General features: G+C 46.0%; 2 protein-coding genes across 3 annotated transcripts in view; one reads left to right on the forward strand and one right to left on the reverse strand.

The window, feature by feature from the left end:
• Positions 1-486, reverse strand: part of LOC146200419 (uncharacterized) — an 11,522-nt gene extending 11,036 nt beyond the window's left edge. Inside the window, exon 1 of the mRNA XM_084592940.1 lies at positions 167-486. Within this exon, the coding sequence (XP_084449066.1) occupies positions 167-448 (282 nt within the window). The 5' untranslated portion in view covers positions 449-486. The remainder of the gene's footprint in view (positions 1-166) is intronic.
• A 6,318-nt stretch (positions 487-6,804) lies between these two features.
• LOC146200420 (ragulator complex protein LAMTOR3-like) lies at positions 6,805-47,140 on the forward strand. Of its 2 annotated transcripts, XM_084595520.1 has the most exons (7): positions 6,805-6,862; positions 7,121-7,155; positions 7,552-7,610; positions 8,872-9,005; positions 17,146-17,209; positions 30,252-30,342; positions 47,031-47,140. In XM_084595520.1, the coding sequence occupies exons 1-6, from the start codon at positions 6,854-6,856 to the stop codon at positions 30,323-30,325; spliced, it is 375 nt and encodes a 124-aa protein (XP_084451646.1). In that variant the 5' UTR covers positions 6,805-6,853; the 3' UTR covers positions 30,326-30,342; positions 47,031-47,140. The 2 variants fall into 2 exon arrangements, with proteins under 2 accessions (XP_084451646.1, XP_084451645.1); XM_084595519.1 differs by lacking the exon at positions 6,805-6,862 and having other exon boundaries at positions 6,880-7,155.
• The last annotated feature ends 24,949 nt before the right edge of the window (positions 47,141-72,089 follow it).

Consider the following 72,089-nt stretch of genomic DNA (forward strand, 5'->3'; position numbering starts at 1 on the left):
ATGCACGAATAGCCAGAATAATTGGCAGAGAAAAAAACACACACCCTTTTGACAGTTGCATTATGGCTTTCTCATATCAGGGAGAACAAGAATCGACACAAAACCTGCTGCAGTTTCTTGGCAAATTAAAGCGTAAGGGAAAAGAACCATGTCTGCAGGCACATACCATTTGTTCCATGGCACTTCCCGTTTCACCCGGGGCGTCCACCTTTCCAGATCCAAGGCACTTATCGTCTCCAAACAAATATTCCTTCACTTTTCTGTGTGGCAAAGGGAGCGGAGGTGCTGCTGGGGCCGCCAGCATAGGAGTCGATGCCACCGATGGCTGGAAGGGCATTTTCGACAGGTCTGCTTTGGTGTTTGCGCTACTGGGCCTAGCTGCCTTGACACCTTCTTCAGCGTTCGGCTGCAAGGTCACAGTTGCAAGCCACAGGAGGAACTGCCACATGTGCTGCTGGGCCTGGGGGAAGATATGAGCGAAATGGAATAGAAATTGACAACCATGTGACAGTGCTTTTCTCTGAAGGAAAGAAGCCAACAGTCGGCGAGGCCAAGGAAAGCATTCGGGATTGTATTTATGTTTTTTTTTTAATTTTTATATGGACAATCACAGAATTTAGTAATGTAATCTGTTTAGGGGAAATATAATTAAACAGAAGAAAAAACAACGTGCCGATGGTGGGGACCGAGCCCACGACCTCCGAATATCGCGTCCGGTGCTCTTCCAATTATCTGTTTAATGCCGAAAGTTGGGCGAGTTGGTTAACATTCATGGTGGAAAATAGCGCTTGTCCGTGTCTTACTTCCTTCCGTCCTTCGTATACTTTCGCGCTATTTTCCATCATATCTGTTTAATGTTTAATTATATTTCCCCTAAACAGATTATATTACTAAATGATGTGATTATCCATATAAACATTTAAAAAAAGACATAAATACAATCCGCAATGCTTTCCTTGGCCTCGCCGACTGTTGGCTTCTTTCCTTCATGTGTTTAACCCAGCACCCTCATTTCCCCTTCATTTATCTGCTAGTGCTTTTCTCTGTCTTCTGGAAGAAATGGGTGTTCATCAGAAATGTGAACCTGCAGTAGTAGTGTCATGCTCAAGACAGTAACATGTACAGGGGGGGGGGGGGGGGGGGGGGGTCAAAAAATCCCAGGCACCTCTGAAGAGCCGCGGAGCAGCTATTGTCCGCTATTGTGGCGCTGTATCGCACGCGTGCCTCGCCGCGCTCGGGTTGCCAGGGTATGCACTGAAAGGGGTGGAGCCCTCTTTCTCTCTCTCGTCGATAACGAAGATGATGAAAATATAGTTCGGCGTGAACCTTCACTTTTCGCTGTTCACTCTTCGTGTACGGCTGTGATACAGCGCTTCGCGGAGCAGAGGGCAGTTTGCACAAAGGAACGCGCGATGCTAATGGTAATCATGCATGGAGGAATGAAACAACTTAGAGGAGAGGCCCTGACGTCATTTTTTGAAGCCAGCGCGGCCGCGCTGCGACCGGACGCTGCAACGTCTCTCCTCCTCCTCGGGCCACTAGCAACGCTGTTGCTAGTGGCCCGAGTTTTCATAGCAACAGCGTCGCCGTTGCTAATGGCCCGATTTAACCCTAAATTTTAACGTCACTTCCGCCGCGCTTTCTCCAATGTATTGGGAATGGCAAGGGTATAGAACACTATAGCAAGGGCCTCTCCTAAGTTGTTTCCTTCCTCCATGGTAATCAGTTAGCGTGTTTCTTCCTACTTCTTGGCGGTCGATATCTTATGTTTACTTCCACATAGGCGTGTGGCTCTCTGCGGCTGTACTTTGACTTTTTATGGGCTATAATACTAATATTGCTGTTTGATTTTCTTATTTCCTCGAAAATTAATACATTCAAAATGTGCCAGATGACGCATAGTTTGCTTGTATGTCTAACCGCTTTTATTGTTCCGTTACTTCGAGATTCATGTTGCGAGTTTTGTATTAATGCGTTCTCTGTTAAGCTCAAAAAATTTTACTGTTCATATGAAGGCTAGTCCTAAAACCTAGACGTTGGTGCTTATTTGTTTTCTGGCGTCATAGCAAAATACTCCTTGGTCTCGTGAGTTCTTATGAACAAGTGCTAGGGTCTGACATGTAAACCTGACATCGGAAGCGTATACTTCGTAACAATGGAAGAAATAAATACCCGCAGAACCTAGAACCTTTCGCAACACGTTCTAACTTAGCTACACACGAGCAACTGCATTTGTTTTATCTGTGCTGCAGCACTCAATTCATTCGTTAATGGAAGACTCGCAACAGCAACTGGTTAGAGATGCACGCTAACTATGCGTCCTCTGGCACACTTTGAAACTTTCGAGAAAATAAAGTAATAAAGTACAATAGCCCATGAAAAGTCAAAGTACAGCCTGAGAGAGCCACAAACCCTTCTACGTGAAAGTAAACGCAAGATATCGTCCGCCGAGAAGTAAGGAGAAGCAGACGCTAACTTATTATATGGCCGCTAGCATCGCGCGTTCCTTTGTGCAAACTGTCGTCTGCTCCGCGAAGAGTGCGCTGCATCACAGCCGACACGAAGAGCGAACAGCAAAACGTGAAGGCTCATGTCGCAATATCTTTTCAACACCTTCGTTATCGAGGAGAGCGAGAAAGAGGGAGGCCTTCCCCCCTCTCGAGCGCGGCTAGGCACGCGTGCGATAACAGCGCCGCGATAGCGGAGAGCAGCTGCTCCTTGGCTCTTCGGAGCGGCCTGGGATTTTTTGACCCCCCCTGTACATATGACAAATGCATGTAAAATCCTCTAGACGGACTGCATGCACTGCTTGCATGCCGGAAGCGAGGATCTATACATTGGTATCAAACTGCAGACACGATGGAAAGAAAAACAAACGCCAGTCGCTCCTGAAAAAAAAAGAAAAGAAAAGCACGGAGTCTCATGAGGCATACCTGCGCCAGCTTATTATTAAAGAAAAAAAAAAAACGCGCGTTTAATGTGATTTAACTAAAAGTTAGGTAATGCGCACAGGATCTCAGTGCTTCCGAAAATTATTTTAAAGCAGAAGCAGAGCGCGCGGCTCTGCAGTTGCTCGTCCTCTTATATAAGGTAAGCGCCCATCGTGACAGGCACAGTCAAGGAAAAAGGTGTGAAGAACTTAATGCCTTCGAATATACTTACTGCACAAAGATATATTCGCCTCGATCTAGCCGAAAGTTTGGAACATTCGCCCTCCCATCATGCACGAATTGGGCGGAGCATCACAAGCCCTTTTTAAAGTACTTTCACAGTCTTTACAACCGAAAAGCCAGCGCAATGATCTGCACCTCTGTCATTGCTTTGTTAACGGAAAACATGATCAGCGAAAGGAACGCGGACGTTGGAGTCGAACGTGGTTTACCTGGCGATTGGCGGTGCCTTGGACGAATTGCTTGAATTCCTCGGCGCGTTCCTGGTTGAGATCGGTAAGAACCTCCAGTATTCGGTCTGCGAGCTCCGAATAACTTCTGCTGGAATTTAAATAGTCGGGAATCTCTCCCGTCCGGTCTGTTGATCCCAGCGTTGTCTGAAGCAGCATTAGACGCCGCTCTCCCGGCTCAAAGAACATTCGCGCCGAACTGCACGCCGCGCAGTCCTTGTGAGCGTTAAAGGATAGCATCAGGTCGGCCGGGTCAATTTCGTCCATTTCGAGCAACTCAGCAACTCAAGCAGAACTGACGAATGCTTTCAACAAAACGTTCGAAATCGAGCGCCGACGAAGACCAGTCTAGGTTGTCTAGGTGGCTCTGGCTCTGTTCAGACGCGCGAACGCTTGCTTACTCTTCTTTCCTTTTTTTTTTCTTCTAATGACCCCTGTTGACCATATTTATAGATGCTACCTTATTCATCTACGGCCGGTAGGCGGTGTTGGGTCGCCACCGCCCCACTGCAGCGCCTCTGTTACCGCCGTTCACGCTCAAGGGAAACGCGCGCTCGCTCTTCGCTCCGCCCACATCAGTTGCAACCCGCAGGTCCTGACATTTCACACCATATGGTTTATACAAAGGCGCCGTATCCAGCGTCTAAGATTTATCTTGTATGAGGAATAAAATCGTCAATAATCCGCGCGCGCGCGCCTTCGTCAGGGCTGCCGCGCACGGTCGAATGAAGCTTCGGGTACACTTACCTCAACACTTATTGCCCCTAAATTTTGTATCAAAATAAATGTACCTGGCTTTGCAGTGGGCCTTTGAAAGCTGTAAGTAGGTGTAGGGTGACCTGACGCGAGTGCATGGCAAACTGATTTGTGGAGTTTGTCAACCGTGCCCCGCCGGGGTGGTGCAGTGGTAAGACGCCCGACTACTGTGCCGGAGTTCCCGGGATCGAATCCCGGCCTCGGCGGCTGCGTTTCGATGGAGGCGAAACGAAGTGGCGTCCGTGTGCTGTGCGATGTCAGCGCACGTTAAAGATCCCCAGGTGGTCGAAATTACTCCGTACCCCTCCACTACGGCTCCTCTTTCTCTCTTTCCACTTTCATTCCCACCTTCCTCCCTTCCCTTCGGCGCGGTTCGGGTGTCCACAGAGCAAGTGTGACAGTTACTGCGCCTTTCCCTTCCTGTGAACCAATTTATTTAGTTTGTCAACCGCGGCCGTTTTCGTTCAGAGCAAAAGAGAACCGGCGAAAATTCATGGCACGTCTCAGATTCAGAGTAAGGGAAAAAAAATTACGCATATAGTTAAAATTTCAGTTGCCTAGTGGAGTGGGTTGTTCTAGCTTCGTTCAAAGCATATCAGTCCGTTGAAAGACCGAAGATGTATGCATAGTCTCGCGACTGACGCACATGTATGACAGACGTAGTCTGTTTACTACACAGATAAACAACAAATTTTAATCAAGGAAATGGGCATGAAGAGTTATGCATAATTGGAAGTAGCGGCAAACACTAAAAAAAAATGGCCCTTTAAAGTTACACATTGTACTGCATATTCATCAATTCATCAAAATGCGACCTGCGACTAGAAAATTCAGTCTCAAAATCTTCCTGCACGGCTTGTGCACATAAGGAGTTGGCCTCTCGTTCCTGTCTGTCACTTTCTAGGTATAATTAAGTGACAAGAAGGATTCTGAGAAATTTTTCAAATATCAAAGAATCGGATCCTTAAACATGACTGTTGTCAATTCCTGCCGGGCAACTCAGTGGTGAATTCTCAAGTGCTGATTGAATCAGGATCTTAAGTACTTCGATAACATTTTGCTTGTAGTAAGTGCACGGCAGCTTAAAAAAAAAAAAAAAAAGGAACTAACAAGCTCTGGTTTCGGATAATGCAGTCCACTATATAGAATATTGTCCTGTTACTTTTTTCTGCTGCTTCTGCTTCTTACGCTAGTTTCAAGAAGAATAGCGCAAGTGTCACACCCGAAGTTGATTAACTTAACGATATATCCAGCGACGTTAGACGTAAACCGGAATATGTGACAGTGGGTAATGGGATGGCGGGAGATGCCATCACTTCCTTCAGTTTCTTGGTTACTGATTGCGGAAAAGCAGAAACGATTTTTTTGGCATCGACGCAAGGTGCCTTGATTTGGCTCTCAGATGAAACGTCTGTCTTGACAATGTAGTCAAGTGCCGCTAGTCAAGGAAACGTGTAGTCAAGTGTAGTCAAGTAAACGACATGCATCTAGCATGTCGTTTCCTTCCGCACATATTAGCCTTGTTAATGGGGTCGCTATAGGGCTTGAAATGTGTCTTTAGTGAGAATGTCCTTCTTTAACGTTTTAGAAGTTTCTTGCACTCTTTACTATGGGGCTCTTAATTGTTACCACTTCCAGCACAAGTGGTGTGATTATAATACCAAAATATTTTTGATTGTTTTCATAATAAACTTAATATCAATAAAAATTACATTAAAACGACGTTTATTAGCGAAATTCAAATAATGTTTATAATACAACACATATGCTAATATATGAATTATAATAACATTTAAAACTCAACCCTACAACGTTTACTTTGACTGTTATACTAACGCTTTATATCATGCAAGCATTTTGCAATGTACATTACATTTTTATGAAATTATTTTCATCTTCGGTGCTTGGCTTCGCATCCAGCGCTGAAAGACGGTTTGCTGTTGCAGACGAGTTGCTGTCATGTTAGCCTTGAACAAGCTTGCTTCGATGTGATAACTGCTCATTCAATTTTTTTTTTTTTTTTTCCTATTCTTGTACAGGCTTGGAAAAAATTCGGGTACTTAAAATGGACAAAAACCATGCCGCAATGTATGTCGTATGCTTGTTGAACATTTGCTGAGCAACAGTGTTTTTTAAACAAAGACTCCGTTCACGTGTGCAGTACGTTGACGACATGCCGCCGCAGCATCTACCTTTCATTTCGGGGCTGCACTCACCACGAAACCCGTGAGTGACAGCGCGAAAACAGGCAAACGTCACCCGCCGCCGCTGAAGCAGACGCGGAGCGAATAGGAGCGAACAGTGAGCAGGTCCCCTTGCGGCGGCGGAGAGTGTAACTCATGGAGAAACCAGAGAAACGTTCACATTGTTCCCGCGGTGATTGAGAAGGCCGTAAGTGCCGTAAGCACGGCCGTAAGAAAAAGCCCGCTCTCCCTCGAGACCGGCCGTGATTCATCGTACAAGCGATTGAAAATATATGAAAATCTTTCTGACTTTTCTGGGTTTCTTACCAGACCTTTTGTATTGCAATTGAATTAACGAGGTAAGAATTACAACATTACGAAGTTTTGTCTTAATGGTAAGGTTTACTTTTAACTCACTTTGAACCTACTATTAACTTATTTTGTGTTTTATCCTCTCGTTAGTGCACGTACGTACTGCGCGGTGGCGTGCCAAGCGTTCTTCAATGTAAACAACATGGCCGATGTAAGTCATATGATTTTTAGCCGCTCATGCTTGTTTTTGATAAGGCTGTTAATTTGGCCAACTGCGGTACTGATGTGCAGCAGTAAAAGCATCTTCAAGCAACCGATGCTTGGGCGGCACGTCCAAAATACCTAAGGGACGTCTGTCAATCGCCAGTCTTCGATTACTGTTTCGTCTCATCACTACCGCATACACCCCGCCCAGCAAATGTCTGTGTACTTTTATCCCGACCCTTACCATTTTTCTGTACACTTGCAGGAACTGAAGAAGCACCTTATACAACTTATTTCCAGGTAGAGAACCTTTTGTACAATTCTTTACGTGCTTGCATGCTATGTATTGGCACCCAGCTGTCGATGCCCCTAATCGGTATTCTGGCATTCTTTTTAAAGCGACCTGCCTCTCATAGTGCTGTCAGCGCCGTAATTTTTTTTTCACAGTTAGTGTTCATGAACACGTTTAGTTGCCAGGGCCGTTCTGGGTTCCAAGTTATTTTTAAGATGCACCTTTATGGTCTTCCTTCATTGAATTCGCGGTTGTTTTCGTTTCGATCCTTGCTGGAAGTAATCCGCCCAGCAACGTATCGAATCAGAACGTCTGCCTTGTTTTGTAATAAAGTGTTTGAATTCCGACCGCTTCTGTTTGTTCGGGGCTGCCTTTAATATGCGTTTTATTTTGCATATATTTAGGGTCCCAGGCCTTCAGGCCATCGTCTTCACAGACCGAGATGGTGTGCCGCTAATCAAAGGTAATGCTTTATGCTGATGTTGCTGTCCTAGGTCTCCACAAATCTGAGTATTGCCACCTCGTGTAGCTTGCACCGACAGAGTCGTTATTACTCGGTTGTGCATGCTTTTTGTTTTGGTGCGAGGTGATTGTTTTTTAAAGTCATGTTCTCTAAGTTCTGATGTGCTGCTGAGCACGACGATGGATTTTAGGAAACAAAAGACTCAGTAATAATAGCACCCTCAGTTGACAACGGAATTATGCGTTTTAGGAAGCGCTAGAATTAACGTGGACAGGGAGAGGCAGGCAAGGACGCGCGCTCATCCCTGTCTCTCGCTGTCCACTTCGATTCTAGGGATTCCAAAAGCGACAGTTGTATGCAAACTTCTGCTGCGCTTCCGGAGTGAACTCCGCCGTGAGGGAAGGGAATGAATGGGATCGTGAAAGGACGAGGAGGAGATGGAACCAGATGCAAATGGAGGGCTGTGTAGGTACTCTGGTGTCCTAGGAATGTTTTGAGGAAACCGGCCAGTATTTGACCACGACACTGGCTTTTTCAAACATATTTTGCATCATCATACCTCGGGGAAATTTATTGTAGGCTCTCGTCCCTCAAGGCCTGTAACAAACGTCTGAGAGATGGGGACAGCTGTACAGATGAATGCTGCTACCATATCAAAAGAGCTGCCGGAGTTTTCCAACTCTGCCACGCCATCCGGTCTTACTGCATCACACAACCTACCTACCAATTACACATCCGGAAACTTACACGACCTAGAGCAGTGAGTGCTGGTGTGCCATTGCACTTTGATCATCCTGGCCCTATCACAGGCCAACTACTATCTTCCTGAGTCATACCTGGAATTTTTTCGCTCACATTGCTGACAATGTTTAAACCTGGTTTTCTGAAGAATGGGGGGTTTAACACTATCCCATTAAAAATTGCATGCAGGGGCTGACAGCACACCAACTGGTCTCATAAGGAAACTGTAGCGGCTTGGAGGCTAACTTAAGACATGACTTTCCGAGGCTGGCCTTTACAGTCTTTCACCTGAGAGTGAGCAGTTTTTTTCTTGATGTCACAGGTTTTGAAGTTCGATATTCTTGGCAAAAATGCATATTTTGCTGGCAGAGAAGCTTCGGCATGGGAACAAACAAGCAAACACATGTACTTTTGCTCTGGAAAAAAAATTAGTATTCCTCCTGCTCTTTTCAAGCTATGGTTCCAGTGACGTGTTTAGATTTGGTTTTGACTGCTCTCTGGGGTTGAACCAAACATGCAGCTGCCACGGACAGTGCCCCCGAGCATGCCTTGCGGCCTGGTTTTCTCGCCACGGTAGGCATGGCCATGTCCCAGGGAAACAAGCTGGGGCTGGGAAAGTGCAACAAGATGGTTTCCTCCTACAGTAACTACCAGGTGCGTGCGTGAATGCCCTCAGGTGCTGCTTGTAATTTCTGTTTAAAGGAGTTTCCTTGTTGTTTTATTTAGTGTTCCAGCAGCTTGTGCAAGCGAGAAATTTTTCCACTAGTATTCCAGGCAGCGCAATTCATTGGCCCAATGTTGATACTGTGTTGGCTCTGTCTGGTTCAACATAAACAGTGCATTGCCAGCATAGTACCAATATAAGCTAATGGTTTGTGCCGCCTGAGATGGGTGTAGGTAGCTCTGGTGTTCAAGGGAACATGCTATACACGGGTGATTACTCTGTGAGTTTGGGTTAAACGCACGGTTTGTCCTTTGTTGTGAATGGTTTCTCTTTCTGGGCAGGTCACATCCATAAGATGTATTTTCATTTCTTCATCATTGTTGCAGACAAATTCGTTCTTCTGTGAGCTAACTGTTCCCCTAAATATTGGAGCTGTCTGTAAATACATTACTACACAGAAAGTGTAAATTTGTTGGTGGAGTACAGCATTCAGATGACGAATGGACTACTTGCACTGAGAATGGAGCTTTTGTAAGCCATTTCGAGAGTGAAAAATGATTGACAGGTGATGACATCATCTCAAGGTTTCTTGTTTCTCAAGCTAGAAAATGGTTAACTTCAGTATTAACCTGGTAGTTTCTGCTTTGCTGCAATAAAGAAGGAAAAAGGAATTAGGTGTGAAAAATTAGATTGAGCACACCCACACTGCCATCCCTATGCCGAGTAGAAGTAGAGTGGCAGAAAAATAGTATCCTCGCTCTGACTCCAAATTTGGCACCATTAGTTTTTGTTTTTTTTTTCACTGCCCAACAACCATAGATAGATCCACAAAAGGCACAGAAATCTTATTTTCACTTTTTAAAAGATGAGACGGGGGTCCTGCTTCCTTTGGCTTCCTCTGAGTTCAGAGGAGACTTGTCTCTCAGCTGCACACTTCTGGGTCATGCTATGTGATGTCATGCTATGTTTCTTAGTCATGAATTTGGCTGAGGAAATTTCACATCTTCCCAGTGCAATAATGTGCTTACTATTTCATTTTATAAATTTTTTTTTATAAAAATTTTTTTGGCCTGGGTTTGTAAGATATGACCAGTTAAGACGATAGGAGCAAGTTTTTATTTCAGTAGGTCCAATGGCAAAATTCTAATAATGCAGCTCTTGCAGCGTTGGGAGTTTCTCACATTTTATAAGAACGCTTTTATCAACTGAAATAGTATATTCAATTATCAAGCGATGTAGAATGCGGAAAGCTAAGTAATTTGTTGCACACGAAGAAGAGCATTATTTTTCAAGCATATTTCCCCATTCAGTATAGCCGGCAGCGTTGTGAGAAGAAAAGGACTGAGCAGTGTTTATCTTTTTCACACACACCACTTCATTCTAGAACAAAGTCCGCCTAACAGCCCACACGAAAGGCCTGTAATCTGCACTGTTGTGGCTACTTCTGTTGCCAGAGAGACATACCTTAATAGATGCACAATAACCTGCAGGTTTAGAAAACTACTGTTGAAAGCTGCCTTGTTGGAATGCAGCACGCAGGACCAGTGAACACCTAGAGGGCAAAAAAGAAGGGTAGTTTCCACCACGCAGTGGCATTGTGAGGTTGTTACTTTGCAGCAACCCCTTCTAAATGTCTGCTTGTGTGGGTCATTGATTGCCCCCTCATGTCTGTACCATTCAACAGCGCAAGTGATGTGACATGCCCGGTTTTATTTGAAGTAGTGCTCTGTAACAAGGCATTCAAGCAGAGCTTCTGCTAGGTAGCATTTAATGCACCGCAGGTGAAAAGTATTTTTGACGTAATGAAGAAACTCCTCTCAAGCAGCTAGCTACCTTTTACTGAAGTGTCTGAAAAGTGCAAGGCTTTGTCGGTGCCCTGAGAGGCGCCAATGTCTTACAAAATGTTTGGCTTGATTGGAACTACAATCAGAAGAAAAATAGTGATGGTTGACTTTGCTGGTTTCTGCTGGTATTGCTTTTTTATTTTTTGCTCGCAACTGTACAGTGTAGAGAGGCTATTTTTTGGACTGAAGTATATCGGGTACCTATGCTAATTTACGCAGTGTATTAGAATATACTGGGGTACAGTATGTACACACTAGTCATTCCATGTTACCAACCGTTTCATGCAGTAGGTCAGAGTATTTTCATAGTATTCTCTTTAATTCACTAATTCATCTAATTGAAATAACCTGTAAAGCTTGCTGTTGGGATGAACATTTTAGGAGCAAATTGTAGAGCACACCAAGAAATATTTGAACCTTCAGGTTTATTTTCATGCCATTTTTTGCTGATCTTAACAAGCCCTCTTGTAATTAGGCTGTGTAGATTAAGGCGTTTATTTTTCGAAAATTTGGTGGATGTTTTTGGCGCTTATGTGCTTTTTTGAAGTTTGTGTTTTTCGGTTAGCTCCATGACACAAACTGTAAAAAGGGGCGATTATCGGTGAAAGATATTCTTAAAGCACACAAGATTATAGAAGCAAAAAGGCAAACAGGCAAGTTCCCCTTTTGGGTGAACTTGGGAATATTGCCGTTTGACTTCAAGATGGTTTCCAAGAGATGCTAGGTGGAATTAAAAGGAGACTGGCCTTTATATCCTTGATATGGGGCCCTACACCGCTCATAATTTTCTGCTGAATGAAACCAGCTTCCCTCGGCACCCCTGAAAAGAACAACAAAGAATCCCCCCTCCTATGGGGCGAGGACAAAAGCTGGTCTCCTCCTACTACTTCCACGAAGAATGTGGGAGGGCCCTATGGGAACGAGTTATTTCAGTGGGGCAAACAGCCTTAGGGAGAAGCTGACTTAGAGATTTCCGCAAATGGTTTGTTGCTACAGCAACAGAGATGCTAGCTGGCTCGTTTTAGCAGCAGGCGCGGTAGTGCCTCGAGTGTCGCCCCCTCTTAGAACTGCTTTTTTGAGTGGCTGCTGACCCTTTCTCTACTCTGAAAGGAAGGAAATGGGAAGTTTGTCATCAAGAATGGGTCTTAAAGCAAGAACATAACAAAAACTGGCATTTTTCGGTTTTAAGCGGCGCCATAATTTTTTTATTCATGGATATTTATCATTTTTTTTTTGTTAAAAATGCCCTACTCGTAATACACTCCCATTTTTCATGGTTACAACGATAAGTGCAGTTCCCTCGGTTGCAGCGCATCCCACATGTTCGTCCTTTAATAAAAGAAATAAATCTCACTTGGAACAGCCAGCCTTTATTGCAGCCACTCCAATGTCACGATAAAGAAAATACAGAATCACCACCTCAGTCTCCTTTCCTGAAGATGCCTATTTGCCTATAAAGGGAAAATCCACGCTTTTCCAAGTAATTCATAATAAAGTGCCTGGCAGCCTTTCACTGTCTGTGCGAGACCTTTCTGCCTTGCAAGATTTTTGTAGCCACAGGCCTGGGGTCAGCTCACTATTGGTGTAGAAGTCAGCAAGATCTTCGTATAAATTTGTAAACAGGCTTTTTTTGACCTGTTGAAATCCTTTGAAGTAGAAGACTGCACGGGCTCGGGCTGGCCCGAAAGCCTGGGCCCAGCCTGGTCTGTGGGCCGGGCTTGGAAATTGCTGCTTTGCTGGGCTCAGACCGCGCTCGGGCGGGAAGTTGCGGGCCTTGGCCGGGTGCGGGCTTGAAGTTGCAGGCCCAGGCCGGGCTGTGGCTAACTGTGTATGGCTACTTTAGAAAATGTTGAAATCCCGGCGCTAAAATTATTGAGGTGGTTCTTTAGTGAACCACAAATAGTACATTTCTTAATGCTGAATGAGAGAAAGCATAGTTGTAGGCAGAGTTTAATCAGCTGCGCTCAGTGGTTTGTTCAAGTTACTTTGGGTGTGCACGCCTCTCGGCATTCAACAACATAAGCGGAAAAGTTAAAAAGAGAATGCGCAAAACCTTGCAGCGTGTTCTACTAAAGTGCAGATCTTATAGAGCACTCCAACGCATGACACATGGCTTGTTTACTGAGCAAGTGCTTACTAAAGTACGCAACGCCGCTAGATTTAGATTTCTCAACCGTCAATGAGCATACTCCGTCAGAAATAGCAGAATCTTGTATCATTTCTGTTTCGTGTTATTCAGCCACTGCAGAAGGACCTTTCATCGACTGCTCGACAGGTAGCCGTCTTCACCTCAACCCCCCTTCCCCAAAAAGAAAAATATCTCTACGCTATGAGAAATGCCATTGAATAAGACCATATTGCATTAGGAATCTTCGCATAATGATGCACAATAAACGCATTTTTTTCGTCTCCGTAACAATGCTGAGAACGGCCATGAGTTCTTCAATAGAATACTGTTTCACAAGACTCTGTAGATTTTTTTTTCTTTCCTGCCCTTGATCACACAGGTTCCTGTGGCCTAGTTGCCGGGGGCATTCTATGTGTGGGATTAAGCAAACAACTTGCTTCAGGAGCTAATTGATAATGAAAAGCCATATTTAAAATCACTGTAATCTATAGCTTTTAAATGTGAATGAGCACAATAGCTTTAACTAAAATGACGTGCCTGAAGTTTCTTGACCGAGCATTTGCTTCGGCTGGTACTTTAGGAGTGCCCTTCTCTGCTCAGAAGAATATTTTTCTCATTTTTCTCCCATCTTGATTTGTTGTTATGTATCATTTAAGCAGTATTATTTATTTAATAATACTACCAGTTCTTTCTATTCAGGGCTATGATAGGAGTGTGTTGCTTAGATCACAAGTACATGCATAGTAGTATACTAAAACATTGTACATGAAATATATTCATGACCAAAGGAAAAAAAATGTGAACAGCATACCTACCATTGCGAATCCAGCAATTGAGACAACAGAGAGAATTACTCACGGCTCTTAGCATATACAGTATTATCGGTAAGTTTATTACAACCTCTCTTCGGACATAATGGTAGCACACATGGAAGACTAATGCAGAACATAGGTGGACAGTTTCATATTTGATAGCCACTACATCCCACAACACCAATGAAGAGCTTGCAGTCTCGTGCTTTTTTGATAAGAAAAGGAATAGTTCATGCAATCTTTTGAAAATCTTTTCTCTTCCATGTGCTTAGAATTTTTGTACTGCATTATTCAGAATGTGACTCTGTTATATACTATTTGATGTCAATCAAGACTATGCAGCGAAAGCTACGCAAGTATTCCACAAGAAAAAAAGGAGGCGTATCACTACGCGCTCGTTTCGTGGCCGAGTGGTTTCTGCAGAAACGGGCTTTATTCCGAGCATACACGTTTGCAGTAACTTGCTTTCGCGTGCCTGGACATCTTCGCAGTATGGATCTTGTAGAAAAAATCCGCTCCGAAGAGGCAGTCGAGGTCGCTGCATTGCGCAGCGCGGAGGGCACCGTTGGCAGGGTTGCGGGGCAGCGAAAATGCGACATGAATGAAAATGACAAACAAAACATACAAATTAATCAAATCCGATCTTTTCTCCCTAAAAAAGGTGCTTTTCTTGGAGTTGATGGCAAATGTAAGATTTATTAAGCTTGCAGACAAAGCAACTATTATTTTCTCTCGTCAAGAGCAGGCACTATTTTTCATCGCAGATGCAGGGAGCGCAAGCAAGAGCTCTAGCTTTAGCAGTATTGCACTTGATGTATGAAATGAAGTACAGGTCATTTATGATGGAATAAAAAAAAGGAGTTTTCTTTTTTCTGTTTTAACTGTACTTTTAAGGAGTTTGCTCAGACTGACTGCCGGGCCTAGGTTGGGCCGAATATTTGTAGCACAGACCTGATTCAGGCCTGCTTCATGTCAGTGCACGCCCTATTTGGGCCCGGGCTTTGAACCATGAGCCCGGACCGGGCATGGGCCGCAAAATCAGGCCTGTGCAGTGCTCTAAACCTGCTGGTGAAAATCCCGTCCCTCTGCTTCTGCCAGTCGCGTACATGTTTCAGTAACACTAAACGCATGTGAGGCTGCATAGTTGGCACTTGCCTCTGCACATGAGGTTACTTTTCCCTTTTTTTTCTCTTTTAAACTGGTGCCATAATGATCACAGTGCATCTAGTGATGCTTCTGTGTTAGCTTGACTTCTTGTCAGTGCTTTGCTTATGAGACATTTCAGATGCTTGTGAGGTCTTTTGGTATCCATGGCTGTGGTAGGCTAGTTAGATGATATCGATGTGCAAGAAATACTGGCCATAATTTTGCGATGCTGGTGACTGTGCTTTGTTGCTGTTGTAATATTTTTCTCCTCTCGGGTCTAGCATGTGTGTGATTTTTAGGCAAATCACCTCCCCTCCCCAACGAAAGATGAAGTGTACGTTAGAATAATGAAAGTACAATGTGTGCTCTCGATTAGTATTTACTGCATCAAAAGGAGAGCCTGTGGAATAGTAACACATGAAAACTGAGCACATTTTAAGCTCATCCTGAAACTGTGGTATGGATTTCAAGAATTTAACAAATTGGTTTGAAATTGTTATCTAATGGCTGTAAGTACCAGTCTGTAGTAGGACCCAGGCTCTCACCGTTCTTTATGCAGTTCTTTCAGGTTTTTTTGCACCGACCAATTACACAATCTTCTCTTTTTGCAGAGAGGCCAATATGACATAATTGTGGTGAAAGAAGCTTGGCTTACAGATGCAAGTAAAGGAGGGTTTTACTAAGAAATGAGACTGCTATGTACTGAACTGCATAAATGAGGTATGGCTGCCATAGAGCAAACAAAAGCCACAAAAACTTGGTATCGTAACAGAGCAAGGAGAAAGGTTGCTAATCTGAAATCCTGGATCATCTAAAGAAATTCTCTGGTCCTGTAATTTCGAATGTAAATTAGACCGCATAATTTGAAGTGTCGGTCTGCACCGCCTTGGTTAAGTCGAAAGTCTGGGCGCTGTGCGGGAATGCGTGATTCCAATTTGTCCGCAAACCATTGAAGTGATGGCCTATCAGAACTGCAAAGCGATAACAACACTTGATATGCCGTAGGAGCCCAGAACTCCCATTGCAAGAAAACTCTCTGGTGTGGTTTGCGGACTGCCGAAGCACGTGCCTGCACATGGAGAGGCATGCTTCACAACAACACAGTCAAGGATACCAGTTTTAGAGTTTCTGTAAGCTAGCTTTGGATGAGCGGCGACGAGGTTGTGACGTACGAGCTACATGCAGCGTGCTCTACTCTACCAGGCGACGGGCAATTGTAACGTCAGCAATGTGACTGCCGCTGGCTGCTTGGGGTGTCTACCACGTGAATGGCGATCATGGCATCGGCGATGTGTGGCTTGCGCAGTGTGCTTATGCATGCGGTCACTGTTGGTGCAATTGTACCATTCATATTGGTGCAAGAAAGTTTTTGGAACTTCTGAAATTGTGCACGCTCGCGGCACCCTGGGGCTTTCTATGCTGGACGCAATTTCTGATAATCAGTAGGTGCTGATCAGTTGCTGCCTGCCAACTACTCGGCAGCGTATCTGGCACCAGCAAGGAAGAGGTGCTCGGCATTATAACCTCTGCCACACGGATGCGAGTTGGCAGGCCAGAGATAAAATTATGGGCGCGGAGCCCAATTTGTATCAGAGAGGGCCGTGAGAAGCTGCTTTATCAATACTTAGGCTGATATGGAGTGATCTGCTAACTCGATGAGGTAAATTGTGCAGTTCTTCCCTGAGGAAGTTTGCTCCTCTAGATGCCCAAGTCTGAAATTGCACATGTCGCACATATGAAGTCTTACTTCGCCCGTCAGCCGCTCACTGGTGTCTACTACCAGGTGGCAGACACCAATATTCCTTGTTGTTAGGTTCACCATTAGTTAGGGCTGAGGCCTTTGCTTTTCAGAGAGGAGGAGATGTGCTACATTTTTGACCATCTTCGTGGCGCTGTTATGAGGCTGGTCTGCATTACCTGACACTTACCTTGTTCATGCTAGCGGCCACTGGTTTCTTGTCTTCTCCCAAGTGCCTGGCTGCTTGGTACCTCCTAGCAGTCCCAGTAAAGCTACCCTGGCAACATCAACTCTTTATCGGTGACAACATTGTCAAGATTGTACTGTAGCATATTGCAGACTCCAAAATGACCTTTATAGAGACAGCCATCCGTGGGAACTATGCGCCATATACTCGCACATTCTTCATTTTGTTATTTTGTTTTATGCCCACGTTTTTCTTTTGGTGTGCTTTCTTTTCAGGTGGTGAGCTTCAACAGGCATCCTGTGACCATCACACTGGTTGCAAGCAGTTCAGCAAATACTGGTACGTAACGATACCACCTGTCCTAGTTGTACAACTGTTGCTGATGTTCCAATATGTACTGCTGTTACCACATACAGTGAAATCTCGCGAGTCAGAACTCGTGGATTTCTTAAGTCTTGATCTGTTCAGTACTGAAGCATTGGCCCTGCCAACACTAACTTATTGAGTTTATTGGTGGTTTTTTTTTTTGGGGGGGGGGGGGGGGGTGAACCGGAGTAAGACTGAGGAGGTATTGTCAAGCCGTATAGAGACATGTTTGGAGAGGGGTCACGACAACAAGAAAAAAAAGGTGAGCGTTTCAGTCACGCAGACTGGCCGCCGAAATCAAGCAGAGGTTATTTATTCTGAAAGTTACTTTTCTGTCAAAGATATTTGTATTTCATCCTCAGAAGACTTGCTGTCAAACTTTTCTGTTGGCGTCTCAGCATGACATCTGAGCTCGCTCGGCACGGTCATCACATGATAAGCTTGCCAGGGGTCACTACACACTTTAATGGATACGTCTACTTATTCGTAAACAGTCACATATGATGCAGGCATTAGCATTGCAGATCGCCCTTCATGCCGTTTTTTTACTTGCAAACGTTGCTGGTGCAGTCGCCGATGTTAGTGTGGTGGCCTCTCCTACTATGCACATTGAAGAAAAATTGCAAGGTTTTGGCACATGCTGATGAATTTGTTGCATGTAGATTGTGAGGAATTGGAGTGCAGCATCATCTAAACGTTCACTCAGTCACCTTGGCCCACTACGCCACTCTGCCGTTGCTGCAGGCACCACCACACTAAGGCCGGTGAGAAGTATGCACGTGCACAGAGCGTTCCAACAACTCTGAGAGGAGAGCCTTGAGCACTTCGAGGCACTCTGAGTAAGATGCGAGCTGTATGTAGTTGCAATGTTAGATTTTAAGATGGTATTCGAGTAACTTAACACTTCCCTCAAAAGGATCACTACTGGGTCCATTCCTGTTCCTAACTTATAATTAAGTTACCAAATAATGCATCTTTTAATGCTTGCATGTTCACCAATGTTTGCACTGTGTATCGCTCAGTTACTGATATCCTCAGCTAAATACTCCTTCAAGACGACCTTAACTAATGGCGTGCTGGTCTGTTAACACTTTTGGGCCGACGGGAAAAATGGTAGTTTTTGGGTGGTGTAGCTGATACTTCTTTTTCTGTTTAACATAGCATGCTTGGTAGTAAATTTTATAGTTGTTTTAGAGAAGCTCTAAACGATAAAATTTTATTTCCAGTAGTGTTATTCTCAAAACATTGTACACCGAGAAAAACGTAGGTAGAAGCATGGTGCTGATTAACAGAGGTGACATGTTAAAATATGTTTTTTAGCAAACGGGACTTCATTGCGTCAATAAATATCAACATTTTATGGATAAAGAGTTTTTAGTTTAAAGTAGCACTCCTAGTTTTCAGTTTTGGGAAAAAAAATAAGGCTCCTAGTGAACACCGTGCCAGCAGGCAATAGCAGTGCCAGGATCGACACACGGCGATCTTGTGAAAACACAGCTCTCTGTGCAGCTGCCAGCAAGTGGCTCTTTCCTAAAGGCCTGTCGGGAAACGATTCGGAAAAGGAAGTGAAAGTTATTGGTGGATGCTTGTTGGCATTCCAAGTCAGTCTGTTGCAGTTTTGCTATCTCTCAAAATCTGTCAAACCAAAGTTGTCATTTTTGTCACTGCTTCTGTCGTCGTCAAAGAAGTTGCCTGTGAATGCATTAGGCTCGGAGGAGGCAAGCCTTTTCTGCAGGGCAGGATGTCACTGCCATGATGTAAACAAGGTGTACATGTCACCCGGCCTGCCTCTGGAGGAATTTTGAATCTCATTTCTTGGCTGAAAAACAGAACAGTAAACCAAAACGTAGGGAATAGTTATTGTATTACTTACTGAATGGCTGTAACTCTCCGTGAGCACTTCAAAAGAGGGTATATTTGATTGAAATCATTGATAGCAAGTAAGGGTGTACAAACATTAGCTTTTTAAAATACGAATTGAATACGAATGCTTAGTTCCAATTATTGAATCGAATACTGAATAATCAAAGACACTCATTTAACCACTACAAAACATTTATTTGAGCATCCAAAAACATCACAGTTCAACTATCAACGAGTAAATGAACACAAAAGGAATGTGTTGCTGCACAAAAAACTATCAGTCTGACTATAAGGAGAGTGGAAATATCGCAGAAAATGGCTAGTACACAGCATTGATTAAGGCTAGCTTGCCGTAAGCACAAAAGCGCCTTGATGGGATGAACATTAAAGGTTGTCATGAAGCAAAATTAGCTGCTCTACATGGTCAGGCAGAAGTCGTTCCCTTCTAGCTGAAACAACTGGAAGCTTCTCTTTGACTTGCTGGTCTAAGTGGCACTTAAAGGCGTCCAAAACATGCATGGAGCGAAGCCCCAAGCTAGCACCCGGCCTCTTGCGCCACACACAGTCAGTCCAGTCGATGACGAGATCCATGTCCATCCAACCTTTCTGATTGGCACGCACTATAATTTCTCGCGGAAAGTTTGCAGACTTTGGGAGTGTCTTGCGCTTGAAAATAAGAAAAAGAGCCAACTGGCTACCATCCGCAGTACAGGCCAGCATTGCGGTTACCCGGGTCTTCTCGTTGCCGGACATAAGCACTCGAACTTGTTTCGCCCCAGTCGACTCCACTGTGGTATTGGCGGCCATATCAAAATAGACAGGAGTTCGGTCAGCGTTTGTGATCTGCCCAAGTTGATATGCGTTGCTGGGTTGCAACGATAGAATGTATCGCTGAAAGGAAATCAGCTTCTCCTCGAAAGCATCCAGCAGCTTCTGGCACACACGAGTCTGTCTACGAAGTGAAAATCTTTTGCACTTCATGAATCTTGTTATCTAATTCCGGCTTGCTTTGAATTAGCTTCTTGAGAGGCCTCGATTACGCGCAAGCTCGGTGGTGACTGGCTTGTGATCCACACGCAGCTGCCTCGTGAAGTCGGCCAGCTCATCTTCAAGGTCAGGAAACATCCCCGCTCGCGAATTTTGGCAGCCTTTGTCTGACGTTTTGCACTCAAAGATTTAAGTTTTCAGTCTTCGCCAGACGCAAGCACAAGTCTCTGGCACACCAAAATGGTGGGCTGCATGCCTATTGCGGCTCTTTTTTGCATGCAGAACAACTTTACACTTAAAGCTATTCTCGTGGCGGACACGCCGTGTCTTCATGGCCGCTGCATCCATTTCAAAAACGATATCGTACGGAGAGGCTGCCGGAGAACACCACCGCCGTGCTACGGACGATGAACTCACGCTGTAAACGTAGCAAAAGCGTGGCGAGGCAGTTCGTCCCTTGAATTCTTTTGTGCCACGTTCGCTGAGAGGAATGACAAGTGACAAGCACCACACCGGTTGCAAATGGCTCCTGGGGCCGTATTACGGGCCGCCCTATAATTGAGAGCGCTCTAAAACGCCCGCTCCTATTGGTCGCCGTCGCCATCTTGAAAAGTTGCGTCACGGGATGCTGCGATTGCGTCGCGGAGGCGAAAAAACAGATGACGTCGCGCACCTAATTATGCCCGTGGTTTTAGACTATTTTTGTAGAGCGCGATGAGACGGTCTAAAACGTTTTAGAGAGAGTTTTAGAGCGAAAATGGCGGCGGCGTCCGCGGTAGAGTGGTGGCTGCGGCGCTGAAGCGGCAACGCCGCGTGAGCAACGACAAAGGGCGGTGTGTGAGAATGCGTTCTACTTGTTCGGCGAGTTGTTCAGACGCCTATTTCGACTTGAAAATGCGAAAGCGGAATGGTGGTGCGACGAATGCGCCGATGAACTGTGATGAAGCTCGCAGTCGACCGCTCTTGGCTGTCATGCGTGCTCCGATCTCAACTACTGCAAAGTTGGCGCTGAAGGGTGGTTGGGCTCTGCAGTGCGCCCAAAGCAAAAGGCGGAAGCGAAGGCGACATACAGTGCAAAACGAATGAAAACGAGCGAGGTTGGTAGTGTACGCTCAACCGCGTTGCTTTTCCCCGTGCTCGTTTTAACTGAAGCATTTGTGTGTGAGACGTTCGTGTGGACATAAAAGTTTATTTTGCCTGTGCTCCTCGATCGATCTTTCTTTTGTTTCTGTTTCCTAAAGAAAAATAAACAAAGCCCCGATTACACCGCTTTTGATATGATTTCTTCGCGCATTTAGGACCATGACACAGTACCTTGACATCAGACGATGCGCAAAAGCCGGCACTAGCCGTGGAATCAGCTGTTTTACTGAAAATCGCCATTTTTACAGTTTGTTTACCTCTGCCAGCGCGCCCTCGCGGCAAAAGAAGCTGCCCACGAGAGCGTTTAATTGCAAAACTGTAGCTGCTTCTTGATTTTTTTGATGACATTGAACTTGAAATGCGGCTTCTTGAAAACATAAAGCTTTAGTTAATTTATTCACACGCTATATCTGTAAAAAAGTTAGCAAACGGCTCCTTGACGTGCGAATAAGCCTGTTGCCGTGAAAATAAGCGATTCGGGGCGGCACCCTGGCGATCATTGGTTGATTCCGATTTTCGTCACGCGTTGACGTCTCGCCGAGACGTCACGGTGTCTTCATTTTGACTTCACGCTCTATAACTTTAGAGCGAGTCCCGTAATTCGGCCCCTGCAATGCAGAAAATGACAAGAAAATGTGCACCCATGGTTGCCAGCAGCATGTGAGCTCCCACGTCGTATGCAGTCGAACCTGGATAATTCGAATTTTGGTTATATCAAACTCATGGAATATCCCCTTGAAAATTCTATGTAAAAAAAAGTATAGGAAATCTGCGTCATATATCGAACTCAATTTCACCGGTCGTTCGATATATCGAACTCAGCACCACGCATTGGACGGTGCACATTTCTCAAAGACGATCGCATCACCCTAGGCCGCTCGCCGCGTGACGTTTTGCAGCCACGCACGGAAGGAATGAGAGAGCACAGTTCTGCGACGGCTTGTCAAGGCAGCGCCGCACCCTTTCCCCTTTCTCCAAACGCGCCCACATCTGCGGTGATCGCTGCCGCGGACCAGCACGTGACGTTTGCAAGATGCGCGTGAAAGAACGAGAGGGAACCAATGCAGCCATGGTGTTCGGGAGGGGGGAAAAACGCGATAGAGCGAAGCGAAAAGGTGTTCCCACTCTTCTGCCGAGCTTTATCTCCTTCCTTTTTCTCTCCCGGTCTTCGTTCAAAGCAACACGCACTACGCATGCACGGACAAGCCAGCTCGGCCCGTGGCAGACGCTTTCTCCAGTGTGTGTTGTGAACGCTCTGCCCGCGGCGGCTAACGTGCGATGCGCGTCTCGTCTCGTGCCATCGTGCTGCACGTGCATAAGCTACGGCGGCTGCTGACACTATGAAGCGGCAGTTTGTCTTTTTTTTTTCTTTTGTTTTTGCAGGAGTCGTTCATTTGCCGTCGTGCTGAGCCTGCAGCATAGCGTATGCTATTCCGGCTGCGGACGTTAAGATGCTGCAATTTTTTTTTCTTTTTCGAGAGTCGTCCGTACTTATCGGGCTGAACGTGCGGCGCAGCGTAAGCCATGGTCGGCTGCGGACGTTAAGAAGCAGCAGGCTTTTTTTTTTTTTTTGCGAGAGTCATCCATTCTTACATCTACGAATCAATGAAAGCACGCAGTCAGCTGCGATATCATGACACCGACTTTTAACTTTGTTCGCTTCAAATGGAAGTTGCAGCTGTCATGCTTTCCAATGATTTTGCGGCAGTGGACTACACCCGCCCCCAAGCGCGGCGTGATAAATTGAACCAGGCTTGTGCAATCAAGCCATCACGGGCACTATGCCAAGTTCGCTCCCTGCCACCGCAGGATCTATCAAAATTATAGTCAAAAGATAAACACGATGGGACATTATCGTTGCGTAGCATTTTGGTGTGCTGCCAATAAATGAGCTGTGGATGCGACGATCGAAACGGAGGGACGCGCCTCCGAACGCATTTTTTTTTTCTTTTTCCAAATTCTCGGGGGCAAAAGTGGGGGGTGGGTCCATTTTGCAAGTGGGTTGATTGCGCGACAAATACAGTATCGTTTTTCACGATCGCAAGTGGAGTCTGAAGCCGATTTCTGTGAATCGAATTATCAATATATCGAACTATTTCGCGATCTCCTTCGAATTCGATATATCCGGGTTCGACTGTAATGGCGATGACGATGGGCAGCCATGAGGCACTTTCTGTTTGTACCCGAATCTAACGCCCCTGCGATTTCAAGACTTATTTTCCCCGAAAAAAGGGGCATGTTGGGTAAATACGGTACATTTCTGCATCTTGCACCAGGTGGAGAGGTTCTTTGCCTGCTCTTTTTTTTTTTTATTCCTCAAGCCTTTTTAGTGGTGATGAACTGTGCTTGTAATGACCAACAATTTTTCTAGCATTCTTGCACAGATGATCAATAGATGGCATACAAGATCTTGCGTTTGTAAGGACTAGCTGCAGGGAGTGAGCGAAGCACAATCGCTCAGTCCACGGGAGCCTCCTGATAGTAGCACAGATGGTGCGCCAATTATCTGTCACGATGTACTTTTCACAGAGTTCGGGTATTCCCCACTCGCTGCATATCACGTCCAGCATAGCTGCAATGCACGATGACGGTCAGCCAACTGTCCGGCAGACCAAGGTGTCACACTAAGTGGACAATGACAACGACACCAACGCGACAGAAAACCAGATGTCTTCGCAGTGTGACAGGTTTGAGCCCGGGGATGCTGACAAAACCCGTCTGCCAACTGTCGGTGGCCGAGTCATTGTGAGATCGGCCGCCGAGCAAAAACATTTTGAAATGCGAAGCTGACTCTGTACATCATTTCGACAGCGAATACCTTTCGGCACTCATATATATTAAAAAGTATAATTGGTGCTTAATTCCTGACCTACACGTGAGCACGAGCCACCAAAATACATGCGGAATATCAACGGCGGCATTTTCCAGTCGTGGTGAGTAAATTCGGGGCGTGTAGATTTGCAGCGTGCATCAAAACCACGACCAACGTGAGCAACTTTTCAGCATTTCCGAAGTACACAAAACAGTGCAAAATAAACAAAGTTAGGTGCTAAAGAAATGACGAAGAAGCAGTTATTTTGCAGAAGCCAGCCTAGAGCTGTCGATCCTCCTGCACTTCGATCAGCCTATATTTGCAGTCATAACGTCTAGTCGCTGCGTCGCTACTTCGAAAGCAAATTTAAAAGCTACAGTGCGCATCGTGCAAAAATTGTTTTTATAGTATTTCCACGTTTCAAGAATTATGTGCATGAAAAAAGCAGAACTTGTTGCGTTTATAGCAGAATCAACAGCAGCCACAGTCTCGCGACTGGCCCTGTGAAATCTGCCAAAGATTTTAACTGCAGCTGCACTGCACAGCATGATTCAAAGTATCAGCAGTTTGCTCTCAGCAGGCTGGGTAGTGTGCAGTTAAGTGGTAAACACCTGTCGCTCCTATTGCCTTTGCTGTTTTTACACTGCAAGGAAGACTCCATATCAGCTACAACCATATCTTAGTGTCTAAAATCACAAATTAGGCCTAGCTTTGGTGGTGCATTGGTTACTGCAGTTGGCTACGAATGGAACGTCATGAGTTCAATCTCTCATGCGCAGTAACTTATTTTATTTATTTTTTTTTTCATTTTTTAATGTTTGTCGCCTCTTATTTGCCGCGAACTGCTTTTATTTCTCGAACACTGCTTTCTGACCCAACAACCACAGTTGTGAGATCTGGGCAGTGTTCAGTATCGGCCCATAATCACTATTTTTGAGGCGCTTGTTTTGGTATGGTCGAGTTTATGAAAGAATTAACAATAAAGCGTCCCTGCCCTCCATCTAACATTAATGAGATTAAACCAAGTAAAATAAAGAAGGGAGTAGCGATTGAACGAATTTTATATGAAACAAAAATAAAAGGATTAAGAAAAAGAACGGTATAATAACACAAGGAGAGAGTGAGATTGAGAGGGCAGAGTCGGCGGGAGATTTCTCATGCTGTCTCGCTAGTGTAATATAGGAGTTGGGCGACCGTCGGCCGACAGCCGTCTTGCGAGTGACGCGGCGCCGACACCGATTGTTGGCCGACTGTTTTAGTTACACAGTGTGGTATTGACGCAGACAACAGGAAGACACGGTGTTGGCAGACTGAATTTGCATCGTGCCATGCTAGTATGGTGGGCTTTTTAGCCTCATAACTAGCAGGCAGCTGCAAACTCTGGTCCAGGGAATGTACTCCAGCGTGAGATGTGTATTTCAAGCATTTAAACGCAAAAGATGTGTTGTGACAGGAATGCATGGAAAAGCTCTTTTTCTTCGTATGGAGAGCGCATGTTTCTTTGACAATTTTTGACCAGGCGCCTGGCTTGAATTTCTTGAACCATTTTGGCATCCCAAAAGTTCTTCATTACTTGAAATAGAACTCTAGGACTGGACACTGTGGAGCAGGCAAATGGCCCTGATGTGACTGTGGAGTACACCTGGAGTCTTCTCAGGAGTTTGCTGTAGCAGCGACAGTGGACGAAGAGCAGCTGTTCCCATCTCCCTGGTCATTAAGTTCCGAATAGAGAAAAGGTCCAGTTTGCCATGAAAAGCCAAATGCAATCCCGTCGCACGTCCAACTTTGGCAATCTTCTTGGGTCCATAAACCATGGACTACTATTCATGGGTACGCATGGTACTACTGGAGACTACTGATGTCTCATTTGTTTCCAAATGCCACGCAGTACCCAGCTATTGGGAGAAGAAACGGGAAGGCAAGAAATGATAATTGCTTCGCTTGGCATTTAGCGAAGAGGGTCCAATATGTCCCCTGCCAGCAATGTGTACTGTCCGTTTTCATTGCGCCTCTTGCCGCACCCTCCTCAGGGCATACTGGTGACCTACTTTGGGATTGCGAAAGCTCAATTTTTAGTACCATAACAATCTTGGGGCCTGGCCAGACCACGTCATACAGTACTGATCGTCAAGAATGCAAAGGTGGTGCAGTGGTAAGGCGCCCAACTACTGTGCCGGAGTTCCCTGGTTCAAACCCGACCGCGGCGGCTGCGTTTCGATGGAGGCGAAACGAAGTGGCGTCCGTGCTGTGCGATGTCAGCGCACGTTAAAGACCCCCAGGTGGTTGAAATTACTCCGTATCCTTCCACTATGGCTCCACTTTCTCTCTTTCGACTTTCACTCCCACCTTCCTCCCTTCCCTTAGAGCGCGGTTCAGGTGTCCACAGAGGAAGTGTGACAGATACTGTGCCTTTCCCTTCCTGTGAACCAATTAATATTGTTATTACTGGAGTTCGAATTAAAGGGCTTTCCCTGTACTTGAAACTTGGAACAGTCAGCCCATGCGTACATATGAAGGAACCTCGATATGGAAGCACGAAATTGTGGCATTTATGTGCCGTGTTTAAGTACCCCTTTTTTTCAAGATCTTGGTGCCAACAGTAATACCAGGGGTGCTTGATTAAAAAAATGTACTATTTTCATGCCAATATCTGGGCTAGATGGTTGCAAAAAATAACATTTTATTTGACAAATGAACTTGACAAACACCTTTGACAAACAATTCGAGTTCGTTCTTCCTCTTGTTTTCATGTCATTATCTGGACTAGATGGGTGCAAAAAATAACATTTTTATTTGACAAATCAACTTGACAAACACCTTTGACAAAACAATTCGAGTTCGCTAGTATTTCAAGCTGTGGCACCCCCTCTTCAAACTAGTTCCGACTTTCATTACGGCCACCGAACAGCTGACATCATACAAAACAATGTGGGCCTGCGAAACCTACTGAGCTCTGCCGAATGGCCGCTGATTCCAGGTTCATGTGATGACAACGTGCTTGTAGAGTTACCATAGTCGCATTTGGCCGGCTTTTGCCATCCTGTGCCAACTGTTGTCTAGTGTTGGAAAGCAGCAATTTAAGTAACTTGGTATAGTGTCGAGCCGCAGATGCCACATCACCTTGCGACGCTATGGCTTCAGCTCAACGACTGATTGAGGTAGCGTACTGTCAGCCTTGTCTACATGCTCATCTTCAAAAAAAGAAAAGAGGTGCAGTTTGCGTGAAAACCTTTTTTTTTTTAATATATAATTTTAGAAATTAGAGACAGTGCTTAGAATCTGGAATATACGGCAGTTTGTAGTTTGTAATTTTTGTAAATTTCTAAATTTGCTAGTAACGCATTCACTGACTTTGCATTTGGATGGCTAGTTTCACTGTGCCAACATTTTGAGTAAGGAATAATTTTTAAAATCGATTTGACAGCTAGTGAAGTCCTCTCTCAGCGAAATATTTTGCGCATTTGATGACTTTTTTTTTTTTTTTTACATGCATTGGCAGCAAACCCTTCGTTCTCATGCTCCTGCATGATATCTTCGGTGGCAGTGAGCAGTATACATACTCTCTGCACCGCCACTCCTTAAACCGGGTTCTGCAGAACTGCATTCATTAGAACGCTGTTGGGATTCTCAGAAGCCTTCATAAGTCTTTTCATCTCATGACATTAGGTTAGGACTGGTTACACTGTAACTGCTTTATAAGAGGCTATATTAGTCGACTTAGTGAATATTCAAACTTGAGCACCTTTTTGACTGGCTTTGCCTGCCTATTAAGCAGGAAAAGAAAGACACGAACACACTCGGAGCCACTGAGTGTTTTTTGAGAGCCTTTGCTCGGTCACTTGTTCAAAAAAAAAAATAGAAAACCCTTGCCGTCCACACACAACAACATGGCAATAGTAGTACATTTTGTGCTGTTTGTCTTTCATGGTTTCGCTATGCATCATTGTTGCCACGTCGTCTATTAGCACACGTGGGCAGAGTTCAGACGGGAAAGGAAGTGTAGTGTGGTGGAAAATGTAGCGCCATCGAGGTGAAACAGACAGGCATCCGTGTGATCAGCGATGTCGATGCACATTAACAATCACCAGGTGGTCGAAATTGCTCTGTAGCCCCCCACTACAGCACCTCTTTCTCTCTTTCAGCTTTCACTCTCACCTTCCTCCCTTTCTTCCCTTTTGGTGTAGTTCAGATGTCCACAGAAAAAAAGTGTGACAGATTATATACCTTTCTTTTCCTATGAACCAATTATTATTAATATTATTAATATTATTATTATTATTATTATTATTATTATTGCTATTATCACAGGGAGAAACTTTAGCAACGTGGTTTTCTTTCCACTTTTACTGAAGTAGTAGAACTGCAGTAGTCACTAAGTGCTGTCAGCTTCTTATCCTTTTATATTGTTGATCTAACTCAGTGCCTCCCTCCTGGTTTCTTGCTTGCTGCCTCGTCCATGTCAGGGTTTCCAAACTGCGTTACAAGGACACTTACCGTATTTGCACGATTCTAACGAACGCGCACCTTTTTTTTCCGAAAATAAGCATTCGAAATTACATGTGCGTTACAATCAAACTCAAAACGCAAAAAAAACCTCCAAACCGAAACCTACTTCTCAAAAACCGAAACAAAGCAGCTCAGTGAACAATAGCCAGCCACATTGCCATCGGTATCAGCAAGCCGTTTTGAGGCGGATCCATCCATATGTGGATCCAGCGTTTCGATTGCCATTTTGCGCAAATGTTCCGTTTCGCTGGTGTACCCAGAAGCTGCATTGGATACGTGCATTTACTGCAGATGGACACAAATTGAGTCTGTATTTGATATTCAAAAGAAAGACTGTGCCAGTAGACGTTACATTTCCGGACAATGTCGTCGTCCGCGTGCAGCCGAAAGGGTGGATGGACACCGACCTCATGGTCGATTGGATCGATTCGGTCTGGCGGAAGAGGCCTGGAGCCATCCTTGGTGTGCGTGCAATGCTGGTGCTGGACTCGTTCAGGTGCCACATTTCTGACCACGTCAAGGAGAAGCTTGTGGCCTGCCACACTGATCTGGTGGTCATCCCTGGCGGGATGACTTCCCAAATCCAGCCACTCGATGTCTGTTTAAAGGAGCCCTAAAGAACCGCGTACGCGCACCGTACAGCAGTTGGCTTAGTGAGCAGGCCCTCACACCGGCTGGCCGTCTCAAGAGAGCGATGCTCGGAGACATCGCAAGATGGACTGACGGTGCGTGGAAGGCCGTCCCGCAGGCAATGGTTGTGCATGCATTAAAAAAAATGTGGAATTTCCAATGCCTTGGATGGCACCGAAGATGACCATTTGCGGTCGGTGGACAGTGAAAAAGAGCTGTCTTCCGACTCTGACGGCGAGTAGCCCATGATGTTCCCATCTTGTGGTTGTGTTCATGTGTTCCGATTTTTGTTTGTGTTCCCATTTGTGTTCTTGAGTTCAATTAAATGTTTGAAGTAACTTTCAGACGCTTGTTGACTGCGTCATTCCGTGTGCGCAGTAGAATCGGCGCTAAGTTATTTTTGTGTTTTCCGGGACTTAAATATTACTGCACGTTACAATCGGGGGCGCGTTAGAATCGTGCAAAGAAGGTAGGTTCTTTGAGTATTTTTGTGTAAAAGCAGTATGGATACCAGTAGCTGGGTTATCAGTGCCATTGCAGTGACATAAAGTACCCCACTGGTACTACCTGCTTAATATCACTTCATCTAGTTTTACCCATTTATTTGTGCCATGATAAAGCAGGAAATACTCTTTGCACTGGTAATAAAAAGCCTTATTCTGTCGGTGTAAGTCAAGGTGTTTTATTTCAGCCATAATCTCTCTACATGTTTAGACAAGTTGTCATTCTCTCTAAACTTGGAGACCACAAATATGTAATGTTTAATGAGGGACACAGCGAGGTTTTTATTTGAAATCAACGTGCATACATACACCACTGCGGAATCATTCAATATACTTGCAAGTGCAAGTTGCCTCAACTTAGTGCCTTCATGCAACGAATGGTTGGTTGCACCCGGATACAATACCCAAGTGGCTGTACCAATGTCGCATTGAGTACAGCATCTGCACGTATAGTTTTATTGTGCTCCTTATTCTATCTTTGCACATGCTTTTTGTGCATCATTTGGCTCAGCCTTTTACAGGCACCTGCTGAACTGCTAATATGTTTTTTCTTGCTTTTTTTGCTTTCCAGGCATGATACTCAACCTTGAAGAGGAGCTGAACACTGTTTCGCAAACACTAAGGAGTGTTGTTGAAGCTTCTTAGTCCACAAAAAGAAGCAGGTGAGCTTACAAAGTAGGGGAGGTGGTCTGAGAAGGGGCATGCCTAGTTTCTTTTGCAGGGGCCTCAGCTTTTATTTTGGCAGCAAAGTGGCAGTAGTCATGCTTTGTCTTGGTTCTGTGAGTTTTATGTGTCGCCCTAGCAATGGACCTTGAGTTGGATGCCCAATTCACCATGCTATTTACAGGGCAACTCCGAGGGTTTTTTAACATTCGCTTAATGATATACCGTATAAACCGTATTATAGATCGATGGGGAATATAGATCAACCCCTTTACCATGAAGTGAAAAAAAAAAAAAGGAAAGCAAGAAAAAAAGTGGAGAAACGCATATATTTACACCATCGGCTCTGTCCCTGCATCACCCTTGATGTGGCAACGGTATCGTCTGCAGAAATGGGATTGCTGTACGTGATCTCGTTCGCACTATGTTTCAATGGCCGTGTCTAGTACTTCACAGTCGTCCATGGATCCATCCTCTATGGTTTCAGATTCTGCTGTGCAGTCTGAGCAGCCGAAACACTTTGCAGAACAATTTTTAACCATTTTGGCAGTGAGAGCGCTCCATGCTATGGCCAAATAGTGCATGGATGGTAATGCGTGTCAGCTGCTGCCCACGGTCTACAGTGGTCAGGGATTCTTCACAGTGCACTTTCTGTAGAAGTGCTTCACACTCTTGATAATGCCAGCAACCAATGGTTGAAGGTGGCTTGTGGCATGTACCACTTTGATGTTCTACAGCGACATGGTATCCTTAGGATGCATAGAGCAGTTGTCTAGAATAGAGCACTGCACGAGCTCTGGCCGGGCTAGAAAATTGCTGTGTTGCCAGGCCTGGGCCGGATTCGAGCTTGACGTTGCAGACCTTGCCCGGGCCCAGGCTTGTAGTGGCGGGCTCAGGCCAGGCTGGGGCTAGCTGTGTACGGCTTCTTTCGGAAATGAAGGAATCCCAACGCTAAATTTGGTCCACTGGTGTATAAATAAACCACTACTAATACTATTGTTGGCACTAAATGAGAGAAAGTTTAGTCGTAGACCGAGTTTAATATGCGCCACTCGGCGGTTTGACCAAGCAACTTCGGACATGAATGCCTGGTGCCGTTCAACGACACAACGACACAAGCCAAAACAATTAAAAAGAAAAAGCAGGAAAACCAGCAACGTGCTTTACTATACAGTGAAGGTCTTATGGAATGCACATGGCTGCTAAAGTGCACAACATAGCACACACTGTCGGATCTAGCAAAAGGCGCTCTGTATCTTCTTGGTTTTGTATTATCGCTAAGAACTGGACATTTGAATCCCCGTAACAGCTGCTGGAGGACCTTCAATCGATTGCTCGGCAGGCAGCAGTCTGTTTAAAGATGGCCTGTAAGGAAGAAGATGATACACCGCCAAAGCTAACGACGAGGAAGACGCCAATCAGCTGGCGCGCGCACTGAGAGCTCGGACCATCTTGTTTGGGCGATGTTGTGCCTCGCTCTACGATCGCCTTGTGTCACCGGTCGCCGTTTCCAGTCCTCCGAATAACTCCCAATAAGCCCCTCTTCATTTGGTGGAAGTGCGGGGTAGCGACAAGTGCAGAGGCGTTGCTTGAGCATTTCATTGAAACTCTGGCAAAGGTTGTATACTGAAGCCACTGTGGTTGGGCTCTTTGCCCACAGCATGTGAAATGCATCTACATCAATGCCCTTCATTTTGTACTTTATTTTGGTAGCCTCATCCATAGACTGGTCGACACGCTTGCATAAATCCACGACGTCTTCAATGTAGCTCGTGAATCTTTCCCCTTCATGCTGAACTCGTACCCGCAAGGCTTCTTCAGCGCGTAATTTCCGCACTGTGGGTCGACCGAAAACGTCAGTGAACTCTGCCGTGAAGTTGGCCCAAGTTGGCATGTCTGCCTCATGATTTAGATACCAGAGGTTAGCAACGTCACTCAGGTAGAAGATGGCGTTGTTGAGCTTCATGCGGTCATCCCAGTTGTTATAACGACTCACCCGCTCGTACGAGGCCAACCAATCTTCAACGTCCTGGTCGCCTTGCCCGCTGAAAACTGCGGGATCTCGCTGCCGAATGGTATCGGAGCATGAGATGGACTGCGAAGGGGCTGCCACTGGCTGTTGGCCTACCTCATTTGTTGCCATAGGTATCGTACGGCTGCGGAGCTCCACGGTGATCGTTTAAGGGTCGTACCTCGGCACGTTCCACCAAATCCTGAGCTGTCTCACTGGCGCCAGTCTCCAACTTAACCTGAAGAAATGTCGTTTTGGCGCCCGCAAGCTGACAATACTGGGTCATGTCGTGTCCAAAGATGGCGTCCTGCCCGATCCGGACAAACTATGTGCGATCACTGAATTCCCGAAACCGACGTCTGTTAAAGAGCTGCGCAGCTTCGTCGGCTTATGCTCATATTTTCGCTGTTTTGTCCACAATTTCGCTACCATCATTGCACCGCTTAAAAAATTGCTGAATGGTTTTGCCAACTTGTCTACATGGACCCCACTCTGCGACGATGCTTTCACTATGCTCCAACGTCTACTAACTTCACCGCCAATTCTCCGCCATTACGACCCATCCGCTCCTACAGAGGTGCACACTGACACCAGCGGCATCGGCCTCGGTGCTGTCCTTGCTCAACGCAAGCAAGGCTTTTCCGAATATGTGGTTGCTTGCGCTAGCCGAGCGCTAACGAAAGCTGAATCTAACTACACCATCACAGAAAAGGAGTGTCTTGCAATCGTGTGGGCCTTAACGAAGTTTTGCCCTTACTTATATGGCCGCCGCTTCAACGTCATCACCGACCACCATGCCCTCTGCTGGTTGGCTTCCCTGAAAGACCCTTCAGGACACCTCGGGCCGCTGGGCTCTTCGCCTTCAAGACTTTGACTTTAAGGTGATATATCGATCGGGACGCAAACACTCCGACGCTGACGCCTTGTCGCGCTCGCCGCTGCCTTCTCCTGTACCCTCGCACTCGATATCCGAACCCTCCGTTGCAGCCCTCACCTCCGACGACCTGCCTTTTGAACAACACCGGGATCCCTGGATATCTTCGCTCCTAGACATCCTCACCGCGTCCTCTACATCTTCATTCCTGCGAGCCCTTCATCGCCAAGCTTCCCATTTTACGATCCGGGGTGCTCTGCTGTATCGCAAAAGCTATCGCCCGGATGGTCACAAATGGCTCTTGGTCATTCCCCGCCATCTTGCACAGAAATTTGTGCCCATCACCATGCCAACCCGCAAAGCGCACATGCTGGCCTGTTGAAGACATACGAGCGTCTTCGCCAGCGGTACTACTGGCGGGGGATTTACAACTTTGTCCGCCGCTATATTCGGTCCTGTACTGCTTGTCAGCAGCGGAAGTCGTCTCCGCGCCCCTCCGCCGGCCCATTACAGCCATTGCCTTGTCCAGCACGACCCTTTGATCGTGTCGGCATCGACCTCTGTGGTCCCCTTCCATCTTCGACATCAGGCAACCGCTGGATAATAGTCACCATGGATCACCTCACTTGCTACGCGGAGACTGCAGCCCTGCCTACGGCTAGTGCTCATGACGTCGCCTCCTTCATCCTGCGTCACTTCGTTCTACGTCACGGGGCTCCTCGTGAACTTTACCGCGGCCGCGTCTTCCTATCTCAAGTGGTCAGCGAGCTTCAGGCTTCGCCCCCCCTCTTCAGGCCTTTAATTGTATTAGGTTACGCCGTGTCTTCTCTGTCTATCCATCTGTTCTACACACTGATATTGGCCATTCAAAGCTTGTCGGCTCTCTCCAGTGCTTTTTCACATAAAATGTTGCCGTCAAGATTCACACCTGCAGCTCTGGCTTTGCTTAAAACATTGTAGATAGCCTTATCGAGCTGCACTTGCTCCGCATCACGGGCTTACTTGGTTTTAATGTTGAAGGACTGGTCGTTTGCTTCGATGTCGCTTCTTTTCGAAACTATGGAGTTCAGGGTGGATGGCCTGAGTCCAAGTTCTTTCGCGATACACACCCGCTTCCGCGTCAGGTTTGCAGCCACAGTGCTTTTTTGATGCCGTTACACTACAACACAGCGAACTGGTTCCGCCACAAGTGCGGTGTGTACACTGGAGGGGACGGGTGACGGAATGAAGCAGCCGCTAACCCACAGCAGTTCATGTTGTGGCGTGGAACGGTTGGTACGGCGCCAGGGGAGCGATTGAGCGCTCTGGACACGTGCACACTGTTGAAGATTGGCGCCTGAGGCTTCAGAAGACGAAAAGGAAGAAGTGCAACAGCGTGGGGCACGTGGAGCAGTGCGAGCGCCATGTTGGGACAGCAGTAAAGAACGGCTAGCATCGGGTGGTGTGCCCTCCTTCTTCTACAATTTATGCCACGGCACATGATGAATTCACTGCTTGAGTCTTGCACCACGCGTGCACAGCAGGAAAAGAAGAGAAGCCGCAAAGCAATGTGACAATGCGTGCCAAGTCGAGGTCAGCTGCACTCGCACTAACCGCACAAAGATATAAGGATAGGTAAAAAGTAAAAAGTGCAACCACTACTGCTGATGATGACGGTGCATCCTGCCTGAACGCCGTCTGCCTAACGCACCGGTGCTCAACGTGCCAGGCCAAGCCAGCTGAAGTCAAGTTGCCTTAAATGTAAACATGGCCTGTTTGGGGTGGCGTGTTCACGATGTTTCATGCAGGAACGTGCCCTAATTATGACGTAACAGCAGTGTTTGTAATGTATGGAACCCTATGGGAGCCATGCCATGACTCGCCCACAACAACCATAGCAGGCGGGAAAACGCAGCCTCCAGGAATGCAACAGCGGGGTCTACTGTATTGTGCCAATCGTTTGGCTTGCATTTGCAAGCAGTTCGTTGTTTGAGCAGCATTTACCCTGCCTTCGGAGATTGGCTCGAATAGTTATGATGGGATTTGTCAGTTCTGTTTGTATTGAGTTCCATGTTTACACTTGATAACGTTTAGGTGACCTAACATGTGTCCAACATCTGCATTCTTCTAGAGCAGTATCAGTATGGAGACTCAAAACTCGGTCAACTTGAGGAAGGAATTTGTCTTCGAAGCATCTGTCTAGTTGTTCATTTCGTCTTCGAATGAAGTTGTTCTCCCACAACTATGTCATCTCGTGAGATTGGGCTTTTTTATTGAAGTTGATTGGTAGCGATTTTTTCTCATGGCCCTCATGTCAATAAGGGCGCGCTGACCACTCTTTTTAATACACAAAAAGCATTCATTTGGATTTCGAACTTCCGGTACCCGGTCTCTAAAATCGTGGTCTTGCCGCCACTCTTTCCTAAACTTCTGCGCATACTTGACATGTCCCAGTGTGCTGGGGTGCATGTCGAGCAACATAAGACTAGGTGATTGCATTAAGAATGGCGTATAAATTGATTCAAAGTGTGTTGGGTGTGTTTCGATGTTCGCCATCTTGACATCTCAGCGCCATCGTGCTCACAGCAACGTTCTTGTACAGAAATGAATAGAATTTTGAAAAAGTTACACCACTCTATAGTCTAAACAAAAATTGTAGGACTGCTGGAAACTGCCAATAAAGAGCCAATAGGACCAAAATACCGCTAAGAATTTCATCTCCCGCAATACATTTTTGCCCACTTTACAGTGCAAAAATCTTCTAAATTTAGAGGAGGACAGCGCAAAAAGGCAAAAGATGAAAAGGAAGCAGACGGAATATCAGCTTGCCCAATTGTCCATGCTTCTTCAGTGGATTTACATCCATCTCAGAGGGGACTCCTGGCAGGGACATTGTTACCCTCCGGGTGGGAACATTACAGAGGGGAGTGGGTGGAGTACAAAAACACAAAATATGCACAGCATAAAAAAAGCATAGAAGCAGTATATAAGTAATAAAAGAGGTCAACATAGTTAAGTATTGCATAATATTGCACAAGTATTATTTCGGACACAAAAATGTATTACAGTGTATCATTAAACAATATGTAAGCACTATTTATGCGGAAATGTTTTAAATACATGGTAGTCTGAGGTGAACACAAAAAAATTTAAGCAAAACTTATACAGTACTAACGAAAATTTTGCATGCTCGACATTGCGCACGGCAGACTGGAATAATGAAAAATTGCTGATGGTTGCAATAGGAGTGGGAAGGCGATAGTCTTTCGATGTGGGGGTATATATGAGTCAAAGAAACTTCTACTATTACATGGAGTTATGCCCACTTTGTGAATGTGGTCTATGCGAGATTATATACCGTATATTCCGTTATGGCCGCACTTTTTTTTCCCCGAGATTGGGGTGAAAATCAAGGGGGTGCGGCGATTACATGAGAAAAAAGACAGTGAAAAAAATTATTTGCGGTAGTACCTGCCTCTATTATTGTCAAAACACTCCTCGTCCTCCTCCGCTAAACTCATCGGGAAAACTTCACTCCTCGTCGTCGTCCTCCTCCTCCTCCGAACTCATCGGCACTTCAGGCTCGTCCTTGTCCCAGATGAGGTCATCCTCCGTACCTTGAAACTTTTTTCCACAGTCTCGAACGAAACAGCAAAGCCGTTGCGCCGCGTCTCCGTCACATACTCGAGAAGTGGGTCTTCAACTTCCGGAAACATGCTCTGCTTCCCTCGGAAAGCGCGCCTCTGAACATTTGTTATCCTGAGGGCATCTTCTTGGGAGCACCATCGCCGTACACATTTTTCGTCAACGCCGAACTTTTGTCCAGCCGCTCTTTTTCCTTCTTCTTTCGCGTAGTGGATCACTTTCAGCTTAAAGTGAGCGGTATAACTAACATATTTTCCCATCGAGGAAAAAGAAAATCTTCAGCTCACGAGCACAGAACAAATCAGGGCAGCGATGCGTTCCAATTGCGAGATCGCACGTGATATGCTTCGGGCGATCGAGGAAATGGCTGTAAAACGGAGGAGCGAACAGACTTGGATTGGATTGGATTGGATTTGCTGGCCTCACTCTTTGTAACAGGCGAGCATGCTGCGGCTAGGAGCGGCCCTTTGTAACGGAGGTGGTGGCCGCTGCCCCCATGCTCGACTTTTTTTTTTCCTCAAATATTTTGTTCTTAATTCTTATTGGCAATTCTACTTCTAACCTTATGCTTCATTTTGGCTCTCACTTGATTTTTGGGCCCCACCTGGCAGCAGTAACCACAAAACGTTCCGTATTTCTTGCATCGCACAGTAGACGGCACTGCCCAACTTCCTGAAACTTATGGTGCGGCTTTTACTCGGGAAATTTTTTAAAAGTTTTTTTTTCCCAGTTTTTTTTCTAAAGTTCGGGGTGCGGCCATTACATGCGTGCGGCCATTACACGCGTGCATACGGTATAAGAAAGCGGAATGAGCAATTTATTGTGTTGGTCATCATGATAAAATATCTTATGAAGGAGGCATATATGTGCGAGCTTTCGACGGGTTGCGACATACTGCTTGATGTGCATTTTATTTCAGTGGTTCCTTCAGACTAGATGGTGGCATGCGATTATTTTCTTTTGTTCAAGTTTGATAATTTCTTCAGAATCGTTATCACAATTCACGTCGCGACTGGAATTCATGTCATGTAATCAGTAATCCTCTTGGTTAACCATTTCAATGCTGAAGGGAATTTATTTTTATTGTTTCCCTAACACTGTTACTATTATCATGTTGCCAGTCTGATGATACACCTGACTATTATAGATATGTAATACTTTTTCCAGTGTTTTTGTTTGCTTGTTATTCTTATTGTTCCTAACCTAATGTGCCCTTTTGCATTCACCTTTGTTTGGCCTATTATACGCAATTCATGAGTGCACTGTTAAAAAATACCATGTTGTTTCTATTTTGTTTCCCCGCCTGCTTTGGTCTCAGTCGAGACTGGCAGTATTGAAAATAAATAAATAAATTGCCATTCTAAATCTTAATTTGAGCATAAGTCAGCAGCCTCAGAACACACTGCACAGTGTTTAAATAATTCCAGGAAGGACATCGTCATTCACATGTGCTGATGATTGGTTCATGTGTCTGTTTGGAGAGGTCAATCAAGCTTTGCATATTTTTGTTGGAAGATGTTGCCTGTTTGAATATTCTATCATTGCACCTGTAATTCATATTTTATACTGGCAGTGACAAAGCTGAACAGAAGGAAGAGCTGCATGAACAAAACATAACTCACTTGTCATTCACGGCTGTTGAGTTTAAAACTTCCTTCAGGTCAATTAATTCTCATTAGTCAGGGCTCTCAAAGGAGAATGGATTGAAATGGGTGGTGTGCACATACAGTGTGGTATGTACAGAGTTAAAACGCTTCTTTAGAATTGCCGAAATGCATGTTCTGTGCTGCTCCAGGCTACATTTGCGACATCTAGCCATAACTGCTTGTTCGAGATGAGATGTGTGACCATGCGTGGCCGTGGGCTGCATGGTCTGCATTTTGTGCTGGTGCGTGCAGCACACACGACTGATCAGAAATGCCTCTACACTTTCAACTTTGCGCAACACCTTATCGGGCACATCACTACACCGAGCGATGAAAGTGCGGACTTTGTTCATGTGGATCAAAACGTTCGAGTGCGATATGGTCTCATCTTCTTCGGTGTTCAGTGACCCACAGCAGTCTTTCGTCGGGTCGTCATCGTCGCTGGACACGTCGCGAACGCTGTGAATGATCTCTTCGTTTGTCAACTCCGTTGACGTTAGTGCTGCGCTGTCACTTTCCACGTAGTCGTCGAAAGAAGAGACGGCGGGCAGCAGTTTCTCAGCCTCGGTCCACAGGTCTTCCGGGCCGTTGTCATTCATATCCAGGTCGTCTTGATGATGCACAGGCGCTTTGACAAGCCCTGCTTTCCGCCAGCAGTTGCTGATAATTGATGCCTTCAAATTCCACCAAGCTCCCGTGAACATTTCCGCTGCCTGGCGAATGTTGACTACAGTTGGCTGCTTCAGGCGCAGACTGATAATCAGCCGCTGTACAAGGCGCTTACGAAATTCTGCCTTCACATTCTTTATAATGCCTTGATCTGGTGGTTGCAGCAAAGATGTGTTGTTTGGCGGCAGAAATTCTAGGCGAACGTGTGTCAGGCGAACGTTCACGATGTGAACAGAGCAGTTGTCAACAACCAAAAGAATATTTCTGTCATCCTTCCTCATTTGATCATCGAGTTTGATGAGCCACTCGGAGAACAATTCTCTGGTCATCCAAGCACGTTTGTTCGCACAGTAGTCGTACGGTGTCGACATGACATTCTTCATGCAGTGAGGCTTCGCATACTTGCCGATGACGAGCGGTTTAATCTTCTTCGTGCCTGTTGCATTGCAGCAGAGCAGAACTGTCAAGCGAAGATGAGACTTTTTCCCTCCTTTGCACTGTTGTCCTTTGAAGTGCATCGTCCGATCTGGTAGCAGCTGGTAAAAATACGCGGTTTTGTCCACATTGAAAATGTCGTCTTCACAGTACGACTCAGCTACCTCACGGAAACATTCATTTTGCCAGGAATCCGGGGTTTTTTGTCAGCTGCCTTTCCCTCGCCTGACACTACCTGCCAAGTTATTCCGTTCCTTTGACAGAAACGGAAAAGCCAGCCCGCACTTGCTTCAGACCCAGCTATTTCAAGTGCATCGGCAAACTCGCGTGCCTTTTCTTGCAGCATTGGGCCAGACACGGGAACGTTTTGCATCTGGCGTCTTTAAACCACGTGCAGGGGTGGAAGCAGGCTCAAGGACGTTGGAGCAGCTCTGGGAGCAGCAATAATGCCATTTTGGAGCAGCTTTGGAGCAGCAATAATGTCACTTTGGAGCAGGATTTTTCAGTTAAAACACCTATATACATATATATTTGTTATATATAATTTGTTAAGAACCGTCCTTACTCGCGTCTACATTATTGCTTTGGTTTGTAGCGGTGACTGCTCAAAAAGGCAGTCCCGAGCGATGTAACACAGTCTTGATAAAGGTCTGGCTCCGACCGAAATGTCGACAACAAATATATGTGTCTCTAAGAAGTATTAAGAAGTGTTTACTCTCCTCAACTTTTAATTGCGGAAGCCAACGGAAACTACTTCGTAAAAGTGTGTGTGTATATATATATATATATATATATATATATATATATATGTATATATATATATATATATATATATGAAACGACGAAAAATCACAATGCAATTTTTTTTTTTTTATTCAACAACAAATGCTTTCAGACTAGGCATGCATTTGTAATAAGACAAGATTCATGGCAGGAACATGTACAAGTGTTTAAAATATCACAGCTGTCGTAAGCAATACTGAAACAAATTAAATGCTTGCTTATGCACTTCATTATTGGACATCAAGTTTAACTTCTAGCTTCTGCCTCTTGAATTTATCACACTCTGACGCACTCAAGCACTGTCGGCAGTTTTAAAGCATTCTTTTTGGGTAAAGCACCTATACATGTCATATGAAAAACCACATTGAAAATTCTTATCACTCAACAACAAATGTTTTCCTGACTAGGCACGCACCTCTAATAACACAAAATTAATGGCAAAAACGTGTGCAAGTGTTTAAAATATCACAGCTGTCTTGACTAATAATTCAAGACTAGCGAGAAATGAAATGCTAGCTTGAGCACTACACTGATGATCCCCAAGTTTAGCTTGTAGCCTTTGCCTTTCAACTTCTTATATCCAAGCACTGAATCTATCATTTTGATGCGCTCAAGCACTGTCGGCAGTTTGGCATTCACATCAACGAGCAGCACATTACCACTCTCCACCTTGTGCATGTCCTTTGACCCAACACCTGTAGTGATAAGTTCCTAGGCACTGGTTAGTAGTGCCTTCAGAGAAGATAGACGGCACTGAAGGGTGGCTTTTTCCTCTTTCAGCCTTGTTTCTTCGCTGCTTTCTGCCAGTGGCTCCTCAGATTTTTGCTTGAGCTATGCCGAAGCTTCCTCAATGTCAATACGCTGGCGATACGCCTTGTATGACTTCCCAACACACTTGATGAGGTCCCTAGTGATTGGCACTTTCGTAGCATCACCACCGTAATGCTTTAAGTATGCCTTTGCTTGGCGAAGGCCTGACACACTCGCTATAGACAAGGAGGCTCGATTGTGAAGCACCGGCTATACTTGGGAGCAATGTCAGCCACCTGCTGCTTACATGCCTCAAGAACTCCAGCTAGGCAATCCAAGCTGCTGTTGCAGATCCATGATGTCTGCATGCCTTGTTGCATATTTGAAGTACTGGTGGACATCAGTAACTATGCACTCAGTATCACTGCAAAAAGAGTTCAGTCCAGTGGCAAATGCATTATGCATCTTGTGAAGACTGCAGTCCCCGATATCAATCATGCCAGGACTAAGTTGTGCTCTTATTTTGCACTTTAGGCTCTTCATAACATTTGGCCCATCAGAGAAACAGAGCATATTACTCTTTGGAAGCTCGTTAAATGTGTCTTCAACACAGGAGAAGAGATCATCTGCAGTGGCATGCCCCATGTGAAATGATTGAAGGTGCTCTACGACGACATCTTGTGCATTAACAGAGAAATATCGGGCAAGCACATCCAGCTGCTGAATCTTCATCTCGAGCACTGGGGTCTCGTCAATCATTATGGTATAGAACACCTCAGGCTTTGAAAGTTCTTCAACCACTTTGGCTTTAAAGTATAGTCCCAAGCCATCAGATATGATGTAAGATACTTTCTTATGGCCACACTGAAAGGCTTTTGCTATCTGTGAATCTGGGAACATTGTGGGATATGTTGCTGTTGCCACATCACCCAAAGTGTACGGAAGTGAGTTGGCTACCACAGAAAGAGCAAATACTGTTTCAGCTCTGGTGACATTTTCTTGCTGAGTCAGTGACGCCACATTCTTGCTGAAATCTAGAGTACTTTGCATGTCAGCGCTCTTGGTTAGGACGCCATCTTTGTTCCGATGCTGTTGAGCATTTTCAATGTGCTTAAGAGATCTTGCATGGTGCAATATTGCTGAGCTTCCATGATGTAAGCAGTGCACTGTAATATTATAAAGCACACAAAAGCCGTCACTGTCCTTTGCACTTGGTCGACACCAGAGAGATATAAGGTCTCCATTTTCACCTTCTTAGTCAGGATGTCTGTATTAAATTTGGTGCATCGCTCTGAAAAAGAAAATAAAAATTTGCTCCGAAAACTGTGATATACAATACCAAAACCTTCCAGGTACAAAGCTGCACAACTGCACTAGGACGACAAATGAATGTTTATATCTAAAAACATGCTTCTAGAACATTATTCTGTAGCAGCATTTTTTTAGGCACCATTTAATGCACCCCAGCCTGCTAAACATTACCGAGCTCACATGCGGCCTAATACCACATACCATGTACATTAAAACCTCGCCAATTCTGCTTGCATCGCACCCAAAACAATGCTCGATTTATCCTAAAGTTAGAATTAACAAGCGCTCTAAAAAAATACCGAAAACCGTTTGCATCGCACTGGTTTTTCTAGCTAATGCACGGAATATTGGTATCTATATATTCAGACGAAAACTAAGTGACAACGGCGATTTTTTGCGGTTTCGCCGAAGTGCTTTCCTTCGTGCAACTGTCGGCATCTCGTGCTCCAAAAACGTGTCTCCGCGGTCCATTTGACAGCTCGACGCAATAATAGAAGCGCGTCCTGTCGCGTTTAGAGGATGCTTTACCACACGGATGAAGCGTCCTCAATGTGGGCAAAGGGGCATTTTCTATCTTCGCGCCTGCCCCAGCATGCAAGCCTCAGGCGTGCGGGCACCACTGTTCCATACAAGCTCTATATGGACGATCGCTCGCTTTGCAGGCAGTATCTCAATGCGACGCCGTTCGAATCACATGTGCGAGCCCTCTCACGCCAGAATTTAACAAGCGTCCGATACCATAGCCTTCGACCAGCACCGCACTCCTAGTTCGAGTTACCCGAAATAACACCTGCCTCGAGCCAGAAAACTTCCATGTTAATGTTACACATTCATGCTCTACCAAACAAAAACAATGCAGCACTGAAAACAATGGAGGCGCTCGCTGCTAACTGGACAAAGCACAGTCAAGCAAAAACACGTACAGCTCGAGAGCTACATACAAGATTAAAGAGTATGTGCATAACTGCAAAGCACCAATATAAATAGCACGAAAATCAATAAACAATGATGGCGCCACGTTTTCGTTTCAGCAGCTACGAGGCATGGCCTTGGCATGACCACATTGTTTCATCTTTAATATAGTCTGCGCTGTCATTGCTCAGCTTTTATATTACGCAACCGCTATAGTGCGCCACTTTACATTCACAAGATAAATACACTTTTGCTCATGTCAAAGCTTCCAGGTGACTGGCATCCAGCGGCAGCTGCTTCCAGAGACACTCCAAAGAACGAGCACGCTACAGTGCTCGCGCTGCATGCGAGCACGCTTCTTCACTGGATCGGGTCAGATTGGATTGCTGGGCGATACAATGGCCCACTGTGCGGCAAAATCCTGGGTTCCGCTCAATTTGGCGGGAGACATGGCGTGGCGCAGTTTTGCCGCAATATTGCGTTTTGGAGCAGGATGGCACAATTGGCGCAGCACTTCCGCCCCTGCACGTGACGACAGCCTGGTCTACGTCCTGAAAGTTTCCTAGACGCGGTCGTTTCCTCATAGGAGCAAGTTGAGATTCCCGGTGAAGTTTTGTAACCTTGTCACGGTCCTTCAAAATGGTCTCGACGGTAGATAGGGCAGTTCCACGCTGCGTGCAGAAGTCGATTTGTTTTTTTACTCCGTTGATTTCTCGCAAAATGTCCACTTTTTCCTGCAGTGAAAACTGCTTTCGCTTCCTCTTGGCGCCGTCGTTGGCTGCATTCATCATCGGATTTTTCGCAGTAAGGCCACAAGCAACAAAAAACACCTGTTCGCGCGTACGTGAACACGAACGTCCAACCAACGAACGTCACACAGCACAAAGAGAAAAAGCCAGGCCTCTGTGGCCAGGCGACTAGGCCACTAGGCCTGCTCAGCCATTGGACATTAAACCACAGCTTTGCGGTGGCGCTAGGAGTTGGCGCTAAGTATGGCAATGATGATAGCTACTGCCTATGGGACGTACACACAGAAATGGCGATTTCTGTTTCACGCGAGAGTTGCGGCGCCGTTAATTTTAGCCGAATTCATTATACTGATGTTCCTTGATAATAGCGGAAAAAATAAATATGTTCGTTAATCTGAAATATGCATTCTTGAAATTCGTAGTACTGAAATATTTTTACATTGAAGATATTGAAAATCAGTTGGAGATTTTAAAAATATTTGTTAATTTGAGAAATTCATTAATCTGGTATTCATAGTAACGAGATTTGACTGTATTGCTCCAAAACTTCTCCAAACTGACTGCCTCAATTTTCTGCCATAAAGTTTAGTGGAACTGAGGAACAGTGTCACAGCACCGAGGGCAAAGATATAACGCATTTTGCACTGGGCTTAATACAAATGAAATTTTTGTAAGGAAAGAAAGTGTGGAACATATATTTGTTCGCAAGTAAATTTAGTGTGAGCCACCGGCTATTGAAGATAATTGCAAAACAAAATGCACTGTGCATGTGATGTAGCACCTCCTCCCAGCCTTTTGAATCGCCGGCGGAGAGAGAAGTGAGAGCAGCAAGCGAAGCAGATAGCACAAACTACTGTGAGCCGTTAGGAAACTTGTCCGACTGCAGTAACTGCATGAATTGTTCTAATGATTCTGGTTTGAAAGCAAGACTTCACTGAGCATCGAGCCTCTTTGTCAGTGACAGGGTTGGTGCGCTAAGGTGTCAGTCACTAGGAAGCTTCTCAGGAGTGTTGGAAAGTCATACAGGGCCTATGCCAAGATGTTAAAAATGAGTCCCAGCTTTGCTCAAGTAAAGAATGAGGCCACCCTTCAGTGCTATCTATCTTTTCTGAAGGCACTACTGACCAGTGCACAGGCATAGGATCAAAATTGATATGCACAAGATAAAGCAGAAATGTCGTGCCCAATAATCTGAGCTCTAAATTAGTGGCGCTGTTTGAGCGCATCGAAGTACATAGTAGACTCGACATTTGAATCTACCAAGTCATAATAAGCAAATGCTTCAGGTCACACTAGGTATTCAATTATGAAGTGCACCAGTAAGCATTCCTTTCGCTGCTACTCTGTTCCAAGGTTGTTGGCCGTTTGTCCTGTCAGAGATGAGTACGAAGTTGGAAAGGCATTGAACTTGCATAAAAAAAGGATCAAATTAGAGGTTTTGTATTTCAGGAAGAGAAAACTGCAATCATCTGAGGTGTTTGACTTTAGAAACCTGCTCCAAAACATAATTCAAATGCTCCAAACTTCTGATTTCATTGCTCCGAAGCTGCTCCAAAATGCTCCAGCCTGCTTCCACCCCTAGTATACCTGAAAGATAAATATGGCTGCATCTCATGCCAAGAAGTGGAGTGCCATTTAACCCAATACTGATAGGCACGTGGTTGTAAAATGTTACTTGAGAGACGTGATGTGCACAACAATCACTGTCACTGCAGTCGAGCTTACACACAATATAGTTAAAAGCTGGTGAAATCACTAGACCGGGTAAAAATAGCTAGTGGCACTAATATGTTCAATAAAAGAGAAATTTTAGTGACAGCGGTGCACTCTTTATATTGCCACACAGCTGACCATCTTTTTGTGCCACCAAGTGGCCGAACCATGTCTAGGCACGTGGCCGAGCGTCATGTTCTCTCTCGAGCTTCGCCTCATTAAAAGGGCCAGCTGGGTTGTTCTGCTGCTTGCCATGTTTGTTGGTGACAATATTATTCCTAAGTTGTTGACAGTGTTGTGGTTGTTTCCTCTATTCATCTTAGGTTTGTCACTTTAGGCTTTGTCTTTTATGTTTTTGAATTAATTGGTTTGAACATTTATGAATATTATTTTTGACTTTCACTTTTTTATGTTTCTTGCCTTTAATTTTCATAACCATATGACTACTTGACATTATTGCCCATTACATTTGGCTTTCTGACACAACTCTGCCCTGAAGCTTCTGTTCTAATTTGTTTTTCCTTTTGCTATGTTTTATTTTTACTGTCGAGCACATACTTAGACGCATGATTTGGTAGCCTTGCTTTTTACGTTGATTATAGCAGTTAAGTCTTATCGTTCTCTCCATCCCCCCTTTAGGTTTGGGCCACTTTTTTTTTTTTCATTGCTATGCTTGTGTTTCATGCAGATAGGAACCAAGAATTCAGGTTTATGTTTGCTTATGTGTGCCCAGCTGTACTTTTCCATGTCTATCCTGCATAGCTTCCAAGTGCTAGTAGCTGTTATTTGCATTCTTGTCTTTTTTTTTTTTTTTTTAATGACCTGCTTTGTGTGTATATAAGGCTGGTGGCAGTCGCGAAACAAAGCTGAACATTGACAATCTCGTGCATGGCATGTTCACGTTTTTTTTTTTTTTACTGTGACTAGATCAGTCAGATACCCAAGATTTTTCGAGCTAGTGTTGTACCATTGTAGAAGGGTATGAGGCCAACTGATTCAGGCTATGTTGCTGAAGTGTCTGACATACACTGAGTAAGACATTTAACAATGATGAAGAAAACTGACTAATGCAAGCACCGAGCTTTAACTCTAGATATGCTGCAAGTAGGCTTCAAAAAGTCATTTGGTGTGGCTGATTTTAGTTCTTAGCTGAATCCACATTCAGCATAGTTTTTTGATTACTGATATGTTTTTCTGCATTTTATTTCAGGCAAGAAAACTGTAAAGACTCCTGGTCATTGGTTTGGACCTTGTTACTGTGTTATTCAACATCCTATTTTATGCTAATAAATGCCTTCTGCAAGACTTTTAACATTATGAGCAGGTGCTGCACTGTTTTTCTGTTTCATTACAATGCGATAAACACTGAACAGTCCCTTTTCGACTGTGTTCATTCCGCAAGAATTTTTTCTTTTATGTAACTCAACCCTTCTATGATTTTTTAGTTGCAGCTTTTAATATTAGTAGTAAAAACCTGTGGTTCTAATGCTGATTGCCAAGGTGTAAAGAAGCAACACCTTTTTTTTTTTTTTTTTTTTTTCAGAAGGCATAGCAAGCATTAAGTGCGGGGTTAACGTTAGGAGTTGACACTCAAGAAGTTGTAAACGCTGTTTAATCTAAACTTTACGCTGCAGATCACAGGGTTGCTGAAATGGTTTCATTCAAGGTTTCACAGTTTATTCAGAGGTAAATGCAACAGTGGTGTTACATTACACAGAAGGTCACAGGTCCCAAAGTTGGACACTGTGAGGGGACTTCTAGGCTTTCAAGCAAAAGCGTAAGGGCCTGACATCTCAGAAAACTGGCTTTGCCGTTATCAGAGTTGTATTTCGAAGGTCAACTCTGTTATGCACACAATTTCATATGAGTATTGTGACGTAGCCATTCTTTGTGCAGCATCGACGGCAGCGTCATGCCAATTCACTTCCCATTTAGCATCCATCTGTTATTTAAGTTATGGTGTAAAACTGACTGCATGCATACCTCCGATTGTAAGTTCCATGTCTCATATCCGCTGTTGCTTTGGGATCTTAAACCCCATAAACTAAACTAATTTTAAGTGTTCACAGAGATATGAAACAGCTTCTGTGCCTGCTTTTCCCCAAAACTCAAACCAACTAAAGGAATGTAGGAGTTTACCGTATTTAATGCAGTCTAGTCCTCAACCATTGTGGCACTATAAAAGCTGCTGTAGTCAAACAACATCAATCTGAAAAATCTCAGTCAATGAAGATGGTACTCAACCTTCACTGGCAGACGTCGAATAGGTACCTTCTTAAGATGGGTGTGCACAATACCCTGTCCGAACTCACTGAGGCCTATCAATCTGCCGAAATTGATTGGCTGTCCTTCACCCTAGCTGGCGCCGTCACATTATTTAGACCGTTGGCCTATGCCCCCTTCAGATATTATTCCTACATCTTCCTCCCTCCTCACACATGAGACCTCGTTACCATTCACCCCTCTCTCAAAGAAAATGCACTCCGCACAACACATGGGAGAATATTTTTGCAGGTCCTGGGTGCGCAATCACGACACGTGGGTGACGTAGCCATACATCACGCACACATATTTCATGTGTTTTTTTTCTTTGAGAGGAGCACCACTCAGTCAAAAGGCGCGCTGCATCAATTCTGTGCGTTCGCAATCTTTGCTTTCATTCTTTTTCTTCTGGTGGTTGGTTGGAGTGGCTGGTATTCGAAGCGACGCAGGGACTCTGAGTCTCGAGTCTACTTCCTCGCACCACGGCGCAGGGACCATGCGTTTGCTGTCCTCATTGTAATGAAAACCAAGAGTACTGACCGTATGGGGGGTAGCACATGAGTACCTCCGCAGGAGTTATTTGCACATGCATGCGCCCACACACATGCAGTTTTGTAGTGTCAGAAAAGAAATAACTCAAGACAGAGTATCTTCTAAGGACGCGTAAACTTCGATGTTTGGAACTAAAAATTATACAAGTTGTTCTTGGCTTATGGACAGACAATTTTTCACTATAGTTGTTTCACATAACGCATAATTTAAGATCCAAAGCAGCCGATTGAGCCAAGTAGGCGTGTGCAGAAGTCAAAACTTTAACGCTACCTCCGCTGTCGCTAAGGCCAATGCAGCCCATATCTCACTGGAAGGAAAAAAAAGATAGGAAGCCAGCCTGCATACTGCTCTGCATGGTGGCTTTGTGCTTTGCCGAGGGCTGCACCAAGCAGTCACTGGTTTGAGACCGCGCTGTCTACGTTGGCTAGCCTGCCCACCTCTCCTTTCATGCCTTCTGTACTTCTAAGAAAATGCTGCTGTGCTACAGTGGCTAGAATAGGCCACTCTAGCTGTGTGGTTTGGTCGCAGGATGGCTAGACGCTCCCCCTTTTTCAGCTCAAAGCCGCACTCAGACGGCCAAGCGCCTCCTTTCATCCTTCCTGCACATGGGACTTGAAAGACATCTTGCAGCTCCAGCGGCTTTACTTGCAGCCACCTTCTCACTCCCTCTAATAAAATGAAAAAAAAAAAAAAAAAACGAAACAAAACAAAAACACTGACAGGACACGCAGAAGTGATGTATACCCATGTCACTTTTGTGTCTCGTGATTGCGTGCCTAGGAGCTGCAAAAATATCCTACAACACATGGCTTGCTGTGATGCTTGGGCTGCAGCTGTACGAACTCTATGTCATACTGCCAGAGACTACATTGATGCAGCCTGTTACACCTCCCCTTCCACCTTTGTCCTGGTGGTAGTGTCTTAACTCCTTAACCCCTCACGGCAAGCGCTGTTGTCATCCACTTGGTGACCTGCATTTTCAGTGGCTCAAAGACCGTGGCCAGAAACAAGGCCGTATCTCCAAATACGCCTTCCAGCTTCTAAGCCGGTTGCCCCTATCTGGCCCACGGAGCCTACATGTTGCATCGCCCCCCAGGGCTGCCTGTATTAGCCAAGAGAGAGAGAGGGAAACAACTTTTATTGCCAAAGGAGTGTGATCATTAAGGCATGTCAGCCTGGCATGGCCCCCAGGTGGAGGCGACGCTCTGGGCCCAACTGCTGTCAAGCTCGGCAGGTTGCCATCTTGTGGCCCAGCTTACAAGACGCACGATATGTATGTGTAGAACCTGGTAGAGGTAAGAGAATAATTCGGTCGTATTACCCAATTAAGCAGCTTATGTGCTTTTTTAATATTGTAGCTTTGTAATTAAGTCAAAAAGGACATTTCATAGTGAGAAGTATAGTTTGCTGATACATTGTTTTAATGTGTATCACCTTTTGGCTCATGTGTGCTGTGTACAAAATGTAAAATTAGTAATATGCATACAGAAAATGTCTGCAATGGCTATGCAGCTTATGGCGAGTATAATAGCCACAAGTGTTAAATCGTTAAATAGCTTACGTCGAGCATAATTGGGTTGCACTATTTAGGTCTTAATTACTGCTAATTAGTTAATTTGAAGAGCTTACTGCTGCATTATTAAATCATGGATAGCATATTCCATGTATAATTGAACTGAATTGTAGGTACTAGTAATTAAGTATAAATAAAAAAATCGTGGGTCTCTTAGGGCCCCTTATAGGGACAATGAAAGGGTCTTTCGATGTTTAAACTTGTGTGAATAATATAGAAGTCCGATTCTACTCGCAGTTTTAGCGCTACCGCGTGGCACATATTACAAAATGACTCGATAGAAATCTGAGTCGGGAAACTCCTCCCACCGTGAACGACCGCCATTTTGATAACTTTAGTCTTCCACCAAATGAGGAGGCCCCTTTAGTCCCCGGCACGCAGGACGGGAGCCGATACCTCCACGGTCAGAAGCAGGCAACGAGGTCTTGGTTCTTCGCGGCTTCTTTAATGCTCGTGTGACGTCACAAGAGAATAGGCGGTGGAACGTCGTCTGCAATGCAAGCTGCAATATCAGACACGTCTCTTTTGTGGACAATTGACACAGTGGTTATCCCTCATGCAGTAGTGCTTGACGAAGATGCTACTGCCCAGAAGCGATATAGAGTAAGGTATAAGGCACGGTCACGGTCAGTGGGCTGAGCGGTTAGGCTTATCGACGCACGACGCCAGCACGACATGCCGCCTATCGCATAGTGTGAGGTTTTCGCCCCCCCCCCCCCCCCCGGACGCCGACAGAACCGATCAGCGGACAGTCACCCGATCTGTTTTAATCTGATCGTTTAACGGCCTCAACAGTGGCGCTTGTGTTAGAAAAAGGTCTCATCAGTATTGACCTTGGCGAGAAATATCAGTCGGCGCCGAACTGCCAGCTCGTTAAGCGACGAATAGGCCTATGGCGAGTACGCTGGGTTCGGGCCTACAGTTTCGGCGATTACAAAGCGCGCATTCACAAGTTTTAGCGGTTGCATGTGGCCATCGAGTATAATTCTGGCAGTAGTGACCCCAAATTGACATATCTGCTGACGTGCACATTAAGCGAGAGGCGCCGGTCCACGGCGTGCATGCTAGAGTGCAGCCGACGCCGCGAATAGCACACGACATGAATATGATCGATCGTTGTGACGTCAGCGGCCAATGGTTGCCAGTCTAAGAAGCGGCTTTCGAATGAATACAAGAAATATTATTTTAAAAATATCTCCACCGATTGAGCTCAAATTTCGAGGAATTTTAATTTAACGTATGCGGAGTAAAATACAATAATCAGTTTGTGCTCAAATGTTAGCTGCCATGACCCCTTTAGAGGAGAACGGCAAAAGCCTACCTTTCCTCTCCGGTCAATTGTGGTCATTTCAAGTCGTCGTTTGACATATTAGTCATTTTGTAGTCATTAGTCATGCCTAGTGTTACGATTCGCCACCGCCATGCGTGACAACCGACGCGGCCGCAACTTAGCATAATCATGCAAAGCAGCGAGCGTTTCGGCCATTTCAGCGCCGTCCGGTCGGCCGCCCAACGCTTCCTCCCGCGGGCGTGTTACGGCACGCCGAAGTTACACGTGCCTAGTGTGTGTGCGTGCGTGTGTGTGAAAACGCTGGCCAAGCCCGGCGCTCGAGGGAGAGTGCGTCGCCCTCGCCAGTCTGCTGGAGGTGGAGGAGACTTCTGTCGGGACACTGCGACTGAGTCATCTCATCTTGTTCGGACATGAATTTTCTCCCTTTCCCTCTGAACTGTCAAGCATATAAAATGCAGCGGCAGACTCCGCTGCGAGAGAGAGACTACTTGAGAGACGACGATGCCAGACACCAGCTGTGTCAGCGTGTAAGTTTTCTCTCCGGGCAAGATGCCCGTTCCAACGAGATGTTGAATTAAACGTTTCTTTTGTTAGAAGACGCCTCGTCTTTGCTGGGACTTTGTTACCGTCCGCCGAGCCACGAAGCCGCCAGACCAACGCTACTGATGGTGCTGCGACCCACATGTAACATTAGTCATTGTAGTCATGCAGTTCCACTTACAGTAAGCATATTTGCTTATTTCCAGCCATTTGCGGATATTGCGATTCGTTTGACGTACTGGTCGTTCCGTAGTCATGCTGAGTCATGCCTAGTCATTGTAATATTACCACTCGTAGCTGAGCATGTTTACTCATTTTCAGTCAGTTGCGGTGTTACAAGTCATCATTATTGGTTGTGCTGTAGTCATTATTATTCATTAACTGTCGTATAACTTTAATTCATTACCGGTCACCATCAATCGTTTACATTCCGAATTCTCTCCGCATACCTACGTCATTAGCAACTAAGTGATGCGAGCGCACAGATCCGATGCACAGATCTCGCACAAGTCTCGCGCAAACCCGCGCACGGGATTTCGTTCCATGAGTTTAGAAAAGCTTTCGCCTTAAAATTAACTGGCTACAAGAAGTCATATATCCTTGGGTATCTTACATCATTTCATTTTATTTTATTACCTTAAAGACCCCTCGCGGGGTAATACATAAGGGGTGGGATGAGCAGAAAAGGTACAAGACAATGCAATATATGTGATCATGTACAAAAAAATGTTGTTTAGATTGCTAGCAACGATAAGGGGAGGTGATGTCGACGATATGTTTGGGAAGGCCGTTCCAATCTTTAGCTGCATGTGGGAAGAAGGAGGCTGAAAAAGTAACAGTTCGGGCACGTGGGCGAGGAACTTGAAGCGTGTGGCTAGTGCGGTGGAAAATGTAAGATGCTGGCGTGATGTAGGGGGCACGGTTAAGTGATGAGTGAAATAACTTGTGGTACAGTGATAGCGTGGCTATGCGACGACGAACGAAAAGAGGCGATAGTGCTGATTTAACTTTTAGGGCTGAAACACGACGTCGTACGCGTAAGAAGAATGAATGAACCTTGTAGCGCGGTTTTGAACGGCTTCTTGATCGTTTATGAGGTTAATATGATGCGGGTCCCATATGGCGGATGCATATTCAAGCTTAGGTCTAATGAGTGACTTGTAGGCGAGCAATTTCACGTGATGCGAGGCGAGGCGAAGGTGACGTTTAAAAAATCCCAGAGTTTTGTTGGCATATGATATCATGCAACATGTGCATTCCATGTTAGGTCGTTAGATAATGTGACGCCTAAGTACTTATTGAAAGATTATACAGATTCTATGTACTCGTTAGCGATTTTGTAATGGAAGGCATGACACTTTTTGCGACGGGTAATGGAAAGAAGCTTGCATTTGCTAGGGTTCAGGGTCATAAGCCAATTTTTGCACCACTGTTCAATTTGGTTAAGGCCCTGCTGGAGGGCTTCTTGATCAGTTATTGTTTGTTACTTGGCAGTAAATTACGCAGTCGTCAGCGAACATTCGAATTTGGCAAGATACATACTGTGGGAGATCGTTAATATATATTAAAAACAGTAGGGGTGCAAGAACGGAACCTTGTGGGTCGCCGGATATGTTACAGGGAGAGGGTTGGAAGAGTGGTTGTTTACAATGACTGACTGAAAACCATCATGTTAAGAAGGCCTTGATCCAGTTTAGCACATTAGGATGTAAGTTTAGAATAGAAAGTTTTTGTATTAATCGCTGATGTGGAACTTTATCAAAAGCTTTAGTGTAATCCAGAAAGATGGCGTCAACTTGAAGGTTAGCGTCCAGGTCAGTATGTAAGTCGTTGAGGAACATGGCTAGTTGTGTTTCGCATGAATACCCCTTGCGGAAACCGTGTTGGGATGGATGGAAGAAATTGTTAGAGTCTAGAAGTCCATTACCTGAGAGTATAGTGCTCCATGATCTTCCAGGGGACGCTAGTTACAGAAATAGGACGGTAGTTTAGAAGGGAATGTTTGTCACCTGATTTGTAGAGTGGAACGACCTTCCCAAGTTTCCAGTTTTCCGGAATGCGGCCTGTAGAGAGTGATTGCGAGAACAATAATTCTAGATACACTGCACTAATGCACTTCGTGTTTTTTAGTAGTTTAGTGTTTATCTCGTCGAGGCCGGCTGACGGGGAAAGTTTCATTTTCTCAATTAAAGACGAGATGCTAGTTGAAGAAAACGTTATTGCGTCCATCGGTGAGATGGCATTAGTAGGAGGTATCCTTGGAGGCGGGTGGCGCTCCTTGGTGAAAACTGACGAGAACGCCGTATTAAAGATGTTAGCGCATTCTGTGTCGGAGGCTTGAATACCGGATGCATGAGTGAGGGTTATCGAGTGTGATGGTCCGGGATTGATAACGCGCCAAAAGTTTTTGGGGTTATTGCATAGCATGCGCGATAGGTCGCTGTTAAAAAATGCGTGTTTAGCATTGGTGACAGAAATCAAGTATTCTTTTTCGGCTGAAAAATATTTCTCCCACACTTCGGAACTGCTTTTCAATTTGGCAGCGTGAAAAAGCCGCTTTTTATTCTCGAGTCTTTTTAGTGTCTTAGAAAACCAGGGTTTAGAGCGATTTTCACGAACATTTATTCTAGGGATAAATTTTTATGTTAGTTCGCGGAGTTTATCTTTAAATATTAGCCATTTCTCGTTAACAGATCTCTGGTTATAACCGGCTTCGAAGAGTGGGAAAAAATGCTCAGTTCATGATTAATTGGCATTGTAGTTACCCTTGTCATAGATGCCGCTCGGTGCGGAAGGAAAAATCTGCTTGAATGACTTTATGGTCGCTAATGGGCTCTAAGTATGTAATGGATGACAAACTGTCAGGATGAGAGCTTAGTATTAAATCTAAAATGTTGCTCGAATCGCCTGCGATGCGTGTTGGGCTGGTTAATTGTTGGTAAAGATTAAAGTTCAAGCAAACATTTAGAAAATCTCTTGATTCTGCACTGATTGGCTGTGAATGAGAGCGGTTGAGCCAGTTTATTCCTGGATAATTAAAATCACCAAATAGAAGAATATGCGCGTTCGAATAAGAGGTCGTGGGTTGGTTGAGCATATTGTTGAGTTCGCGAGAAAAGTTTGGGCTTGCATGGGGAGGCCTATAACACACGCCGATTATGACTGAATGCAGTGAAGCACGGCACAAAAGCCGCAGTATCTCTAAGTTAGATGGTAGGCGGATGAGTGAACAAGATAATTCCGGTACAGCAGCGATCAGTATACCACCCCCTCGAGAATCTGTGCGGTCCTTTCGATAAACAGAAAAATTTGGCAAATCGGCAATAACTTCAGCATCAGTGATATCATTAGTAAGCCAGGTTTCAGTTAACAAGAGCATACTGCTGTTAGATGATGTGACTAAGCTAGACACGCGTTCTCGTTTCGGCATAAAACTGCGAACAGAGAACGAAAGATGATTATTTGCATGGTAAAGTACGGGGACGGGTATTGATTGCTTTTGGGGGAGTTGACCGCTATGGTACCTCTTGACCGGTCTGCGATGGGATATATATCGTACATATAACGTTTAGCACCAATGTGCAATGTCTTGTAGCGAAGTGAAAATTTAACTTTTTTTTGATTTGGCGAAAGCTACAAGGTGGCTACGCGCGGTTTGGACAGAACGAGAGAAGTCTTCGCCGATGCTATAGGATGTGTTCTTTAGTTTCCGGGCATTTGAGAGAATATTGTCTTTAGTTTTGTAGGACGTGAATTTGGCTATTATTGGGGCGACAGCGGTCGTCAGACTGGCGTCCAAGACGATGTGCGCGTTCTATTTCTTTAGGGTCGATTGATATGTTAAGGCGCTCCTGGCAGTGAGAAATTATTCAGCCTCAGCATATGTTTCGGTCGTATTAGTGTCTTCAAGGCCATAAAATATTACATTGTTCCGCCGCGATCGATTTTCAGCGTCGTCTAGGCGTGTTTCTAATGCAGAGACTAAGCAGGCTGTCTGGGCGGCGTTAGTTCGGACAGTATCAAGGTCTGTTTGTAAGGCTTTTAGAGTTTGGTAGTGGTTCTCGAGGTCGGTCATTCTTTCGTTCAGATTGGAGATGGTATGGTTTGTCGTTAGTAGTTGGCTTTTTAGTTCGCCCACCTCGATCGGCGATGAGTAGGGATTGACTGGCTGAAATTTGCACAGCCACCAAGCCCACCAAGTACAATTGCACTAGACTAATTGCAGGTCCTAATTGGCATTAATTAGAATTGTCGTTATATGCTATAACATCAAGCGATATATCACTGGATGGTATATATTCACTACAGTCGCACTACACTAAATCCGGTCATAATTATAGCTGTTAATTAGAGTAAATTGTTAATAACAGGACTGCATACTGAGTAATGTGACACAGGCCATCTGGTCGTTCTACTTGGTGATTTCAACTGCGTATGCTCGGCCCGCGACAAGACTAGTACTACGCCCTTCAGAGATGCGAGTACTTCCTGTTTGAGCGACATCATTGATCAATGCCAATCATGATCAATGATGTTTCTCTTTTGTCCGCACGAGGCAGCAGAGGTGGCTCAGCTACATAGCCAGTAGCAGGCCCGTGCATTTTCTTTTCATTCTTCCTTCAGTCGCAGCAACAGCACTGACATCGCACAACACACGGACGCCACTTTTTCGCCTCCACCGGCCGAAACGCAGCCACTGGCAGTAGGGATCGAATCCGGGCACCCAAGCACAGTAGTCTGGTGATCGGCAATTAGTGTAGTGCAACTGTAGTCAACATATACTGTCCAATGATATATCGCTTGATGTTATCATCATCATCATCATCTTCAGCCTGACTATAGCCACTGCAGGGCGAATGACTCTCCCATATTTCTCCAATTAACCCGGTTCTGTGCTAGCTGCATCCACTTTACCCCTAACTTTCTGCCGCCCTCTGCTACGCTTTCCTTCCCTTGGAATCCAGTTTGTTACCCTAAGCGACTATCGGTTATCCTCTAACTTAATGTTATGCCATAATGTTTCATTGACGACTAATTAATGCCAGTTAAGATCTGCAATTATCCTAGTGCAATTGTACTGTATCACATCACATGGGCCTGTAAGCACATCAATTAGGGCGAAATGAGGGTGCTCGTTATAATACATGTAGAAAGAAGCCAACAGTCGGCGAGGCCAAGAAAAGCGTTGGAGATGGTACTTTATGTTTTTTTTTAATGTTTACTTGGATAATCACAGAAATTAGTAATGTAATCTGTTTAGGGGAAAGATAATTAAACACAAAGTAGAAGAAAAAACAACGTGCCGATGGTGGGAACCGAACCCACGACCTCCGAATATCGCGTCCGGTGCTCTCCCAACTGAGCTACATCGGCCGCTGTCCCCCCTGCTACTTGCTTGGGTATTTATGTTGTCTGTATACGAACCTTGAGAGTGTTCACCAGCGCCACCCTCAACCATAGCGGCGGACGTGGAACGTCCTTTGTTACCGCCAGCGTCACGTACAACGTGATCAAGAGCGAGGGCGAAAGCTGTGCTAGAACCCTCTTACGCTACCTATGGCTTCAAGACTGCCAGAACCGAGACCCCCGTAAGCTACAAGCAGATCAATTAAGGGGAAATGGGGGTGCTCGTTATAATACATGAAGGAAAGAAGCCAACAGTCGGCGAGGCCAAGAAAAGCGTTGGGGAAAGTACCATCCCCAACGCTTTTTTCTGTTTACTTCTTTATGAAATTGAACCAGACAAACGAGCTTTCAAGTAAATCATTTCAATGCAAAACAGACTCATTGAGACCAAAGCCAGCAATAAACACACTATTATCATCAGTACACATGATGAGCTGAACACTGTTTGTTGTCAATATAAATTATGTCATTCATGTACAAATTCAACTAAACTGTGCTTCTTCCCTTAGATACTCAACAAAATATATAAGGATAATGGCTTTTGTTATTGTTCATCTGATTCTTTGAATGGGACTTGAATATATTGCCGCGAAACCTTCGAAACTGTATTTGTTGTTTTTTAACAGCCGCCGACATGTGGCCTTATCACTGTGATTCTGACACGCGTATCAATTCTGTATCCCGTGTTTGTTCATACTCGTTGTCACGGTACGACGCGTTATTTTTTCTTTGTCGCGAACGATGTGCCGAGACCTGTCTCGAAGATTCCGATCACTTGCGTATGTTTCTACAATGTTCCAAGTTGTGCTAGTACCAGTTTGCGATGTTATCTATATTGTTCTGAGCAGCCTTTAAATTGAGCGTTGACGAGTGTGACGGGCATTATTTGTTCGACGATCGACGAGCACGTTTGTTGCTATCGCCGCCGCCTATTTGCTTAGTTCTTTTGTGGACGCAAGTCAGCCCAATAAAGAGTTTCTTCAGTGCAATCAGCGACTCTTCATCTGTGTCATCGACCCTGGTCACCACGACGTGACATCTGGTGGAGGTGCTGCCCTTGATCCTTCAAGCGAAGACCTCAGCCTTATTCCTGTCGCCCTGGAAGACCAGCCAACAAGTCACCGAGCCAGCTGCCGACTTCAAGGGCTACAACCCGAACACGGTCTGTTGCCTGACTCCGTTCGGCTCCGGAAGGCATCAACTTTGGAAATGGCCCAGTCAACAGCACCAGTCGTCTTCGTGCAGCCCAGGGAGTCCCCCATCTTCCAAGGATTGCCCAGTGAAGATGCGGAAGACTGGATACACCTTTTCGACCATGTGGAAGAATTCAACGGCTGGAACGACGCCGCGAAACTCAGGCAAGTCTACTTTCTTCTTCAAGGACATGCCCGAGTTTGGTTCGAAAATCATGAGGCGGCTATGAAGGATTGGGAGATTTTCAAGGAAGCGTTTTTGACTGCCTTTTCAAGCGTCGTGCGAAAGGAAAGAGCCCAGACCCTCCTTCAGTCACGACTTCAACTCCCTACCCAGACCATCCTTCAGTCAAGACTTCAACTCCCTAACGAGCCTGTCCTGGTGTACGTTGAGATGAAGCGCCTCTTTTGCCGCGCCGACTCTAGCATGACCGAAGGTGAGAGAGTCAAATTTTCAATGCGAGGCGTTAAAAAATCGCTTTTTGAAGGTCCTGTTCGAAATCCGCCAAAAACCGTGGTGGAATTTGAAACGGGAGCGTCTACCATCGAGAAGACGTTGAACATCCGGACGCACCACTACGAGCGACCACTTTAACCGGAGTACTCAAGCCACTACCCCAGCGCAACTGCAAGCGGAGAGCGGGACCTCATCCAAGCGGGACCTCATCCGGGAGATCGTGCGAGAGGAGCTCCGCCGATTGCTGCCATCGTCACAACAACCCCAGGTGGCGACGCTCGTGGACGTTGTACGTCAAGAAGTCCATCAGGTACTGAGCATTCCTCAAGCAACGACTCCGACGGCTCCAGTGCATGTATCAGCAGCGATGAACTATGCTGCTGCATTACGTCGTCCTGCACCCCGACGCGGTCTCCCAAGCCCTCGTCGCTATCATCCTGCCCCTGAAAGCCGCCCCTTGGCCCCCGTCCGCCATGTCCACCAACGATCTCCAAGCCCCAGGAAATGCGACGCCTGGAGGACATCTAATAACCGACCGCTCTGCTTCCATTGTGATGAGGCAGGACACATCCTCCGTCACTGCCCGTACAGGCGGATCGGCCTCCGTGGTTTCGCTGTCGACGCCCCACGATCATGTCCTGGCGAGCGACCAGAGGAAATAAATGACTTCCTGCGCAGCGGAGAGCACTCGTCGCCAAGGCGTCTGTCACGCTCCCCATCGCCGTACAATGCCCGATTTGAGTCACCGGGCCGCGGTTACTGCAAGGACGGTCTCCTAGCCCCCGTAGGGGAAATTAAAGGCAGCAACCTCTGGAGGCGAGGTTGCTCAACAGAGAAAAGACGAAGATCCTCCGTCGCCGCCCACGACTAACGACGAAGCAGCCATTTCATTGCCGCTCCACACGACGACAACTCGACCAGAGTGCAAGCCGACACCGCCGCCCAGTGAAATAACAACGGTATGCCCCGGCCATGACTTGAAGAAACGACGGAGCCGAGATCGGACACCAAGGCCCACGTGCAATGCGAGGACGCGAACAAGCGACCTTGAAGTTGACGTCGACGGCCACAGGTCACTGCCCTAGTAGACACCGGAGCTGACTATTCAGTCATCCGTGGACCGTTAGCCTCTCAGCTCAGGAAAGCTACGACCGCTTGGGATGGCTCGCTGATTCGCGCCGCAGGTGGCAACCTGATTACCCCATCGGGGCGATGCACTGCAAGAATAACCGTAAATGGGCGTACTTACCCCACCAGCTTCGTGGTCTTGCAGCAGTGCTCCCGAGACGTGACTGGCATGGACTTCCTAAATGAACATAGGGCTATCGTCGACCTCCGATCCAAGGTCATCAAGCTCTCTGCAGAAAAAGCAATACCTGCTACGACGACTTCGACGCAACACGTCGCTCTAAACGTCCTCGACGGAGAATTGACCGTGCCTCCCCGATTAAGCGTCGCAGTGAGCGTAGGTAGCGCAGACATCGAAACTGCTGAAGGCATCGAAACCGCTGAAGGCATCGTCGAAGGAAATATCCAATTGCTCTTGGAACGAGGTGTCGGCATCGCAAGAGGCATCGCGAAATTCCGGAGAGGACAAGCTCAGGTGCTGGTAACAAACTTCACCGAAGAATGCCGGCATCTCAACAAGGGCACGACGATCGCTTTTCTCGACGACTTAGCGGACCTCAAAGACGTATTCGCCCTCCACGACCAACCACTGGAAGACGCACCGGACCAATCCCGTCAGCCCACATTTGACATCATCCCGGCATTGACCCACAGCAGGAAAAACCAGATTCGCAGTCTTCTTCGAGGCTACAGGGAGTGCTTCTCGTCATCATCGAAGGTACGATAAACACCAGTGGCCAAGCACCGCATTTTAATGAACGAACACGCCCGACCTCTGCGCCAAAGCCTCTATCGTGTATCGCCACGAGAACGCCAGGCCATACGCGATTAAGTTGAGGAAATGCTCCCTGATGACCTAATCCAGCCATCGAACAGCCCCTGGGCGGCATCAGTCGTTTTGGTCAAGAAGACAGCACACTTCGCTTCTGCGTTGATTACCGCCGCTTGAATAGCATAACGAAGAAGGATGTCTACCCGCTTTCCCGCATCGACGACACTCTCGACCGGCTCTGCAATGCAAAGTACTTCTCATCGATGGACCTGAAGAGCGGATATTGGCAAATTGAGGTCGACGAAAGAGATCGCGAGAAGACCGCAGTCATCACACCGGACGGCCTTTTTGAGTTCAAGGTGATGTCATTTGGCCTCTGCTCCGCACCAGCCACGATTTAACGAGTAATGGGCACAGTCCTGGCAGGCTTGAAGTAGCAAATTTTTTTGGTATATTTGGACGATGTTGTTGTCTTCTCGTCAAACTTTGTAGACCACCTAAAACGACTGCAGACAGTGCCGGAAGTCATCATGCAAGTCATCGGGACTAACGCTAAAAACAGATAAGTGTCACTTCGCCTGCGAAGAACTGCGGTTCCTAGGTTACATCGTTAGTATGGATGGTGTTCGCCCAGACACGGAGAAAACAGCTGCAATCACACAATTCCCACCGCCTGTCGCCAAGACAGCTGTGCGCCGATTCCTTGAGTTGTGCCCTTATTATCGACGATTTGTCAGAAACATATCGCGCATCGCCGAACCGTTGACGCAGCTTACAAAGGCTGACGTACCTTTTAAATGGGAAGCACCGCAAGGAGAACCCTTTGACCAACTCAAGCGCCGCCTGGAGTGCCCTCCTGTACTTGGCCACATTGATGAAAACGCCAAGCCCGAAATTCACACCGACGCGAGCAATGTGGGCCTAGGAGCCGTTCTCGTCAGAAGAGTGCCGGACAGGAGAAAGTAATTGCCTACGCTAGCAGGTCCCTCACAAAAGCCGAAGTAAATTACTCGACGACCGAGAAGGAGTGCCTCGCGATCATCTGGGCCACTTTCGTCCATACCTATGCGGCCGACCATTCAAGGTCGTAAGCGATCATTACGTGCTCTATACAAAGGCACACTGCACTTGACTTTGTCTAGGACGCCTAGCGCATCAGACGCTTTCATTAAAAAAAAAATAACACGGCATTGTACATGGGATCGATATTAGGCGCGTTCACTTCTCCTACCTTTTCCCGTGCTCTCGGATTAAGTGATCCTTGGATGGCGACGATAACCTTGGAAATGTGATGCGTTTATAAAAAAATACACGACGAAAAAGCCGCGCTATGTACAGATATGCCTATCGCAAGGCCCAGTTTGTCGTCACTGCAGAACTGGATAGAACGACGCTGACCTCACGCTATAGCTGCAGCAACTGTAGAATGCACGAGGTAAGTGGGAACGAAGCAGTACAGTACTTTATTGAAGCGTTATTCGAGACTATTATGCAATTGTTATATAAAATGTCGAGGCTTCCATTAATAAACATCACTGAACAAAACCGCACCATACTGAGAGTGCTATGTTAACCCTGTTGCATAGGCTTAGCGTTCGTCGCGGCAGCAAGAGTGACGCTTGCTACGTGTTGCGCAGCTGCTGCACGAAGCCTCAGAAGAATGCGTGAGAGAAGCAGGTAATAAGCAGTGTAGCACTTCTTGAAACAAAATCTGACCCGATTATGCATGCATGCGTGTATTATACTTATAACCTGATAAAGAGGCATAGCGGGCAAATTTTGGTGGCCGTGGCGATTGATACGAAGCACGACGTAGGTATAGACCTTTGCATCGGGTGAGGAGGTTGTCGAAACGCCCCCTTTCTGGACTGTGCAACATACATAGGGAAGAGTAGTACGGGATGTGCAGGTCTGCGCGGTCTGCCAGGAAACATTGGAGCGGCCCTGAAAATGGCCGTTTGGATGCGCCGCGGTCTATCGGCGGCTTGCAGCGATTGACGGCGTGGTGAATAGAACGCCCTGCACTCGTCCGTGACCCTTTACCGCGCTCAACAGTGGTGCACTACGTCGTACACAGCGCCTGGTTTTACTGCCCTGGATGCTGTAGCGATGCTTCCACTGTAGACATTTGCGGGGGTTGCGACGATGATCTTGGAGAGCTGATCGATGCCGCGATACCACATCACATGGGCTGCTGCGTACCTGCGTACAAAGAAAATACTCGGCCTCCTATGATTTTCTTTCAAGAGCTCAAGCGCTGCACCAACGAAAGTCCAGGCTTCCGCGCGGGGGCTTTTCTGCGGATGGAAAGCATTCTTCGCCATAGAAGACGGCGTCTGGAAAGACGCATTTTTGGAGAGTGCTGCAGGCTCTCACGGGATGCGGCGTTCGAAAGTCTTCGAAGGTCACCCACAGAAAGGCTTCTTATAGATTAATGGCGACGACTAGACGGAGGCGCCTCACCCCAGACCAAGCTTGATTTTTGCGCAGAACATCGAACATATATAGTGGGGCCAATTGGGGCCTGTAAACTGCAGGCCTACCAGCGCAGTGTGTTGAATTGTGAAATACTAAACGTAAATAAATGGTGTATTTGAGATTCGGATGTCCTTATTTAACCTTACTCTATGCAGAATCAGTAGCCGCTCCTCTCCTTTCGTCAGTACCAATTTCATATGAACGTACACCTCTCTGGGTGTATGCTGTCAGGGGCGAATGTATTCTTCTTTTGTTAGAAGAGCGAGCGCTATAAGGCGATCACTACTGCATAAAACTGAACTTCCAATTAACTTTTCATATTTAGCAACCTACGTACGTGTTTTGGTTTGAACTATTAGCGCGTCACATTAGGGCGCCCATTATGTATTAGATGCGAAGAACGGCAACACATTCGGCTAAGGAAACTTGCGCTGCCTATAGGTGGCGCTGAAATTGTTTTACTTGGCAACTAAACTGTCCTTCGACGTTTGGGCCACTACCTGTACAATTACGGGTCAGCGTTTGGCTGCTAACACTCCCTGGAAATGCAGCTGCTTTCGATACGTAATGCCACGGTCGGTCTCAAGGGGGAGCAAGTGCGCGCTCTACCTCGAGACCGGCCGTGGTGGTGCTCACCAAGGATGGGTTCGACATAGCTCAAAAGAGTGCGTCTATGGCAAGGTTGTAGGAGTACCCGGGTATCCTGCGCTCCTTCCTAGCCAGCGCGGAACGCAAGTTGTTGCGACTGTAGCAAGAAGGAAAAAAATTCTGGGGGCATTTTGACGATCTTAGGTGTCAGGACAGCAGCTTGGCCAAGTTGGTTATACATTTGTGAAAAAACAGCGCGTAGCAAAGGGATAGTACAGAAGTGCTTGTGTCTTGTCTCTTTGCTGTTTTGTCACAAATGGATCTTAAGGCACCGAGGCGAAAGCCCATTGCGCAATGGTGACGTCATTGCGCATGCGCAGTTGTAATGGCTACTAGGTGTCAGTTGAGGTTTGCGCACGACACTGCACATGCACAGCTCGTGCGTTTTAGATGTCTCACGGCTTACTGTCCTAATTATTAGCTGTGCTTTACAAATCAGCTAATTGGTTATTAATTATAATATTGATTATTTGCTAAACTTAAATGTATAATTAATAACTTATTAACAAGATAACGTAATGTTAACTAATTAGCTGATTATAGCCTTGATCAATTAGCATTGCCTAATTAACTAAATATTGTCAACTAATGTTCAAACATTTACTACTACATAATTGATTAACTGTCAGAACTGAAACCATCCTAGTGCTGAAGACAACTGCCGCGGAAGCACGGAGCACACATGGACACGCTGGCGAGTCGGGAGCTATAAAAGGCTTTCGCCTTAAAAATTCACGGGCCTGCTACTGGCCCTTATAGCTGAGCTCGAATACCTGAGCCACCGCCGCTGCCTTGTGCGGACAGAGGAGAAATGAAAGAAAGTAGGCCTGTTTGCATGACCCGACAGCGGAGGGTCGAGTTGAGGAGTTGAGTGGACTCGACCCTATCGGGTGTACATGAACCCGACCCGACGAGCGCAGAACCGACCCTGGAAGAGCGGCGATTACGGCGGCACCGCGTCGAAGCGAAGATCTAGCAGACGGCACCCGACTCCGGTTTTTCCTCCGCGCATCTCTAGCGTTTGCCGTACTCTTCTCTTCTCCCACTGTGCTCCGACTCAACCCGACAGCGATTACATGCTTTCTGAAGCGGGGTCGAGTCTAGTAACCCCCCCCCCCCCCCCCTGCGCGGGAGTTGACTGGACTCGACCCCGCGTCTTCTCGACCCGACCTGACGGGGTTTACATGAACTCGGTAACCGGTTTTCGGCCCGACAACTCAACTCAACCCGCTCCTGTCGGGTCCATGTAAACGCCGCTAGTGAGGGACAGGGAGAAAGACAAGCGTCGCACCCGCCGTCGTCTACCACCAAAGCAGCGGCGGGTGCAATGGCGGGCCGCATAACAGTAACAAACGTCGGTGGCAAACGAGCCCCCGTCGCAAAATGCGGACGCCCCTGATTTCCAGCCCAGTAGGGCCCAGCAGCCACTCCCTCACGCGACAAGTCACGAGAGCCTCTCCCTCTCGTGGCAGGCGCGCGTCGTCGTCTTGTGACTTGTCTCACGAGACGACGCGCGCCTGCCATGGGGGGTGAGAGGCAGAAGATATATAGCGCATATCCCTCACCCCTCATTCAATGCCGCGATGTCACGGCACGGATGACAACCTACAAAGAAAGAAATTACTACCCACTTCAAGAAAGAAAGACAAATATTCCCAGAACCACATCGATCTCTAAGTAAAACACAACAAGTCACCTGGCGGCAGCTTCAGACACTTTCTCTAATCCGTACATGTACTCCATATGGTTCCCACAGCAGTTCAGCCCTGTCTGTTCTCTCTGTGGACATCAAAAGGCAGACACACCACACATCCTATACTCATGTAATCAAGACAAGCCATCACAGAGTCTGCAGCTCTCTACCCAATCTCAGTGGGAGGCCGCACTGCTCAGCTCCGACCCGGAGGTTCAACTCCGAGTCACGGAGCGGGCTGAAGAGGTCGCCGAACAACATCCTCGGTCGGCCACCTGGCGTCCGGCCTAGAAGAGGAGCCCACCGCGGGGACGGGAACGTCAACCCACCCCGCGCCTACGACCTCTTCTTTAAATAAAGTTTACCTCCTCCTCCTCCTCCTCCTCCTCCTCCTCCTCCTCCTCCTCCTCCTCCTCCTCCTCCTCCTCCTCCTCGCGTCAGGCTTAGACTCGCCGGGGTGGCGCGGACATGTTTCACTGGCACTGCGACCCCACCCCAGCGGGGATAAGCCAGACTGCATGAGCCCCTTGGCTGGGAAAAGCCCGCTCCCCTAAACAAAACTCCCCCACCCCTGTGGTGCGGACGGCCTTGTCTGGGGTTGCCGTTGAATGATGATGGTCACTGGTTGAGGTCTGTACCCGCACAGGATGGCTGCACCTGGTGCATTCTCCCTTCCATCTGACAAGGCAACAGGATTGATGAAAAAAAAATTATTTTATACAGATTCGATCTTTTTGTGACCATTACTGTGCACTGTGGTCGATCCTCCGTCTAGGAGGCCGAATTTCACTGCTGCCTTTGAGACTCGGAGTACGAGAAATCTTTGCGCTTCCTCGTCCCCGCTGGCCAGCAAGTGCTCTCACTGCGTCACACTCGGGGTTTCTATTTTGAGGTCCAAGCCTGCCTCAGGACAAGCCCATGTGACGTGCTTGAGTGTCGGTGTACCATGATAGCATGGGCACTTATTTTCATATTGTGTAGTAAAATCTTATGCAATTTGTGTAAGTGTGGATAAGTGCCGGTTTGTAATCTGCACCAGTCTGCTGTCTTCTCTTGGGTTAGCCTTTTGTGTGGGTATGGGTAGCGTTTTCGCTGGCCTCTGTAATGATCTGAGAATGTTGGGGTAACAGGGTCAAGAGTGCCCGTGGTGCAGAGTATTGAGTCCACTCTGTCGAGGTACCCTCGCGCTAACTCATCTGCTGCCTCGTTTCCCCTCATCCCCTCGAAGGGTAAGACGTTTTATTCGAGCCGAGCATCAGCTCTGCCCCCACCCCACCCATCCCTTACTATCCACTGCCAAATCCTATGGCGCCGCCTGCACACTCGAATCCTTCCCGCGCCCTAACTACTATCCCGCATGCACCCAGGTGCCTTCACCCCATCGTGTTCTTAGTGCTTTCATCTCACCGTTACACTAACACATATCCTGATGGAGTGCCCGGCTGATCCTCCCCCGCCAGGCTTGGAGCTCTTCCCCTGGGAGGAATGGGAGGCCTTACTGCGCGCGACGGACCCCCATCAGCAAAAGACCGCCATCACGCAGGCCGTGGATGTGCTGTAACGACATAAACTGTCACACATCTAGTGCAGTGAGGCCATGCCTGGCCCGGGGTTGCGCCCCACACCATTGGGCAATAAAGCTTTTTTTCCCCTCTCTCTCTTGAATACTGTTCCGAAGCACCAGAGGTCTCACGCTGTTGTTGTGGCTGTAGGAAGAAGGAAAATAAAATGTACTGCTGGCTTTGTAGCGGAGACACATCCGCTGCCTCGAGCGGACAGAAGAGAAAATAGAGAAGAAAGAAAAAGAAGAGGGGAGAGAAAGACGCGCGCCGCAACAAAAGCCGTCGCACCACCACCCTAAAGAAACTCAGGGAGATTTCAGGTGCGATATCGTACCTCATCCGCAGAGTTTCGGGCCACCATAGGGGCATGAAGGAGCGCGACCTTTGTCGCCATCCATGCCTTCGTCCTCAGCCGTGTGCTTTACACTACTGCTTACCTACAACTGTACAAACATGACATAAACGCTTTGGATATCTTGATCCACAAGGCATACAGGGCCGCACTTCACCTTCCCCTCAACACAGCCACAGACAGATTGCTAGGCCTGGGTCTGCACAACACGATTGGGGAGCTCGTGGAGGCCCACCGACAGGCCAAATACATCAGACTCAAGCAAACATCCACTGACCGGTATATCCTAGACTCCCTTGGAATCAGGATCCCGGCTAACGACCCAACCCTCCTCTCCATCCCTCGACATATCTACCAGAGACTGCTTATCAAGCCTGAATGTGAATTGGGGAAGGGAGAGATATATTTATGACCTCCTAAATATATCTCTCCCTTCCCCAATTCACATTCAGGCATATGCCGACGACACCATTATCCTTGTACCTGGTAAGACAAGTCGCGAGTTATCTACAAGGGCAACCAGCGTTCTGACTTTAGTCCAGCAATGGTGCACCGAAAATCGTGTTCAGTTAAACGCACAAAAATGCTCTTATGTTTTGTTTCATAATGGAGTACCAGCATTACATAAGCGTAAACCCACCATCCGTCTTGGAACTCACAGCCTTAAGTGCGAGCCAACTATCAAATTATTAGGGGTCGTTTTTGATTCGTACCTTACCTTTATTCCCCATGTAAATCACTTGCAAATTAAAACTTCGGCCTCTACCACTAAGCTCCTTAATTGGTTTAATTTACACTTTCGCGTTTCACCTTCTCATTTGCGTCAACTTTATCACCAAGTCATTCTCCCCTCGATTACGTATGCTGCCCCTGCATGGTGGTATCACTGTCCTCTTTCTAGACTAAGAGATCGCGTCCTATCACTACAGCGAATACCACTCCTCGCTCTTACTGGCGCCTACGCTACCACGCGAACAGCCGCACTTTGCGTGCTTGCAAATGTTGTTCCGTTGCCTATTCATCTAGACCAGTTATGTGCCGAGTTCAAGCTTTTTACACTCCGGCAACCTATAGTTTATGGCAACGTTACATACAACCCTGCTGAAATACAACCATTGTTCAATCCCTGGGCTGATCATCCCTCAATCAAGTTTAAATTTCATTTTATTAAACTCACCTACCAGGAAGCCATGTTTTGTTCTTCCCAACGCGCACTGTCCTTCACACTTCACTCCGCGGGCGCAGCTTTTGTAGTACTTAACTCAACTCAAAACATACTATTTGTTCATCGCCTTTCTTTGCAGCCACCTTCCAGTGCGTATGAAGCGGAACTTGTAGCCTTTAATTCTGCGGTTGAATATGCTCTTAACAACCCTCCCACTATGCCTATTCATTTCTATACAGATTCTCTGTCTCTGCTCTCTGCCATCTCTTCAGTAAATTCGTTTAACCCCACAATTCTTACCATTAAAAAGAACCTGTCGCGCTTATCGTCTCTCGCTCAATTCATGTTATTCCATATCCGGGGCCACTCCGGCATTTATGGCAATGAGTTAGCCGACCAAGCAGCTGGTACCGCAGGACAGTACGGCTGTTTACATCTTTCTACTCTTTCAAAACGTTATGTCCGTTCACGCTTACATCGTTCTTCCCTTGTTTTGTGGAGCACATATTGGCGCGAAAATAATGGCGGCACAGAATTATTTAATTGGATACCCGATACCCTCAATATACCACGCATTTGTCCGCCCCGTAATGCGATTACAACTCTAATTACAGGGCATGGCAGATTTCCTTTTTATTTTAAAAAAGTACGTCTATCCTCCTCTTCACTTTGTTCCTGTGGCAAGATGTGTAATGACGTCCGTCACTACTTCCAAGACTGCTCCCTTACTGCTCCTTTTGTTTCTCGCCTGAAGTCTTTTTGCTCATCAGATATAACAACGTCTCAATACCCGACGTTGCTTCGAAATCCTGTCGCTTGTGCAATTTTAATTCAAATGGTTAAACACATAAGCAGCACTATACCTGACTATTGTCGCTGACATCATTCTGTTAAGTAAACTATTTGCTTGTTATTTCGCATTCTTTAAATTATTATGCCGCAGGGTTTATTTTTCTACGTATCTCCTCTGAAAGGTTACCTATGCGTTTTCTTTTTCTTTTTATTTCTGTCCTAATAATTTATATATATATGTATATATATATTCTTTTCAAAACATGCGTTCCAATTATGTACGTAATCATTTAGAGTTGATTTCCTTCTCTCTAATATTTTCCTTGAATTCTTTGTTTTTCTTCTCAGGTACCCTTTATTTCTCTCTTTTTTTTTTTTTTTTTTTTTTTTTTTCTGGCTGCCTTATTCCTTGGGTGCAATTTTGACCTGTTTCCTGTTGTGGCGTGCACGCTGCTGCTGCCAACAGCCCATCTCTGGCTCTACAAGCACCAGTGGATTTCCGTTAGATCCGTACTGTACTTGAGACTGGGGATGAGGGACTCCTCGGAGTTTCCTGCCGACCCCCAACCACGCTCAGTACAGAGGAGGAAGATTGCTCTTCCTTTCAGCCTGTCTGATACGGACACGCCCACGTGCCTGCATGGAGGCGCCTATGGCTGTAGTGCGCAGGTCACTTATGCCTACTGGATCACGTTTCTACGTGTCCATTGGTATTTCGTCGTGGCGTGCCCTTCGATGCCGCCAACTCTCCATCTTGGTTTTTACAAGCACCAGCGGATGACCTGCTGATCCTGTGCTTGAGCCTGATGGTGGTGGGGGCGAGGGTCTCGTCGGAGGGTCCTGAAGACCCCCTGCCACGCTCTGCACAGGGGAGGGCTCCGTGCTCCTGTGTTGAGCAGAGTGCTTAAGGCATGCCTTTCAGTTTTCCTGGATGTGCTCGTGACTGCAGGCACTCTTGCCTACAGAGCCAGGTCCGTATGGGCAGCATGCATACTGCTATGAAATGAGTAGAGTTATTTTTTGTTCTCTTGTTCCTCTGTGATATCTGAAATTTTACTTATTTTGCCTTTTCTGCTGCGGTTGTCACACGAGTCCGGTATAGTGGTGCTGTAATTTTTTTTTTTATTATTATTATTTTTTATTATTTTTTTTTTATATATATGAATCTTCCTCCATCGTTTCTCTTACCCGTGCATTTTGCGGTTAATATAATCTGGCATAGTGACGGACGTCTTTTCGCATCAGACTAGATTTAATAATTTTTTTTCTCTCTCTTAATGTTTTATCTAGGTTTTGCCATTCTTTCTCATCCCCTACCTCTTGTCTGTGGTGTCGGAAGTTAATTTTTTTTCTTTTGCTTGATTCTTCTATTCCTAACATCAGTATTTTCTCTCTTGGACCAACGATTACAATGCCGTAGGAGACAGCAATTCTCTATTGTTCACCCGATTTTATTTCTTTGTTGGGGACTGTCCTGTTTACTTTTTTACCCCAGTCTCTCTTTTTTTTATGCTTTGAGTTTCGTACGTCTGCCTCTCTCCCCGTATTGTTTTGTCATTTTGTGTGATGGTGGTTTTGCTGCTGTTCTTTTCTGGTTCTGGTTCGTGTTTTGTTTCACTTGCAGGTCTGGATGCTACCTTCTGGGGTTTTCCTTTTATTCTTCTTAAACCAGCGTGGACCACCTTTCGACATGGACTTCGTCTTTTTTTTTTTTTTTTTTTTTTTTAATACCTTCTATCGCTTTTAAAAAGTTTTTTTTTTTATCTCGAGCTGCTGCTCGTTTTTATTTATTTTTAATTGGTTTAAGCCTGGCAAAGCTTTTGCTGGTCCAGGCTCCCCCTCAATTTTTTTATGTTTTTTTTTTCTCAGTTCGAGGGGGCGAATAAAATGGTAAAATGCTTATCAAGCCACTCCCGAAAAATATGCATCCATCTTACCATGATCAACGCCGCAGAGCACGTACAAAGGCGCTCCACCGATAATATGGCGGTGAGTCGGACGCCGTATGGGTTGACGCTGATTGCACGGGTGATGAAGCGACAGCAGCCATGGGGGATTCCTCCTCATCCTTTCTCACAACATTACGTGTCCCCCCAGACAACTCCCCAGAAGATGCAGAGGAAGCTGCGATTGCATTAGCCATAACCCGCACGGAAGCCCAGTACATTTTAACAGATTTAAAAAGAGCAATTCTAAGTTTTGCACGAGGCCGAGGCCATGTCCCTGCTTTTAGTATACTGGACTTGCCCGATGCACCCCCGCCCCGCCATGTGGAGCTCATATGGGTGCCTGCACACTCTCGGAATCCCAGAAACGAGGCTGCCAACCTTTTAGTTCGAGGTTCTTTAAACCGAGCTCAGTTGGCCTTTAATCCGGGATTTACGAAGGAGCGCATGCACTCGTTC

This window comes from Amblyomma maculatum, chromosome 2 (genome assembly GCF_055883805.1).
Source record: "Amblyomma maculatum isolate TAMU_Amacu chromosome 2, ASM5588380v1, whole genome shotgun sequence".
Lineage (NCBI taxonomy): Eukaryota > Metazoa > Arthropoda > Arachnida > Ixodida > Ixodidae > Amblyomma > Amblyomma maculatum.

Bases quoted from the DNA above. Each gene is read 5' to 3' on its own strand.
- LOC146200420 (XM_084595519.1), top strand. From the start codon at position 7,070: ATGTCTGTGTACTTTTATCCCGACCCTTACCATTTTTCTGTACACTTG. The intron at 7,611-8,871 runs GTAATGCTTTAT...CCAAACATGCAG, and splicing joins TGGTGTGCCGCTAATCAAAG to CTGCCACGGACAGTGCCCCC. The intron at 17,210-30,251 runs GTACGTAACGAT...TTTGCTTTCCAG, and splicing joins AAGCAGTTCAGCAAATACTG to GCATGATACTCAACCTTGAA.